At 40.2% G+C, this 72,089-nt stretch overlaps 3 protein-coding genes across 19 annotated transcripts in view; all 3 read left to right on the forward strand.

The window, feature by feature from the left end:
- Positions 1-10,448: 10,448 nt before the first annotated feature.
- On the forward strand, positions 10,449-48,502 carry Wupa (troponin wings up A). Of its 17 annotated transcripts, none has more exons than XM_078192236.1 (9): positions 10,449-10,542; positions 13,993-14,029; positions 20,377-20,394; positions 21,117-21,245; positions 22,574-22,697; positions 25,015-25,115; positions 41,222-41,265; positions 42,526-42,667; positions 47,719-48,502. In XM_078192236.1, the coding sequence occupies exons 2-9, from the start codon at positions 14,015-14,017 to the stop codon at positions 47,782-47,784; spliced, it is 639 nt and encodes a 212-aa protein (XP_078048362.1). In that variant the 5' UTR covers positions 10,449-10,542; positions 13,993-14,014; the 3' UTR covers positions 47,785-48,502. The 17 variants fall into 17 exon arrangements, with proteins under 17 accessions (XP_078048362.1, XP_078048368.1, XP_078048365.1 ...); XM_078192242.1 differs by lacking the exon at positions 25,015-25,115 and adding an exon at positions 27,613-27,713; XM_078192239.1 differs by lacking the exon at positions 25,015-25,115 and adding an exon at positions 29,784-29,884.
- A 1,990-nt stretch (positions 48,503-50,492) lies between these two features.
- On the forward strand, positions 50,493-54,675 carry LOC144476585 (uncharacterized). The gene is made up of 6 exons (XM_078193699.1): positions 50,493-50,531; positions 50,597-50,599; positions 52,116-52,281; positions 53,005-53,352; positions 54,301-54,438; positions 54,563-54,675. Exons 1-6 carry the CDS (start codon positions 50,493-50,495, stop codon positions 54,673-54,675), a joined length of 807 nt encoding a protein of 268 aa, XP_078049825.1.
- Positions 54,676-58,701: 4,026 nt separating this feature from the next.
- LOC144476586 (CD151 antigen) overlaps positions 58,702-72,089 on the forward strand; it is a 137,451-nt gene continuing 124,063 nt past the window's right edge. The window contains exons 1-2 of the mRNA XM_078193700.1: positions 58,702-58,713; positions 59,284-59,339. Coding sequence (XP_078049826.1) covers positions 58,702-58,713; positions 59,284-59,339 — 68 coding nt within the window. The remainder of the gene's footprint in view (positions 58,714-59,283; positions 59,340-72,089) is intronic.

The following is a 72,089-nucleotide window of genomic DNA, read 5'->3' on the forward strand; positions in this document are numbered from 1 at the left end:
GGGTGGGCTGTACCACTTCGAATGATTTGTTTGATTTACCGTAAGAGCAGTTTGCAAATGTAAGCTTATAAATCCCGAGCGACTGGATCCTCAATTTATTACAGCCTCAGCTTACGAGCCCTTTACTCCACTCACTAAAAATCGGAGGATATCCGAAAGCTTCTAAGACCGGTTCAATTGTAGTTTCGCAACAGCTTGGTAATCGAAACGAGTTTACTTTCGCAGTGTGGAAGGCACATCAATTTTCAAATACCTGACGCTTCTGTAATCCCCACTGTTTCTTCCTCTGAATTCGCGCCGCGCCAATAAATATTCCAAAAGCGTATTTTGCGAATTCAACGCACGGAATCGCGTGACAAGATTCGCGCCGGAGCAAGACATCACGTTCCATCGTCGAAGTTCGGATGAATTATCGCTGCGCTTCCCTTGATTGCGATCAGGTTCGTAGCTATCGGCGCGCTATCACCTCAATTTTCGTACCGCAGCTTTACATCCCCGTCGCGGTCTACGGCACGATCGTCCACTTGTCACCTACCAATGATAGATTACGATTTGAAAAAGTTTTTCCGCTCTTCCAACTGTCCTCGCGAACACTGCACCCCTCTGGACGTTCATTTGAATTTTATAATGCGCTTCGAGATCCATTTTCATATATGCGAGCCTACAGAAATAGTCTGAAGTGAACTGCGTCGATGAGTTTTGCACGATGGTTCACGATCTGCGATGCTGGGTCTATTTAGACCCATTGTGGATCCCTCGCTGTTAGAGTGAACATGATTTACGTATAGAAGCTGCTTTCTTTTTGTGCTACGGTAGGAAATATTATAGTCAGGATCCCATAAATAAATTTAGAAAAAAGAGAATTTACTAGCGCAATTGTTAAATTGTAGATTCTTATACAAAATAAAAATGTTCTGTATAACTTTTAGACAGATGAGCCTTGAATCTGATTTGTTAGTTTTTGCGAGAAGTTCTAATAGCGCTATAATAATACATTGATTTATGAGCATTATACATTAAACAAGCAACTGTTTAGTTACTACTTGATTTACAGGTTCTATGCATTCTGTCAGAAATGAATAAAAATGTATAGACACTTCAAAAATACGCTCGCCTTAGTTCCAACCTGCTGAATTCATTAAGAAACGAAGCAAACAGTCCAATGTAAGTACGTGTTCAACTCTGGTTCTTTATAATTGAAACACGGTTTCATATTACATAAAAATCTCCAACCTACGTACTACTTTAATCTTTCAATATCAATTATCTTTTACATATTTTTGGAGATATTTTTTCGTAATCAAGGTTGACCTTCTCACCGGACCTAACAAGACCAATGATTTGAGCTGGCTACCGAAAAAATGTTTAGATGGGGCTAAAGAAAGATGAACACGCGACTCTGGATCAGAATGAAGGTCCAGGTTCACCATCCCACAAGCTAATATTTAAAATAGAAGCAAATGTGGTATTACCACCGCATCGCCGCAAACGTTTAGATCGGTGACCACGGACCTGAATGGACCCAGGAGACTCAGGTACGGCCCGGGGTCATAAGAAACGTCTCCCGCGGGAGCGATTCGTGGCTTCCAGGATCCCAGGCAGCGCGACGGCCTCCGGTCCCAGAAGTGTTCGCGTTATCGCTCGAATTTTCAATCGATGCCGCGAATTAATATTCTCGGCGGTGCAGTCGATAACCTATCCCTGACGTAACGCCCACGCGGCACAGTGGTGGGAATCAGGGGGCGGGGGGAGGGAAGGTTGGTCGAAGGGTGAAAACGCCGGGGACGCAGGGGGCGGTCAACGAAACTGGGTCACTGGAGCTTCATTCACATTACGCGGCCATTCATGAGATTTGCCAACCGTTCGTTCGGCTTTCATGTTCCCGACGCATTTCTTGACTTTTTCTAAAACCCTCCACCACCGCCGGCACTGGAGTTGATAGGCGAACCATGCGTTAGGCCCGTGTCGCTGTCCCCAAATCGGGGACGGTGAATTTTACGGCTGTTTTCTAGGCTAAGCGAATGTTTCTCGACACGATAGGATCGCCGGGGCACTTATGATCCCACCAGTCTTCTCTACCGAATTTGTTAATCGTTCGGTCGCCAGCGTAGTTCCTTCTTCGCGTAGCCGATTCCGAGCGATGGAAATTTATCGTCCGGTGAATATTAAAATCTTTTTAAAACTCAATGGATTTATGCAACGTGCGCGAATTCCTCGAACAGCCTCCGCGCATCCTGAGAAACGATCAGCCGTTTTGGGTACGCATTAAGCTTAGTTAAGCTTGGTTAAGCTCGTGTTAGGTTTATACGGACGTGGGCGTTATGTCTGATTTTGAAATGAAGATTTAATAATTTATACCTTATATATATATATATAATTTATCCGTGATTTTTGGTCTCAACGAGTTCTTTAGAAGCGTCCCTGCAGTTCTCCAAACACTTAGTTCGGAGTTTCTTGTGCCAACGCGGAATTGTTCGCTCAATAATGTCCCCTTCTAAAAGCAGTGTTAAAGTCATATGCTAATTTGTGTTCGTGCAAGAAAACCGGTCGATTTTATTCTTCGATTTACTTTGTCCTCTGCGACCTTATTTCAAAGCGATTAATACGATTATTAGCTGAGTTTAAGTTGTACATTTACGTGCACCCGATTCTTCTTTTATGAAATTACACGTTCAGCAAGCATCGATCTAAGGACATTGTAATAATAATTTCGATCACCCTTCGACGCTGTTCAAACAAGTTCATATATTCTCCTCGGTAACAGAATATTCATAACGCGTAAAGAGATATAACTCTGATTATATACTCGTTTAATATGGTCGAACGTAATGATAAAACTAAAAGTAAATTAATATAAAAATGAATTTCGTTTTAATCGACGTCGTGAACAAATTTTCTAGAAATTTTTAAAGTTAGCTTCCTCTTTTTAAGCATCAAAAGCATTTTAATATCACAATTTTCAGAATCGTCTAATGCATATGCAACTAATTGCCTTGTTAACCAATGGATGGCGAACGCTTTTCATTATTTATGGCAACCGCAGTCAAATCCATTACTGCTTTCAAATCAAATCAATCCTTTGATTGAACCCACCGTAAATAACTAATGCTGTTATGAAGCCAACGCTAATAACGATAATAATTCAGGTAAAACATCTATTTACAATTCTGGGGTAAAATGAACACCTGTCATCCACATCGTCAATATACCGTTTCGATCAAACATAATAATCAAAATTGCAGCGTTTTGCACAAGTGACGTCTGCAACAAAATCGAGGCAACATTAAAGAAGTTCTACGAACGAGGTTGTTTAACCCTCTTAGTACCGAACAATGATAAATCGTTGTTGGCTATTGGTGGCAAGATAGTTTACTAATATTTTTATTAAACAACAATTTCAGTTCTTATTTCTTCTCCCTTTTTGAATTTGTTATTTATCAGGCTTTTCAAAATTCTTGCAATTTCCGAAACTTTATCAAACTTCGTCGGACGAGTTTTAAACATTTTGCTCAGACACAGACTCTTTTGGCCGGTACTAAGAGGGTTAAACCTTATCGTAAGGAGATGGCCGACAATGACCTCGGTGGATCGTAAGCTAAGAATGGTAGGCATGTGGATCGTGGCAAGATCATCGTTGGCGGGATCCAACCCCTCGGTGTGAATTTGGGGATACTTGGGGTAGGTCAATGACGAGCGTCCGCGATCAGAGGATAATCTATGGGAGGCTCTCTATTCTTTCGATTATATCATTCGGATCGACGGAATCGACGCCCGTTATCTCGACGGAGGCTGGTCCAAAAGTGGTGGAGGGGGTGCGGTTGGTGGCGTGAATTGGTTCGAGCCCGATCAGGGAATTTCTCAATAAACTTTCGAAAGCGTCTTCAAGCGGCCCGGCTGGGTCCGACCGACCTAGTTTCGCCCGGGCAATGACGTCGTCTATGACGTCACGGGAGCGGAAACTGGGTCGCGAGGTCGAAGCACCCCGTCGGTTTCCCGTGGATACTTGCCCCCTTGCTTGATGGCTCGATTCATTGAAAAAAAGGAGTGGGATTTAATATTGTTATCTGAATCTTGTTTAATCATCCTGCGGACATTCCTTTGCAACGTTTTGTTCGATTGCAACAGCTGTTTCATTATTCTTCTGTCGAACGTACGAAACATGGCCAGGAAATTGTTTAGCTCTGAGCTTCTGTTATTCCGGATAAAGAAAGCCTTCAAATGTTCCGTCTTGCTGTTCGCTTTAAAGGTTGTGGCTTCTACCTTCACGCTCTTGAACTTTATTTTTCAAAGACACTGTTTTGTAAGACAGAGCTCTGTTTCTTTCTATATTGTACAACAAGCAACGGCACAGAGTTAATGGCATTCTTTTCCAGATTTATTTCAATGTGATTTTATAGGGGTTGGTCACTCCTTTGCAACGACCACTCTGAAATTGATCTGCGATATTTCGTTGCGGTTTTATAGTAATCTAACCGAAAAGTTTAGAGTTATTTGAATTTGCGAAACTTCAAATATAGAAAAGTATCTCCAGTTTATCCCTCTATTTTATGACAAAGGAAAGTAGTTGTAAAAACTAGGATAAAGGACGGGAAAGTAGAGTATTCGAAGATTTTTTCATGCGCAGTAACAGCCGTTCAAAGATCGATAATTTTTGGTTATACATTTTTGTGGAGTAGTGTGTGATTTTCAAAAGCTTGTTCCATGAATTTAAACATTGCGTCATCTAATTCTTTTTATTCTTTTTTAATTAGTGTTGAAATTTCGAAAGAAATCTAGATGACGTTCTAGTAATTTTATTTAATCTAGTAATTCTAATTTGGAAGCCGAAATAGACACACGAGGGATGGTAGCAAGAACAGGGTAGCAATCTAATCGGTCTTTTATAAACAATTTCAAGTCGATCCAACTGGACAGGTAAATAGTCTTCATTATTTTCCCAACGTGTATACTAAGCACCGGCTGTCTTTGCGATTTCCGTCGGATATCGTGGAGTATGATACGTCTTTACCGGTAGTCATGGAGACCGGTCAATGCACCGTATGACTTTATATCCCAAAGAGTATGGTAGATAATACTGCAGAGGGAGTGCGCTGTTACTTTCTTTTTCTAGCCATCGGTCAATTTGCATGTCAATTTCTTATGAACTCGTCTGGTTTGACTGAAAACACTCGTCGTCGACGATCTATGCACAGTCACCTTGTGCAATGTGCTCTGTATAGTGACAGCAGTGCGCCGAAGACTAGCCGCGCAACCCCTATTGATGGTCACGTATTTTATATTTCCTTCGTTGACGTCAGCGAATCGCCGTGCATACGAAATTTAAGATCTCCGCAACCGAAATCGCATATTCCAATTGTCCTAACTGCATCGTTGATTTGCGAGCAAAGTAAAAATTGCTTGCATTATTTAAAAGGCGTAACAACTGATTGAACATTCGTTTCTCGATTGAACAGTTTTATTGTAAGTTTAAAGTGTCGATATTATTAAACGCATTTAACTTCTTTGCAGTTCGATGCAACAATCATTTTTTTTTAACGGAACCCGCGAAAGTCTGGCGATAATGATGGTAATGATTTACTACCAGTTTGTGCACTTTACGACGAAACTTTCAGAATTTTGAAAGCACTTGTCTGCAAATTACAGACATGCTACACTTAAGAGGAAAATATGTCAGCGAAATATGAAATAGAGAAAGAATTTCAAGAATTCGGGAATATTGCGTTGCATAACTTTCGAATTATAAGATAGTTCATTTCTTGTGCGATCAATGCTATCAATTTTAATTTTGCACGAAACATGTGAAACGAGTCATCGATATGACCAAGCAGACTTTAAGAACGCTGTTGTACCACTCGCAGAACATTGCGCAACCTACATTTCTCCAAATTGATCTTGAAGAGATCTGCAGTCTAAGACGACTAATTGCCGTTACCAGTGCATCATTACAGAAATTGTTTGCGATTCGATGTAATATCTGTTCATTCAATTTCCCAGAATTCTCATGCTGTTTATTCGAAATAAATTCCAGAAACCTTCTGCCGAAGCCGAATCTCCATTCCCCGATCCAGCATTTTTATATTGTTAAACGAATTGAAAGAACGGTTCTGTCTCGCGGCGCATCTCGATGCGTCGCGTCGAGATAAACCGAGTGACGAAGATGTATGGACAGAAGGAACGGTTCCAAGCGAAGGTGAATTGAATCGGACGCGTGTGTATATATGTATAATTTGCAGCGCGCGAAACTGCGGCAATAAGGATAATGCGATACACCTCCTGTCCTAAGCGACGAGCTGGCCCCTTTTTTCTGTAGAGTCGTCTTCGGGAAAAATCGGTTAATGGGTTTTCCCGGAAAGGCGGTGGAAATCGGTCCGGTGTGTCTAGACGCGACCCGGTTTGGCCAACGCGACGAAAACTTGCCGTACCTGTAGTATCCACGTACGTAGGTATGTTTGCTCGTCAAAATTTATTAGCCAACCGCATTGCGACCCAGCCGTCGCTCTAAAGTCGTTCCAGGCTCGCTTCTCTCTCCCTCTGCCAACCGAGTATAGTTCGCCGGAAACGTTCAAGTTCTGTGTAAACTATGTTGCAACCACCTCGGGTCGATTTACGCTGAAAAAATTCTAATCTGACATGGCGAGGAGAATGCGTTCTCTGCACCCTTGGTGATCACGAAATTTTAGTACGCTCGAGTCAGACCGATTCGATCGCTAGCTAATCGCTTAAGCTTCGATCGCTTAAAGTGAGTTTTAAGATTTTAAGGATCTTGGTTTCTTAGATCGGTAATCGTTTGGTTTCAGGATCGTTAAATTAACTCGACTATTTTAACTGCACAATGGGTAGGAAATATCTAATATTATAATAGAGTTGATTAGGTAGAGAGAAAGAGCAAAAATAAAGGGTAAAGGAGAGAGCTTTATTAGAATTTTAGGATAAGAGACGAAAGAAAACATAGCAGGTGCAATAGAAGGGGAAGGGAGAAGGCAGAAATGGATTTTAGTCAGTAAGTATAAGAGACAAGAGTGAATGAGGATGTATATAATGAATGAAAGTTTAAGACAGTAATGTAGAGTTAGGTTTTTGTAAACCAAGTCCGATTTTTTGGCCGTGAGGCTGAAAGTAAAAAAAAAATAGGGTTGATTTTGATTTATTCGATTGATATTACGAACATAAATACCATGCAGCGAACAGATGCTTAAACATTCTTCAATTCTTGAATTCCTTCTTTTTTTCACCCTGCTGTGCTTCATGGACTAGAAATAGTTACTATCAGGCTGCTTCAATCAATTCACTAATACTCGTTCTACAGAGGCTCGTACATGTAATCATAGTTCATAGTTGATCAAATATTTATGAGCTCTTTTACCTTAGCAGCTCTCGTTAGTACACGTTCGAAATTCTAGCTGGGTTGCTCTAGCGAATTAGTAACTGCATCATCTATCACGGTAGGTGTTCTCGATTAATTTAGACGCTAGGATTCACCGAACATCCTTGAACTCTTTCATCGTAAAATCAATTATCGTACAAATGCTGAAACATGCAATCCAAGTTTGGAACCGATCGAACAACCATCAGAACCTCTAGAATCGCTTCAACCTGCAACCTATCGGCATTGCGCCTCTGTAATTCCAGGTGCTTTGGTTTCTCTATTGAATACCTGGGACCAGTGGCGAGATTCTAAACGAACTGGCTCCGGTGGTTTTGAGATATGAGACCGTGGATCGACGCGACATCCGTGAACTGTATCGTTCGCAGCCTCGCAGCAGGTAGAGGGAAGAAAAACAAGGAAGAAGGCAGGATAGGAACAGGAGCGGGGGAAGAAAAAGGGTGAGCCGACTGGGTGATACAGTCGTGGTGCTGTTGAGGGGAGGCTTGAGGGGGTAGGGCACGTCGACGGGGTCGGTGGTTCAGCGGGCGACAGTGCTTGGGGAAGGGGGTGGTAAAAGCGACACGGGAGAAGGGGGTGGTAGGTCGGTGATGGCTATTTTTGGAATGTGGGTCACCCATAAACCCCGGCTTGTCCCGTGACGTCACGGGATCGTCGTCGTGGCAACAGGGACGCCGGGTTAATCACCCTTGCCGTTCGGAGCTGCCCCCACCAACCCTCCTAGCACCTATTCCACCCCCAGACCAGTCAGCCCACCCCTAGGGACACGTACCTGTATCGTGCGAGTTATTTTTAATAACCTTCACATTAACGCCGCGACCATGCAGAGAAAGATTTAATCCTTTAATCATCGATCAGGGTGACTTTTCGATCACTGGCGAACCTTGTGTCAACTCTCTACAGAATCGGCTTTCATGGCTCGAGATTAATGACCATATCGAGAATGATTAACATTAACGAAATTGTAATCGTCATAGTTTTTCATAAGGGTTGAATATGAACACATTCAGTAATGCAAAAATTGTTTGGATAATTGTATAGCCATTTCGTTCCTCCTTCTATTTTGAATATTTGCATATATTGTAAGTGCTTACCTCCTTGAAGAGGCATGATTATCACAGTAACTAAAGTGTATTGAAACAAATCAGAAGAGACTTTCAAATAATTAAATGTATCAAAATGATTGTGCAATCGACCAAGTAGCGCGACCAAAAATTCTGCTAATCAGTTCTGCTAATCTCGTCCGTAAGCAGTCTCGCTGCAGTTCAGATAACTTGATTACAAGTTCAGCTGATGAAGCAACGATGCGTAAAGCTTCCCCCGATTCACTCGGTTTCGCATCTGCACTGCAATCTCGCAGCATAAACTATTATCATTCAACCGTTCACTGCATCAAAGTGATTTCGAAATCAAACCGACGTCATCTTTAGCATCTTGTTTCCAAGAATAGTCTGAAGCTTTCTATCATTGCGATACACTATTTATTTTACATTATTCAATATTTTTGTATTCGTGTTGACGTTAATATTTTCAGCATTTACAGCGCTCGCCATCTTTCGTGTCTCCAATGTACTTGATTACCCAATGTAGCTCTACTAGCAATTATCCTCAATTATCTGCTTGTCCGACCAATGGTCGGACCACTCCACTTGACCGACAGATTACTACTTTACCAACTTCCAACCCCGAAGAACCTCTAATTCCACGCACAGCTGCGACGGTACACGAAGTATAGGGGGAACTGTCGGCCCGAAATAGAGCCGACACTTTTTATAGAACTGGAAATCATTTTCTGGATCTTTGAAACCCAATCCACCTTTTACCACTTCCAACATTCCAGGCGAGCATCGTATTCCATTGCGATTTAAAAATACACGCGTCCAGATTCGACGAAGATTACCAAAATAATTTACTTTCTATCGGTGTCGCGAACGAATAGAACAATTTACGGCGCCCCTTTTCACGGTATCAAACCTACCGATGCTGCGAGTCAGAGATAACGTTGGAAATCGTCGAAGATATTACGCTGGTAGCAATCGCCTACGTCGGGTTTAGCCTGCAGTGTTTCCGTCATCGTTCCCGTAATTCTGTGCCAAACAGCTGCCTCCTGAAATCCAGAACGATCCGCTAATAACATCCTCCCTCTGCCTCGACGCGACGTTCTGTCGTCTCTGAATCGCTAACTGGTCTCTGATAGAATCAGCTTTGAGAACGAGACACCTTCCTAACGAATGAGCACCTGCCACTGACCTACATTAATGTATTCGTTTGAAATTCGTATAAAATCGCTTGACACGATTAATGCAGAAGAAGACAAAGATGTGGTTATTAACCGTCTTGCATTATTAGGATAAATCCTTCAAACACCCCCTTCATTGGATGATCAACATATCACTACCATATTTTTCACTGCGGTCATTCGAAATTGATTCGAAGGATTAAAACGTTGAAATGAAATGATTCTTCAGTATGAAAATTACATCATACATAAGAATACTATGCAAGCCAGTCAATTATGGCAATACAGGGCACTACGTGCAAAATTGAATCAATATGCATCGCAATATTTATTACATCTTCCTGGGTACTTCCTTTGTTACTTTACAGACTCTAGAAACCGCATTCTCGCGGCATTATATTCAGAGATCGAACTCGGCAATGATCGCCAAAGTCGAATTGCACCATCCCATGTGCCGGAACGTTCGAAGATCAGCTGGAGTGAGATGAGAGAACAGTGCCAATTAAACCGTTCTGTTACCTCTCTTCGATCGATCTTCATCATCGAACGAAAAGGAAACGACGAAGCTCGGTTCCTTCGCACGTAGCACGCAGCACGGAACGGAGAGAGTAGCGTTAACACGCTTAATCGAGCGTGTTGGAGGGCAACAGGCAAAGCGGACGAACAAGCGTGCGAGCGAGCGCAGAGTGGGCCCGGCTCCGTTTTCAGTTTCCGATTATTTTTGGCAGAAGGCGGAGCGGGCAAAGCTCTCGCCTAAAAATGCTTACGACCAAAGGCGCGCCGCCATTGGTCGGCCGACACCACGTGAACAGCCCACGATGGAGGTGCACGACGTCGAAGCAGCTGTCCAAGATCCAATATCAGTCATCATAGTATCGGCGGTTAGGCTAGTCGAAACCAGGCGCAGTTCTTTCTCAAGGTAAGCGCAACTAGTCGTCGATCCGCGGCTGGAACGACCGCTCTACGTCGTCGCGACTCCTCCGAAGAGGACACGGACACCTCCAACAACCTCACGTCTCGTCGTATCGAGTGCAACCAGTGAGATAGCTGTGATTATAGGACCTAGGGACCCGACTCAAGGTCACCAGTGTTCCGAGAAACCCAAATTCGAGCGTACCTCCGCCAACCTTGTGACCCTTCGAGACGACCGTGCGCGGTCCCCCGTGTCGTCGGCCCAAGAGTGACCGGAGCCCTGGGCCCCAACCCACTGTGGCTATCTTTGCGCTCGGCAGAAATATTCGCTCAGTGCTAAAATGGCTGAAAAACTGATTGAATACTGTATATCTAGCTTTTCTTCTGTGTAGTGTCTTTGATAGGCGTGGCGAAAATTTGTTGCTGATTCGGTAGGGTTCGACAGTGCTCCTTAGGATCATTTCACTTCATGTCTGCTGTAGAAAGACGCCTCACGGAAAAACGATATAGACGAGATCGAAGATTAGAAATACTATCCCCTCTTACTTTGTGGACTGTCTTAAATAGGAGTGGATAAGGTTGCTCTTTCTCCCCTATAGAACAATTTGTTCCCAACTTTGTTGCAGAAAGAAATCATTAGGGGAAAATGCAATCTTTCCATGCAGAGTGTCTTCAAATGGCGTGTCCAAAAATTGTTTCTCCTTCAACGGGACCACTTGACCTTATGTCTGCAGTGGAGAAATACAAAAGAGAAATTGATCTCTCTCTCTCTCTCTCTATTTCTTTCTTTCTCTCTTTGCGTAACGGACCAAGTGTGACCCCGACTGTTCCAGCTTGCTCCAACGCTGCCCCCTTTTCTCTAAGGGAGATATAGTGTCCACTGAAACCTCAAATACTCCATTTTTTATTATGGCTAGCTGGTATCACAGCTTTCTCTCGTGCTGTGGAAAATTTGGCCATCGTGATCCGAGCGACGGAACACGCGGATACACTCGGACAGCCTTGTGCCAGTATTCGCCGTGGCTGCCGCTACCTCGCCGACAATTATAGCTCGTCTTCAGACGCGTCTGTCTTTTTTTAAACGCGACTTCAGCGCGGTTCGATTCCTTTCGATGGGAAACGATCACCTGGCGAAGAGCAGCCGTTCTTCTCGGTTTCTAGGCGATCGCTCGCCAGGCAGATCATCCATGGTAGACTCGAGATCGTGTTTTCTATTTTTACGGTGTCGGGATCTTCTTTGACATCGGAGACGGGACACACGTCGCGGAGTCTCGTCGGCTGGCCGTGTCTTGGAATGGCTCGAGCGAGAGGGAAGCTATACTTAGCGAAGACGATCGTCCATTACGAATATAAAAGGCGACGCTCGCCAGTGATACGATGTAATTTCCACCGTTAAATGTTTCACCGTTTTCTAGCAAACGTACGTTTCTTGTAGGTACTCCTGAAAAAGTGTAATCTGATCGCTTGTCGATTCGAACTGTCAAGTCGACGGGAACTAATAATCGAGTTCCGAAATTCTTATTGCTCCAAAAGTATTTTTATCTCAATATTTCATTCACACGTCTCTTTGACCTCCATTTTAACTCATAGTTCAACCCATCGTTGTCATAGTTAAATATAACAGAAGTATTAAAAATATCATAATATTTTCCATGAAATTATATTCTTTAATGTTGTCCAACGTTGACTTTCAATAAACTCAATCTACATAAATTGATCGAATCATTCGAGGTTCCAGTTCGTAGAACCCTTTGTCACGGGGAAATAAAAATTGTCCGACTATTAGACGTTCTCTTGACAAATGGACCATCTTCCCAGATAAGTGTCTTCTTGGTGCACACGATCGGTTACACAATCGGCTCGTGCAGTAAATTTGGGTGCTATTTTGAAACATTGTAGCTGACTCACGGCCGGCAGTCCAGCCAAAGAAACACATTCTTTGGTCCCTGAATGTAACCTGATCCACCGTGCAGTTTCTTCAATAATTCATAATCCGCTTCGTCAGCACCATACGATTCATTTTCAAATGCATCGTCCATTCACAGACGTCTCTGATTATTCTCTACGTAGCTAGCGATTATTGTTTCTGCTTCGAAAACATTCGTACCCCACTTTCTATATTTAAACAGTTATTTTCACCGCTTCTCCTTTCATGGTCTCGCGGAAACGTTCTCCACCGGAGACTCTAGGAATTCATTTCATAGTTCGAGTCAACCATCAAAATTTATTTCGAGATATCGCTCGGTGGATAAGGTGAACGACTCCAGATTATCCGGAGCGCTTCCGGCCCCCTTATCGTCCTGTTTTCTCCAGGTCTGCCCCTCCGGTCTCGACGTCGGGTCGGCGAGCGTCCACACCAGGTCGTTGCATCCAAATTTGGATCGGCCGACGCATCGACGTCGTCGTCGACTACGGTTCCCGAAGGTGGGGGGACGCGGGGGCCGACGCCAGGCTATTTTCGAGCACCGGATATTCTATACCATCGCGTCGGCGGTGCGACGCGAACTACCGTCGAGAATTTACGCGCCGGATCCGCGATTTATCGCACGGATGACGGCTGTCACTGACCGAAAATTTTGCGCGAATGACGCAACCTGGCTGCACGACACCAACACCCTTTAACGAGCGATTATGCTAGCCCTTTCAGCAAGAGAACCCTTTAACGCGTTGACTGTTGACCACTGTACAGATGACAGTATTCAAACTAGGTTTTACACATTCATTTTCATTGGGATATATCTATGATTAAATTTATGAGACATCGAAGGATCGAATCCAAGATTAGTTTAGATTTGTGCGGAAGTCTTGGGGTTGCGAATCGACAGACAACGCGGTGAAATGTTTTCCGCGGAGGATTGGATCGCATATCCTGGTTTTAAATCCAGCATACGAATAGTTGAATGATTCAGAATGATTTGATACAGATGTCGCCAATGTGGAGTAATTGATCTTCAAAGTACTAACATTCAAGGGATGGATAAGTAGAATGCCTGGGTTAATTTAGAAATTTACCTGTTGATTCTTGTAGATAAATGGTACAATTTTCATCTACAAGTGCTCAAATAGTTACATCAATGCACATTCAGGAATGATAATGATTTTAAACACGCTAAAATTTTAAAGGTATATGCAGTTGCTTTTGTACGGTAAAAACGCAGGACATTTTTTCTTTTTTCTTTTGTTCTAAAATATAAAATTTGAATTTTATATAAACTATAGAATTGAAAATATAAAATCTAAAAATTCGGGTAGTAGAGGTTCTACTATATTATACCTTTGAAAAACACCTCGGTAATACGAACATTGTTCTTAAAAATAATATCTCCCAAAGAGAAATAGCTCAGCGATCGTAAGATCCAGAGGTTGTCACGAAGATAAATCGGTGTTTGTGTCGTGACGCAACGATTATTGTTATTTTGTACAGTGAAACAGCCGGTTTTCTCTGCTTTATTTTTAGGTAGACGAGCGTAGCAGACAAGATGGCGGACGATGAGGTTAGGTGGGTACTGGAAACATCTCCTTTAATAGGAACACAACTTAGTTCATTATTTTTCACGCGAACCCACGTTTTCCTTCGGGATGGGTTTTACGCCGGAGATAAGGTAACAGCGCCGCTAAATATTATAAATAGACCACGGGTATTCGTTAAAAGGAAGATTTCCGCGAAGCAAGAACAAATGTCCCTTAAAAAAGCCGAAGTCTATGAAAAGAAACTCGTAGGAAACATCATCGACATCTTAGCTAGATGAAATTGTTCTCCAAAGTGGCAGAAGTTTATAATTTAGTATCACAAAAGTGGCATTTTTAATTTTGCTACTTCCACAATCAAATTTCATTTACCTTGCATTTTGATATGAAAATTAATGTTCAACACAGGAAAGCGTATCTTTCAAAGTCCTGTGAAATCGAAACTGTATTCCAAAGAAATAGAAAGCGTAATTCAACTTGGAAAAAGCTATAGTTTCAATGTTCTCGTATTTTCATTCATTTATCTTACATTTTAATATGGAAATTAATAGTCAATTGAAGAGAAGCGTAGCTGTAAAAGCTCTCCGAAGACAACACCGTTCTCCAAAACAACAAAAGTTCATTAACGTCAAACGAGACATTCTCAATTTTCTCGGGTTCTCGAGGCCACGATTCATTCCACGTTTCGCCGCAAAAACCAGTTTTCAATTCAAGACAAAAAAAACACTACATTGTTCGTACGCGAAAGGGTACTCGTTCTAAAATTTCACTGGATGTCAAAATTAAATCCCGAGCTCTTGACAGAATACTTTAATTGGACGAGAAGTTTCGGCGCGATTTCGTCGGAATTTTCGTTCGGCGTTCAGAATTTTTCAAATTCCATCGAACCAGAGTGTCGATTAATTTTCCGATTTTCTGGAGGGCAAACCTCGCCGTGCGCCGATTTCACGCAGCTCGATCGGACGTGCTTTAATGTGAGATTTTTTTCTCTTTCCCTCTTCGCCCTTTCATGTCTCGTCGCACATCGGCCACACTCGACGCATCTGGATCTCGACTTGACGCTGGAATGGCGAACAATGGATCGTTCCTGTCCCCGTTCGGACTCTGCAGTGTAATTAATTATAACGAAAGGTACGCATCGTTTGTGCTGTTTTTGCTTGTGAGAACCCGCCCATTGAGAACAAATAGAACCCCCCCCCCCCCCCCTTAGACCATAGTCTCGTGAGAATAAATAATTGAAGACTCCTTGTAGAAGACACTATTAGGGCCAAAAGTCGAAATCACTAAAAGAGTATACTAAAGAGTGTAATATTGATTCATTTAGAAAATTTCATTCCCCTGATTACAAAATATGTTTAACCACTTACCTTAGAATGTACTTTGCAGTCACAGTAATATGAACTATTGTATCTTTATATTTTTTCGAATCACTGAATAATGTACCATACGTATTTGGCTAATTTTATTCCTGATAAGGGGTGGCATACGTGACAATTAAAATCTAAAAATTTCTATTTTATTGCATTCATATCAATAACAGAATCGTATTTGTAAAGAACGTAGAGAAAACTGAAAGTGTCATTCATTTCTCACACAAAATTACTAAAAATTACTAAAATTTGATTTTATTAGCAGCAGATGCTTACGAATAAAAACCAAAATTTTCTACTATCAGTGATTAAAGTGTTTTCTACGGGTCTTCGATTAATCGGCGAGCACGATCGACAGCATTTTTTCTGTCGTCGATTTTGCCCGGAGGTTTTTGAATTTTTCCTTCCGGATTCTGTATTTTTTTTTTCGCTCGGACGGAACCAGGACTTCCGGCACACGAAGCTTCGATCGTGTCGGGGCTACCGAATCGACCGAGTCGCCCTATTTCTTTTTCCTCTGTCCCCTGTTTTTCACCAAACTTTTTTTCGTCTTTTTGTTGCGTTCAAAGTGGAAACTTGACGCGCCACCGCGAAAAGGTGCAGTCCACGATGAACCACACGCAGTTTGCCAGTGGTTTTTTCTTTTTTTTCTCTGTATCCCGCCGAGTAACGAGGAGACCGTAGAAGTTTATCCTCGTGACAGTGATCCCCCGCGATATTTCCTTTTCCCGTGGGGAACCACGCGAAATCCCCGACTCCCAGTTTTCCCCAAATACACCCCCGTGCCGCCCTGCTCCTTATCTCTTCATTTCTTATGGAATACCGGATTACCGTGATACGGCTCCATCCCGACGAAGGAACCACCGGAATCCTCCGATATCGTTCTCCATTCGGCTACTTCGATGTTTCCCTCGAATAATAATCTTGCCTCGAACGTCGTGAGTTCCGGTTTTCGAGAATCAAGTTAGCATTCGGAGCAATTCAAATTTATTTGGTCGGTATATCTTAAAAGCGTAACACCTTTGAAATTTTTCTCTAGATTTTCTGCTTAAATTCTTTGATACCAGAAAGTTGTGTCTGGTCTGCAGATCTCTATGCAAAAGAAAAAATTTGCGCATCGATTGCAAGATCCAAGAATTAAGTCGACATTTATTTGTCTTATTAATCATTTTTCACAAAATTTTATCAAGTTGTAACTGTTTTAAAACGCATTTGCTCATTTTAGTCACAGATGCTGGCATATGATTCTCTCTTAAATTGGCTGGCATTCAATTTTCTTCGAACTATGTTTGTAAATTAATATTATAACAATATCATCAACAGTTTTTCTTTTATCGTAAAAAATGCTATGATCTTATATGTACTTTATTTACTAATGCACTTTTCCAAATCTTGACTATTTAATCATTTTAATAGTCGTTCATTAATGAATATTTATATGTATTCGACATAGTTTTGTCAACAGAAATGATTACAAATTAAATTACAACAGAAATTAGTATAAAGTATTAGTATATTTTTATTTTTAATCAGTATACATAAAATTTACAATTTCATATAAAACATTTCGACAATTTTTACAATTTCTTACAAAAACTGATTCATAACGAAACGTTTTATTAAAAATTCCAGAGAAATATTCAAACGAAAGCGTTCACATATTTCTGAATATCCTCGAAATCTTTACCACGTGCACAGCCAATTTAGCTCGAGGGAAGTTGCGAAATATTCTCTAAAGAAATATCTGGTAATTGACATTAATTTTTGGACATTTTGTGATGGTATCGTTCATGATATTCGATGTTCGACAGACGGAATCTATGCGCCCTCGTAATTTGTCGGAAACAATTTTGCGCCGGAAAAGTGAAAAGTTATCGAGCGTACCGATAGCCGATAACATGTTTCAGTTTCGCCGAACTCGGTGTATATTTTTCCACGAGCATAAACATAAAATTTCGCGCGAGCCGGAGAGTAAGAGATAGAATCGGAAGTATTACGACCTACACGTCGGTTACCTCTGCGGGGTGGACTCTAGCCTTGATTTATCGGGCCACTCACGCCCTTATTTCAACATTATTTACCGTCCCGTACACTCTATCTGCTCGTCTCCTTTCTCCTTTTAAACTTCTCCGCTACTTTTCCCCGACATTGTCGTAAAAACGTTCCTTTAACCCTCGCGGTACGAGATAACTGGGTCGGCTCATTGTGGATCCACTACATGCAGTACAATAATTAGAAAAATTGAAAATTTTTGTTATTAAAAGATTAGTAAAATTTAATTTGTCAGGCTTGATCTGTATATCTCTGGAATCGAAATTGTAAATTATAAATGTTTGATATTAAAGAATTTATTAAACTACAAATTTTTGTTATAGAAACATTGGTGAATGTCTCTATGTAATATGACTGCACATTATGCACTTATGGAAAAATCTCCTGCTATTGTATTTTTGTTCTTAAAAGACTAATCAGTTTATATCAGATAAACCTTATTTGTTTAATCATTTTTTTTTAAAATAAAATTTATAATTATACGTAGTTAGAATTCGTGGCAATTATTGGAACAATAATAATTGTGCACCCCGTGATATCTTAAGGTGGGTCAATATAGACCCGTTGCTTCCAACACAGTTATTTCAAAGTTCCGATCTTCTTCGATTTTTATATTCGCGACATGTGGGTCACCGAGGACCCGGCGCCGTATGGCGAGGGTTAATATCTCCCTGACACGCTTCTTGCTCCCGTTAACATCCGGTCCCCGTGTGTTCGAGTCGCCGTAGAAGATATTGCTCCCGGCGTACGAAAATATTAGAATCCCATCAGACTTCCTTCCGTGCAACTCCTGCCGGAAGTTCATTTCATGCGCGGAACTTTTTATACCTTGCGGAAGAGAACGTATTTCCGCCATCTCGTAACGTTCCTTCTGTTTCCTGAGTCGCATGGCGGAACGACGTAAGTCACGTCTTCGAGGAATTTTTATTTTCGTCGCCGCGAAGCTTGAACCTAGTTTCAATAAGAAATTATACAAGGAACATTTGTACAACAACCGTAAAATTTAAAATATCATGGAATTTGATGCCGTAGCAATTTACACTACTTTTAACCCTTCACTGGTATACTGGGATCAAGAGTGACCCTAACATTGTATCTCTATTTCATTTTGTAGTCAAAGTTTAATTTTTCACGTTTTTATTATTACATGCACCAACTAAAAATACAATATCGATAATCCATTTTTTTTAACTTCTTATTTAGGTTTTCGCGAAAATCATTATACCAGTTAAGGGTGAATCTCCTTTTTACTTATTTTGCTGTCACATATTACATTCGCGAATAATAATAAATTGACATGGAAATATGACAGCAAATTCTGCAATAAAAAGGAACACTAATCAGCTACGATCTTTTCCGCTATCTTCGCTTCACGCATTTTCGTCAGTTTAAATAAAATTTTCGAATAATTCGATCTACATGGCAAGTGACTATAAATTTGATTACAAGGCGAATTGAGGCATCATTTTGGCTCAACGTTCCCGCGGAAACGCGGCTTCAAAGCAAAGCCGGGTAGAACGTGATCTGATTATACACTATTGATAACGATTAAAATTAAACGCGTTGGTTCTGTTCTACTGTAATTAATTGTTAATGACCTACAATGGCAGCTGAAATAGATTCGCCTCTAATTAACGATTGCAGGCGATAATCGACGATCAAATTGATTAATTGTTTGTCCGAGCGGAGTATTACTTGTGGCTACATGAATTTCTCTAGTACGCGCGAGGTTGCTCGATTAGTTAATTATTTCGTCCTGAAATGAAAATGAATTCCTTTTTAATAATGATTTCGGAACAGAATAACGAAGACTAGATTAGTGTTCCTTAATTGTTATGGAAACGATCGGAAATTATTTTGAACAAATTGAAAGCTGTACTAACTACAGCAACCTTCTAAGAGTATAATAATGAAAACTGATTTAACGTTTTTTAAGTGTAATATAAACTGTTGGAGATTGTTTACGGGAAACTAAGATCTAAACTTGGTTCAATGAACTGCGCGACTTACGGCGGTCCGTCCAACACTGACAAACAACGTGTCCTCTTCCCAACCCTAATTCGGCCAAGACCGATTCTGTAGTTAGCCAGTGTACCAGTAGAATAGTGCTCCCTAAGCACGAGCAACCTAGATAACCAGAGATACCTGGGGTAACGTAGACATACTACAGTCGCATGAAAGACGAAATATTTCTGTGTCCTTTGCGGCGTGAAGCGTCCTTTGTGTTCCGCAGCATGCTTCTCACGCTTGCGCCGTTGTAATTAGCACGCGGGACTCGCCCGTTCGGTTTTACAGCACGGTTATACTAGCCAATTGTTGCATGCCATCAAACTTTGGAATCTATTCGTAATCTGCACAATTTTTTACCGCGCGAACCACCGTCATTCAGAATTGCACATCGCTGCGAATGAAGCGCGACGCACACACGCGGCTTTATGAAACGCTTAGCACTATTTTGTAAACGGAACCCGGAACATTTACCTTCGTGGCACACGATTCATTAGTGTTCTAACGTGGGCACATTATTTATAATTATTTATGAGAATAGATGAGAAATTAAATTATTACTTTTTGGTGAATAAATCTGAAAATTTTTGCATTACATAGAAAATAACGATTTCATTTATATTTGGGTAAAATTTGACCATCTTTACGTTTGTAATAAATAATAAATGAAAATATTTGAAAGATTTATGAAGACTCTTTTTACAAATAAATGTTATAGAACAAGAAAATGTGAGCATAAGTGGAACGTATAAAGTGTTTTCGTCGAGAATACTGGTATGATGGTGAAAAATTTGTTGAAACGTATTGTTTTAGTTTTGGACACAACTCGGTTTTAGTATGTATTACAGGAAGAGAATCGTAGCCATTTCCGGTCCGAAGGTTGTTCCGCGTGCCGTCAGCACGGAGAAGTTTTACTGACAACCCCCGTCTCTTTTTCTTTACAGAGGAAACGTCTCGAGGATGTACGTAAGAGGGAAAACTATCGGTGAACCTTAAAGTCAAGCAGAACAGGACGATCACTCGCGAAACTTTTTCAATAACTTGTCGTGCAATGCTAATCGAAACGGTTATCCGCGACGGTTCTTCGAGCAATGTTCCCGTCCGAGGTTCACTACGATGCTTTCGACTTTATTTGGTCCTCGACCAACTTTCCAGCACGATTACCTGGACAAAAATTATTTAAACACGTTTTCGAGCACCGGCATCGCTCTTTTTTTATTCGTTCAGTAAAATTACGGCGGTACAGTTGGTCACAAAAATGGCCACGCATCTGACAAATCGAAATTATTTATACAAGATGAAGAATATTTAATGAAGGCAACAATAGAATAATCGTTTGCCTCAGATTTATTCTGAAGATCTTTCCAATGTAAAGTAAAAAATATTTTAAAAAGATTTCTAGGTCTCATAATTTTGTAAAAAATTGTCAACATTTGTCAAATGTACAGACTTTCCTGAACGACTGTACGTTGCCATCAGAGCACAAAGAATTCGAATTCTTTGTCCATGAATTTCCGAAAGGGATTAACGATTATCCTTTCTCCGTCCTTCAGACGGATTTCTTAGTCTCTTTACGAATTTAAATTTCGCGCCGTCGCGTGGTATTCTCCGGTTCCGCGGCATGCTGCGTTCCGCGTCGTTGTCAGATAAGATGTTTTAAGGGAGTTTCGCACGGAAAATGTAGGAAAAGAAGAGGAAACAGGCGGAGACCGACAGAAAGAGGGCGGAGGTCCGCGCCCGCCTCGAAGAGGCTTCCAAAGCCAAGAAGGCGAAGAAGGGTTTCATGACCCCTGACAGGAAGAAGAAGCTTAGGGTGAGTTTACACCGCATTCTTTGTTAATTCCTCGCCACGGTACAAACCTCCCGGTGCGTCGTTCCTGCTCATAAATCTCCTTTAACTTTTTTTTCTACGATTTTTCACGATTATAATGGTCACCCGGAAAAATCGGTTGAAGATTCCGAGTATGCTTTCAGTATTGGTGACCTCTAAATATCCAATCCTTTGACCAGTTAGCTGTGATTCGCTCTTTTCAGAGCGCACATCTATGTGTGTGTCACGAGGATCAAGCGATGACGAGTACGCTCGTCAAACACAGAGTAAAATATTGGCTCCAAAAGACAGCTTTATTTGCTAAACTTAATAATATTATTACTAATATTTACTTATTCAGTTAACATTGTAATATAGTACGGATAAAATTTTACGTCTAAAAAACATTGCACATAATTAAATTCGTTATGCGCACTAATAAGCTGTTTCATCGAGTGCACACGGGAACATATGATTTTATTTCATTATTTATATCTTTTATTTGTTCGGTTCATTTTACAATGGTTTTAAAATATTCTAAACATCTTGAAATTTGAAAATATGTTTTTGTTTTCGCTAAAATTATTAACTAGTTAAAAACGAAACTCGTCGCAGAGCTAACACAATTGGAATCTCCAACCGAAAAATCGGAGATAATTCTGAAAGATGCACTTCAATAGCAGAGACCTACGAAATAAACTTCGGAATCTTCGCACGCGATTCAATCCCCTAAAAATATATTTTCACACGTTGCTACCCTCCTGGTCGAGATACGGAGTTGACATTCAGCGCGGTATCTCTTATTTTCCCTTTTTCAATTTGGATCAGTCGCGCGACCTTTCGCTCGGGGTCGAGACAAAACTGCTCGCGAGAATTTTCCGCCGCAATTTCCACCCGACACCATTGTTCCAGCTTCTCAGTGGGAACTTCGCTCGTCCGGTCTTTACTGGGCGGGCTTTATCGCCGCCTTAGATCTTCATTTCGCCGTGCAACACCGTTCAAAGCCCCGTATTTCTCTATTACCTTGTCACACTTCAACGCGCAGGACTTCCGTCGGTTTTTCGAATCGTTTCACCCACGGAGTGGCTGGAACAAGTTTCGCACTACCGCCCTCTCTTTGCATGATATTTCGGCGAAGGGGCGCGAGGGAACGTACCGGGGGCTTAGCCCGACACGACCGCGAAAGGGAATTCACCGGGCGGTTTATACGGTTTACGGAATCCCTCGGTCCTCGCCGCGAGGATTCCCATCCCCCCTCCACACCCTCCCGCCTCTTTTATGCGATCGCCGGCTTTTGTCAATGGCACCGCGTGTGTCTCCTCTGTCCGTAGTTGTTGCTGCGCAAGAAAGCCGCCGAGGAACTGAAGAAGGAACAGGAGAGAAAAGCCGCGGAAAGGAGGCGCATCATCGAAGAACGCTGCGGAAAAGCCAAGGACACCGACAACGCGAGCGAAGGTACTTACACAGTATTCAATGTAATCGGGAATACCATAACTCGTGACCGCGTTCCCTGGGTTTCGAGCACGGTGGCAGGCTCGATGGACGATTTCTGTTGGCTGAAGGCTTATTTTTCCCTCGGTAATGTCGAGGTTTTAATGTGAACAGACTTTTATGTAAATTTACACACGTTTTGTTTAAAACTGAACATTTTTTGTTTAATCAGCTTCGAAAAATATTATTCGAGTCCAAAGTTACAACGGTTTGAATTCCACGTTCGGTATAACAGTGCTCATGAACGGGAATTTTGAGTCGGTGTAACTTTTGAAGCAAGGTTTTTGAAGAACGAGTTAGACGGACGTTATTCAGTCCAATTGTCAAATTGGAATGAACCGTTCTTTATTATACTTGAATCAATATTATACTTGAGTCAATATTATACTAGAGTCAATATTAAACGTTCCCGGTAAAAAATATTCGCAATCCTCTACAATCTAGTTTTACTCAAATCCGGACATGCATAGAATGAAAAAATGATCCGGAAACGTGTAATCTATATGCAATGGAATTTGAACAGCTTCAAAGTTGCACAGCTTTGTCGAGAACAAGGGGATCGACTTGTAGATAGTTGCCTATGTTTAATTAAAGAGCCCACGCTAATCGAGCGGTCACCGTGCTCACCCATCCGACGTTCGAGCACGTCAGGGCCGAAATTAATTCGCCGCAGGCTTTCACTCGAATCAGGATCATGTATTTTCCGGGCGACAATATTCCCGGGGGTTTCTTCCGAGAAACATGTGAGAAGCGAATCGTATCGTGCGATCTATTCGTTCGTGGTAGAGTCGATCGCGTTTCTCCGGTGGTTTCGATCCATCATCGTAGCGGACGGCATTCTCCTCTCGGAGGAGGCTCGACGATGGCACGCCGAGGTTCGATCACCTAAATGCTCGTTGGCATACGTCTCGTGAACGACAATGGCCCCTCCAGTGTGCTAGCACACTATCTTCACAGAAGACTACATGGTAGCTTTAAGAGAAGGATGTTATGGCGTGGACACGGCAGACGGTACAGATGCCTCGGAATTTTATTTAAAAGCGCGCTTGATGGGATATCGATCTGGAATTGGGCACCTGGGCTTGCGTACAGGATGCTCCACAAATACTGCGCTGTATGCGTCAGTTTACGGGAACATGCTGATAGATCTTTATTATGGTAAATTTAACTGAGGAGATAGTAATACTTCTTGCTTATACGTTGTTTATGTCTAAATGTTTAAATTTTTATATTATATTTAAAAAGACGAACTGTTTTTAAACTTTTTTTTACTGATTGGTTTCTGGTGTTTTAAGTTTGAATTTATTAATTTACATTCGCAAGTGGGAATGAAATTAAAAATTAATGTCTCAAATGCTTTCTATTAAATAAAATTCCAATGGTATGGTATAAAACAGCTTGCCCAATAATACGCAGTGCAATCGAGAAACAGTAGCCTCCACGTGCAGAATACAAACTGAAATGTAAAGTAAAGCTTTTCACAATGTCAACTTTACCAGTCCACCTGCGAGAGCAAGTAGAAATGCCAAGCAATGGTCAGACACGTCGTTCAATTCGAAATCATTGAAAAATTTGTGACAATTTTGAATAATCAGTTTCGTAGGATGACTCAAGGTAGATTATAGATTTGAAGGTAATAAAAATGACTTTTAGCAGCAAGTCGAAGTATCGAGTGATATGCAGACACATTATTGAACTTGGAATGCCTTGAAAAATAATTTCAGTGTAATAGAATCGGTTTAATAAAAAGATATATAAGACAGTCTGATAATTTCCAGACAACAAAACGATATTTTGGAAGCAGGTGCAAGTGGAAAGCCATGGTCAGATATATGGGAGAATTAAAAACGCTTTCGAAAGCGACGAACGATGCAATACAACTAAGTTTGCAGTTTCGCGGAGGCAAATTCGAGGAGATAAATTCAACGTTCAAAATCAAGTAGTACGGTCCAGCAGTAGCTAGAGAATTCCAGACAATGTCGTAACAGGATTAACTTTTTCGGATCGTACATTGCGAACCGCTAACTTCAAATCCAATATTGGCAATAACGGGAACGCTTGACGAGAGAAATTTCACTCTGTCATTTCTGTACGTGAAGGATCAGCTGTTTCCGGTGCGTCAGTTTATTGGTCACCCTGTGTATACGTAGGTTAACCGTGTCGACGGCGTTAGAGGACGCGCATCGAGGCCGAACAAAGAGAACGACGGTATCGTTCCCCCATCGAGCTTGAATGAGAAATGATGAATTCTGTCCGATCTTTTTCACCTTGATCCACACAGAGACCGTGAAGCGCGTGCTGCGCGAGTACCACAATAGGATCACAGCATTGGAGGATCAAAAGTTCGACTTCGAATATATTGTTAAGAAGAAGGACTTCGAGGTACTTGAGAACGAACGGTTGCGAGAAACGTAACGAGACGTGCGAATAACGAGGCATTCACAACACGTACACACTCGCCACAGTGACACGCACCCATACATACACACATCCATGCAGCAGACATACACATGCACATGCACACCATACATTTCTTTAACACAACACCGATGCTCAATGTTGTTGCACTTGAGCAATGGAACGCGCTTGCCCGGTCGGTTGCGAATTCACGTTCGATTGACGAACAGAGAGGTCGATGTGCATCCTCGGATGCGTTTTGGCAAACGGCTGGCGCGACCCTCGCCGTTACGCAACCCGTAACATTGCCATTATTTTTAAACGGCGACAGCGTATTTACGTTGTCCCGGTGACGTCGCATTTCTTTTTTTACACCGTATCCTCGCGACAAGAGACTTCGCGTTCTCTGAGGTACTCACCACACTGTTTATGTTTCTGTTTTTCATCTCTGCCAGTTGCCTGCGGATTTTCTGCATTTAGAATGCGCTTGATTCTCTGAAGCTCGACCAAGATTCCCGTTAGACTTCGTCTATTTCCACGTCATCGGCAATATTCGGCTAATGCCATAAAATGCACAGAAACGGTGCTAAGGAACTCGGTACATAGATTTAATATTGAATATAGAAACTTTGTTTCATTTATATTTTTATTTATTTTACTTGTAGCTTGAAGAAGTTGTAATAATTTGATATTTCTTTTGACTTCGTTTAAACCTGAGATAGTAAAATATGCGTTCTATAAACAGAAGATTAAATTCGCGCGAACATCCGCAGGTTACTTGCAGCACACAATTTCAAAACAATTACTGGTAGCTACGGCATCGCTCGATCTTCTTGCAAACAAAATTTGCAGTCGCACGTCTTGAAATCTGATCTAATTAACACTCGAGCAAATATGTTAGAGCAATGTGGTAGACACCTGTTTAGTTTTGTCAAGGGCCGGAATCGTGTTCTTCGCCAAAACGACAATTCTATGCATCGCGAACCGGGCAAGTGTCGCGAGCTTCGCATTTCGTCTCGCCGTTTTAATTATTGACAAACGTACTATTATTTATTTATTTATTTTTTTTGTTCACTTACTATCTGATATAACACGGCTACTCTGTCTTTCTCTCTGTCTCTTTCTCTCTCTCACTCTCTCTCTCTCTTTCTATCTATCTTTTTATTTCTCGCTCTCTGTCTATTCTCTGTTTGTCTCTATTTTTCGCAAACCTATCTGTTCGCTCGTTTTTCTTGTTGCGCGCGATCTACGTGATTTGCTCTCTTCGTTTAATGCTATATTCTCGTCGTCAATTACTACCCACTATCACTATATTTGTCGCTGATGATTTCTCGCAGAACCAACAAGCAAAAGCCGTGGATTACTTTTCCAACGTACTTGTGATAATGATCATTAACTATCTGATTTGTGTTCTCATAAAATCCGTCACACGCTGTTCATTTGACAACGAAGCAAAGAAATATCCCCCCCGTATACGCCTGTATCGTTCTCTTTCGTTTAATTTTGACATTTTATTTTTCTTTCTTTTTCTTGGTTTCTTTTATCGATAATGATGTCCGACCCGATCGGACGTCCGCAGTTTCAACGCTCGCAGCGATCTCTTGCTTTCTATGTCCCTGCGCCAACAAAATACTACAACCCCGCCGTTCGAGCGTTCGATTCGCGATTGATCCCTGCTCCCGGATCCAGGATCCAGCTGGATCCGGCGTTACTCTCTCTCTCTCTCTCTCTCTCTCTCTCTATCTATCTCTCTCTGTTTTGATTCAGCTTTGACACCGTATTCTTCCATTTTGCGACCCCTGATGCCACGAGTCGCTTTGAAATCGACACTGTTCGCACCGACGAGCATTTGCCAACGTATATCGACTACGTCATTGCCAGACGCACATCTCATGTTACGTATACATATCGTCAAAGTGAACGTATCTTTAGTCTACTGCCACATTCTACCAGGAAGTGTATTTCCGCGTACATGAGTTTTGATTTTCATTTCGTCTGGGTGTCAGCGAATTTTTGCGAGAAAGCAAAACTTCGACGTGCGTTAACATTTGTCTATCAACTTAAAAAAAAAAAATGGAAGCGATAGAACCACGAGAAAAGGATTTAGTTATTTCGATTAATGTAAGCGAACGTTGAATTATAACGTCTCGTGTAGTTCTTGAATAATTATCTTAGCATTACTTTAATTTTCCGCGCTCTAAATTACGCTCTGGCGAATTCTCGTCGATGAGAAACAAAGCGTATTTCGACGTCGATTTCAACGGGACCTGTTCTTCACACCGTTCTACTCCCGTTCTCAACCGTATACTGATTAATTCATGACATCAGAGTTCCGTGCTCTTCCGGTGAAGGGGGGAGGGAGGGGGAGGGGGGAAGGAACGAATCAAAACACGAAACGCAAAGCTCGAACAAAGTAGCAGAGAGCTGAGCGTGCCGGCAAACGAACGAATTTTTTATCAAAAGTGACTTCGAATTTTGACAGCTAACGTGAAGTCCGTTCTGACCCAGTATCATAAGAGGATCATCGTTCTCGAGGGGCAGAAGTACGACCTTGAGTACGAAGTCGCCAAGAAGGATTTCGAGGTCGACATGTTTTTCGATGCACAAAACGACGACGTTGCTCAATTAACATTCTATCATAAAAGAGAAAACAGAACAGAATACCTTTTTTATTTTTACTTCTGTTTTATTCTCTCTCTTTCTCTCACTTTCTCTCTCACTCTTTATCTATCTCTATCTCTCTCTTTTTCTCTTTTTTTTTTCTCTCTCTCTCTCTCTCTCTGTCTCTGTCTCAGTTAGATGATATTTTTGTTGTCCAAAGTGTACACGTTCTCTTGGAACGCGCAGTGCACAATTGGTTTTTTGTTTCATTAGAAAAGGAGATTTTGTTGCTAAAAAGAAAGCAGCTCAGTAACAATGAAATTATCACTCCTCTTTTGTTTTGATATTTTTTCCAATTTTTGTCGATTTGTTCGTTTGTGACCAGAGATTTTGAGAGGTACCGGCTGTCTAATGTTAACGTACGTTGGTACTTAGGCATCGAAGCTGAATTACACACTTACTGTAATCCGCAAACTGATATTCTAACGTAGCGTATGGCCAATATCGTGTCTGACTGCGTAGCGTAGATACAGATCTTTTTTCGTAGAGCGTGCGTAAAACATCTAGTGAGAGCCAACCAAGTGAATTAAAACGAAACCACACGCGCCATTCAAGAGCGATATCCACACACACATAGACTAAATTTTCAAAAAATAAAGCAGGCACGCCCGCGAACCGTAGAACCGCAGCCAAAGTAGATAACGAAATAATACAGTATCATAATACATAACGCTGATTACACCTAGATCCTTATCCGTGAGCGGTTTGTGGTAGAACAACAGTCCTCCATTTCGTCCACCTTTTCTTCATTATATATTTTTTTTTTATAATCCTTCAGTTTCTTTGCGCGTAGGCAAATAGTCCATACGTGAAGCACGCCCTCATCCAATTTTTCTCCTTCTTCGTGTCAGGTTAACGTTCACGCAGTTGTCGGCTTCGTGCTTCTTGCTTTCAAACACGAGAATCTCTTGCTCTCTCTCTCTCTCTCTCTCTTTCTCTCTTTTTATTCCTTGATTCATCCTCTACCCGCGATCAACCTTTCGATACAGAATAGTCTCTACGCTCCGGCAACCGACTGCAGATTCACGGTGCCTCGTTTATAGGATCGCGAGCTCAAATTTATTGCTATTCACGCGTCATTTGAGGATCTTCATTTCGAATTTTACCTCGACGCTTTGAAATTTAAAGCGGAATTTACAGCGAAAACGATGCAAATTTAATCTGGGTCGTCTTTCCGGAATTTATTGCTGCGGTCGCTGGAGTGCTAACGCGTTGATTGTCGGCCGATTTCATCTTGTTCCCTCGTAAAATTCGATTCAAGTTGCAAAGAATATCAATCTTTATTGGGAACCGATGGTAATTGTTATCTCGACTTTTATGAAAATGATCTTCGTGATCTTCGATTGAAATTCGTGATAGTTAGTAATGATTCTGAATATTCTTTTAATATTTTTCTTATTTGGATCTCTCATTTGGACCCAATAGCAAATTATATGAAACATTAAATTGAGCATTCACGTCCGTAATTACAAATTGCTCATTAATGATTAGAGATTGTGAAATGTAATCGTGATTACTAATTTATTTTAGTAACAATTACCGTGATTACATTTCATAAACATTTACAAAATTAATTGTAAAATAATCAATTACTATCCAACTCTGTTGTAGAATGAATAACATTGTTCTGCGAATAAATTCGTACGCGATTCTTACAAAATAGAAAGTATTTGAGATACGCGTTACCGATCGGAAACTAGAATCCCGTGGAACTACTTAATTAATTCGAGTTGGAAAGAGGCCAAGCAGTCAGCGCACAATATTGCCACAAGAAAGGGAACAAAATTATCAAAGAACACCAATAAGAGTACCGCAAACATAAAAGCGCCGACAAGACGAAGTGATCGGTGTGGAAAAGTCGCGCTACAGTTGCGCACGATTCTACAGGAAGAAGTTGTTGCCAAAAAAGCTGGCGACACACAAGTGAAATAATTGTAGATCATCTGCCCCAAACCTACTATCTCTTGAGTGAGAAAACTTTTGTTCTTCTAGCCGAGCTGCAGACGATCTGTTCGGCATATTGGAACAGAGTACACGCGCTCGAGGGCGATAAGTATGACCTCGAGAGGCAAATTAAAATGAAAGAATTCGAGGTAATTACGAGCCGCTCTCACCTGACGAGAAAAAGCCTAACCGTGTCTCTCCTATTTATACAAACACCGGCCTCCCGCGTTTCGCAGTTTCTCTGAATTTTTGTCCTTTTGGAGTTCGTTTTTTTTAACCGCCGCATTGTCGTCGACCGTGTGCGTTTCTTCCGTCGCAGCTCCCCGTATCGACGCTCTCTCGAAACTCCTCGAGAGTCTAGTGGATTATAGTTTTGCTACGGGATCCAAGGGATCCTAGGAGTCTCAAGGGAGCGACGCGGGGAGCGATCGTGCCCGACACAGATGGAGGCCGATAGGACAATGTCCATTTGACCGGAAAGGAGAGATTTCAGAGCAGGTCACGTTCGCGTCGATTCGAATTTCCCGCGTCTTTTACCATCGAGCGGAGCGGGAAAGAGTCGAAGATCGTGAGAGACAATTTCGAAACTATTTGGAACATCCTCGGTCTCTTCGAGCCAACGATTTTTCAAGATTTTTGTTTGTTTTTTGACAAGCCGGATTTTTGCGAAATCTCTCTCTCTCTCTTCTCTCTCTCGTTCCCCTTGCCTCCTGGCTATTTAGTGAAGACAACGTGCCGTGGATGGATGAAATCTGAGAGACACTCCATGTTCTTTGTAGACGATTTGAAGGAGATTTGCCAAATGTATTACGACCGCGTCTACCTTTGTGAGGGTCAGAAGTGGGATTTGGAGCGTGAAGTTCGGAAAAGGGACTACGAGGTACAGGAGACAATAAGAAAACAAACAAAAAAAAAAGAGCAAAGCCCTACCCCACCACCCGCCCACCCCCTAAAAAAGAAAAGAAAAGAAAAACGGTGAGAAACGGGTGAGGGATGGGATAGTGGGGGTTTGCCTTTTGTGCGACCCCCTTTCTAACCTCACCCGCGTTCCGCCGTGCCCCCTTTCTTTCTGTACATACGTATCTCTTTAAGTTGTTTCTCTCTCTTTCACGATGTTTCTCTTGGAGAACACGTTGAGTGGCTTTTCAGCGACCAGAAATCGAACAAGAGAAATGGAAAAGCGAAAAAGGAAGAAGCGAAACCACCAGCGTTTCTCTTCCCCCTCCGATCTATCACACACTCTTTTTCTCTCTCTTTCTCTCTTTCTATCTCTATCCCCGTCTATCTTTCTTTCTCTCTCTTTCAGTTTGTTCTTTCGTTGCGGAAACAAAAAAAGGACCGCCGCGAAGGGAACACGCGCGATTTGTTTCTCTTTCGTTTTCGTTTTTGTTCGCTGTCTTGTTTCTTTCTACTGTATAATCTTGGTCAGTCCTGTGATTCGCCGCCACTTCCTCGTAAATTTTACTTTGTCTTTTTTTTCTGTTGAGAACCTCAACCCCCCCGACGGAGAAACGATTACGATTTCGCAAGGATCCTTGTGCGAGAGGATCCGCCACAGACACACTGCAGCAATTTTTTTCTTTTTTCGCGTGGATATGAAGTGCCGCAATGCAAATACATTTCTTGCCCGTCGCTCTCGCCACATCGCTCTCTCTCTCTCTCTCTCTCTCTCTATCTCTTTCTTTCTCTCTCTCTTTCTCTCGCTGTTTTTCTTACACTCTCCTCTTCTTGATTCTTTTTTTCTATTTTTGTTTCACCTCGACGATCAATCGTCGATCTCTCTTTGCCCGCCTTATCTATCTCTCTATCTATCTCTTTCTATCTTTCTCTGTCTTTCTATTTTCCGCATAAGTTCTCTATAGATGCATAGATAATTGTCAGTCTCTTCCAAACACGCATACTGCATTCAATCTTTCTGTTTTTATAAATATTCTATCTCTATCTTTTCTCTACTGCTATCTCTAACGCAGATTTTCTGGGCTTTCCGAGCTTTCTATTGGGTTGTCCGAAAAGTTTGGTCCATCACTGTGTGACATTCCTGGTTATAGATCATTAGAAATGCATTCATTTTTTTTTTTTTTACATTTACGCTGTCACTTGTTTCTTGTTCCAGTAATAAATATACTTTTATTTGCATTTCAGTGTGACATATTTAGGAACTATTTCTACAGTTTTATTAATTTTATTTGTCGTTCGTGGGTTATGAAATATGAAGTCGGACTCGCAGCGGAGATTTCAAATTGAATTTACTAGATGCGAACGCTAATCGTGAACACTTCTTCGTCGTTAATCATTTCCTAGTAGAGGAAGAAATTTTACATTTATTGCATGTCTACATTTAATCGTGTGCTTAAATATGATTTACAGACGAATGAAGATTTACATCGATTTCAATGAGATGTTTACTATTCATATTTTCTTGAAATCTGTGCTAGGAGTCTGACTCGTTACTACCGGCAGAAGATTGATAATAAATATGGACATACGATAAATACAATTTTAGGAAATTATTAACATTTTACCGGACCGTTAATTTCTGCCAGTTATTCTTTAAGTAAATATTACATCTTTCTCAATTATTAAGTACAAATAAACTTTAATTATATCAATGGTGAGATGTTTAAATTTCCATGCGAAATTTAACCATATGACCGTATAGAAGTTTTTATTATTTTAGAGAAAATCATTTGGCAAGGTGTTTACTTTGATCACTATAAAGAGCACGATGTAATAGCACCAAAAACAATGAAACATTTGTACATTTGTGTTTCTGTCAGTTTCAAATACAATTTTAAAGCGGAACGAATTTTCCGGACAGCGCAATACTAACTCGCCAGACGAGCAGTATCGTTTAGAGTCGCTAAACTTTAGATGCTTCAGTATCGAATGCCAGGGCTGGGCAAGCTTATGGAGCAGACGTCCGTAGGTTCCGAGATCGAAGATCCAGCCGATTCGACCGATCTACGCTGGATCTTCTCCGCGTCTGTCTCTCTTTTCTAAACTTTCGGGTTTGTCTTTCTTTCTTTCTCTATCTATCTCTCTCTCTCTCTCTTTGTCTCTCTCTTTCTGCCTATCTCTTTCTTTCTATATCTCTCTTTCTCTCTGTCTCTCTATCTCCTCTCTGTCTCTCTGTTTCTTTTTCGCTGGATATCGGCGACATCGTTTTCGGAATCGTATTGTTATTTTTTGCATACCGCATAACGGGTTCTCGACGGAGAAAACGAATCGTGAAATGAGAAGGGTGCGATTGTCCCCCCACCCCCCAGACGATACAGAGATCTATACATATTCTATATAAACATTTCACCTGGGCTCGTATGATTTTTCGATTTTCTTTTTTTCCCATTTTTTCTCTCTCATTGCACCGTCATCATCATCATCGTCTCATTCCACCGTCATTGTCGCCCACCACCATCGTACCATCACCGTCATACCATATCTGTCACCGTCACCACACCACGAACCATAAAACCACCAACAACCACCACCACCACCACCACCACCACCAAAAACCATCACCACCGCCCCCAGTTTTTTCTCTCGTCTTTATTTTTTTGTGTACGAGAAAAGACAAGAAAAAAAAGGAAGTACGAAAAGCAAGTGACAAACGAACAGTCATGGGAGCAGAACAATATGTACACACCGACGGGAGGGGGTCGGGAGATTTGTACAGACAACGACGGCCCCCTCTTCGATCTCACGCGTGTCATCGATGAAACCGGGCGCGTGAGATTGCCGCGCGTGTGTGTCGCGTGTGCGTGCGTGGGTGTGCGGTGCAAAATCGGACGGCAAACCGGTAGAAACGGGAGCAAAAAAAAAGAAATGTATATATACATGTATGTACATACGTACATACGTACAGATTTATATATGTTTATATATATGTTGTAGATACGACATGTAAGCAAATGTATATAATGAAACAGATTGTCTCGGGATAGAGGTGGACCGAAAAATAAAAGACCGAGAAAAAAGGAAGCCGACGAACAGTCGGGTCGAATCGATCGCCACCGGCTACTACTGTACATTTCACGTCTTCTTCGTGTTTTTCTCTGCTCGTTTCACCGCCTCTCTATTTCTCTCTCTCTCACTCTCTCTTTCTCTCTCTCTCTCTCTCTCTGTCGCCCTTCTGTGCGCCTTTCACGTCTCTCTTTCTCTGTAGATCTTTTCTCTATCTCAATCTCTATTCTCTCTCTCTCTCTCTCTCTCTCTCTCTCTCTCTCTCTCTCTCTCTCTTTCTGTACATTTCTCTGCCTGCTATATCTGCGCTCTGCATCTATCTTTCTACCCCGTTGCGGCTTGCCAGCTTGATTGCAACTATAGATTGATAAATCCGCTGCCTCTTGCACTTAACCATGCATGTAATGCTTGTAACACCTACTAACACGCCAAACACTGGCCGTAGAATCCGTAGAATTTGACGTAAACGATTTCTATTTTATCGTCAATCTAGCTCAGTCGTCGATAGACCTGCCACGAGACGTGCGAGATCGATTCTATTCATTAACGGGTAAACACGCATCATTTTACCACGGTTTCATTCATAGACAAATTTTATCGATTCATTAAAATACATAGACAAATTTTTCAGATTACTGTTTGTTTTTTAATTCTTATCGCGCCATTTTCAATCATATCATATTATTTGGACAAGGTAGACTGATGGAACATTTCCATCAAACTTTTTTATGTTTATCGGTTGATTTTCAAGTGGGAACAATTTTCTTCTATCGTAAAATATTTTTCGGACAAATAGAATAATTGAAGGTTTCGATCAAACGTTGTAATGGCCGTTGTTTGTTATTCGATCGTGAAAGATTCTTACTATTTCATTATCAGTAATAAAATATTCTTCTGGAGTCGTAGAGTGATTGATAGTTTTTATCACGGTTTTGAAGTTCATCATATGATCTCCGACAATAATATAAATTTTCATCAAGTTTCGATTCAATATTTCGTGTCGGTATTTGAAATTTCATTATTTTCCGATAAACATCGTTTTATCATGGATAATTTTTTAATCGAGTTGAAGAAATCGTTGCAAATTTATGATCTTGATCGACCACTTTGAAGTTCCTCATTTTATAACGAACGTTTTCTATAAGAACCGTTGTCGATTCAATTATTTCGATCGAATCCTTCAAAGTCTATCGCCTTGCGATGAACATTGTTTCGGACAAATCAAAGGGAATCAATCGTGGGCGATCAGAGTGACTACGTTCTTTGCCGGTACAACAGTGAGATTCGCTTACGCAGCTGATGTCGGTATTAACAGCATGGAACAGTTGTTCACGCTACAGCGAAGCCATCGCAGTCTCTCTATTAACTTCGCTCCGGGCCGATCGCGTGGAGAATCGAGATCAAGGTGTTATCCATACCGATCGGTTCGCGCGCGAGTGAAAAAGAGTATGGCACTTCATATTCCCCGCGGGGGAAACGAAAACATTTGAAACTAAGCGCGAGCAAACACCTAGCTTCGCGGAGCGCACGTTTGATTGAAACAAGGGAGGAATAAGGAAAAAAATAGTTAAAACGAAGGAATAGAGCCAAAAATTAAAAGAAAAGGGAACAGGTTGTTGCGTTCGTTCAGCGAATCCGAGCAATCGTCCCGCACGAGAGAGAAAATATGATCAAAGCGGGGGCCAACCGGTGTGGGGAGGCGCTGAAAAAAACTTTCCACGTGAGTACGTCGCAAAGCGTGGGCGGTTCTCACGAAGTCGAGTCTCGCTTATAAACAAAAACGAGAAAACTGAAAAGAATAAACAGTAGGTACGCAGTACGTGGTCCCGCCTTTTGGAACTCTATTGCTGCCCCCCCTTGTGCCCCTTATTATTTTCAGATTCGACAGGCACCAAACCCGGTAGTAGTTTTTGATCACGTGTTTGAAACTGTACCAAAGAAAAATTCCGTAGAACTGTCAACCCCCCTTTTTCTCCACGCTTTTGTACATCTACTGTTCCACTGTTAACTCTCACGAAGGTGGACCGCCTGGAGACCCGGATCGAAACGAGATCACGAGACCGAAGTGCCATGCTGTGAAATTCTCCGAGCCACACCCCCCAGTTTTTCTCCCCATGTTTCTATCTCTGTTTCTGTCTCTTGTTTCTGTCTCTTGTTTCTCTCTGTTTCTCTCTGTCTTTCTTTTTCATTGTTTTCTGTTTTGTCCATTCTCGTTCGTCCGCCCCGCCGCCCCCCTTGTACATTGCCCCACGCAACCCCTTCCGAAACCACACAACACTGTGACGCGACGGGAAAGACGTCTTCGTTCTTCCCTCCTCATTGTGAATTATTACCCACACCCCACGAACACCTCGAACACCGTCGTCTTGCACTCCCTGTGTCCCCGTGGAAGAGACGTGAAAGCGAACACGTACACGCGTCTACGATGTCGAAATGGGAACGAGCGAAATTGATTTTGCACCGATTCGCACGCACCACCGACTGTCAGTGTCCTCTCTCTTGTCATGGTGTTCAATTGGGCCTGTAAATAGCGGATCCTTTCTGGCGGCAGTCTGTTCCGAGAGAGAGACTATTGTCTTCCAACGATTCTCCGATCGATCGGGTGTTCGTTTACCGTCTCATTCGCCAAACGAAGATGGTAACATGAGGATAGTTCACATTGGTTTTTCGATGTACGAGCACTGTTCGATGTCGGAGAATCCGGAGGCAGGCTTGCTTCTGGTCGGAGCTGACTGCCATCGGTCCAGGAACAAGAATGTAGTGGACGTTTTACTATTTTCTTTTTTTCTTTCTCTTCACCCTCTGTGGACAAAGAGCTGATCGTGACCAGCCCGCCCCCCTGATTGGCCAGAATGAGATTCACATCCTTTTCACCGTTGATCCCGTCTGTCTTCCCGTCGTCTTCCCTATCAGGGATCGAAAGAGTTAGGACCTTTTAATTGGTTCTTGTTGATACGTGGAAGACTTCTCTAAAACCGTTCTCACATTGTTCATTCTGAATGAACCAAAAATATCTAAGACAAACCTTAGGACATCTGTTATTTTTCTAAATAATTTTAATCGGTTTTACATTTGTTCTACTTATTTTTCGCAGTTTATTGTTATATAACAATAGAATGCGATTCAATTGATGTTGTACAAGTAAATTCACATTTTAAATATCCTCTATTTGTAAAACGTAGCTTTTCAATTGAAAGTTTGTTCTAAGATAACTTTCAAAATATATACGCCATGAGAACGCTTTTTAAAGGAGTTTCTTAATCAGGGAGAAACTCTCGGATGGCTGGACTTAGATCCACTTTATCCATGATCGCAGACAATCCATTTACGTAGTTATTTTTCAACATCCAGTTTAAATTACTAGCTGCTGTTAATCTGAATAAATATACCAGTTTTGGTTTCGTATAAGTAGATTCAAAAATAGGCAAACAAAAATGTGGTTACCACAAAATCGCCAGAAAAATCCACCATACAAGGGTTAAATAGGATAATGGTGCCAGTGAGGTGAACAACTGCTACGACTTCGGTTCGTTTTCAGGCATAATTAACTTTATATTTATCGAATACGACATATCAAATTTTTTTATTAGAATATTAATTAACGTATTAAATCATTTTCTTTAAAAATTAAGATAAAAGAATAAAGAAATTTAATATGTCTTATTTGATAAATATGAAGTTAATTATGTCCGAATATAAATCAAAGGCATAGAAATTGGTCATCTCACAGTAACTTGTTCCATTCCTTCTAGTGTTCTAACACTATCAAATATCACCATAACTTCAATTGAAGCTTCCTGCAAAACGCAATATCCCTAACTGTTAATTTCGATCCCTGCCTCCGATTTTGTTTCTCTCTGTGACGCGTCGAAGGTAGAAGTACCTATTATAAAGCACGGCGGAACTGTGATCCATTCTTGAAACAGTAATACAACTAATACGAAAATATAGATAGAGCTAAATTTAATGACGCTAATACTGTTAACGATCAGTTTTAAATAGAAATGTGTATACGAATACAGGTGTTTCTAAGCAAGAACGTGTGTTTTCATTGTTTCGTTGATCCGATTTATGAAACATCTTTCATAATATTATTATTATTGTTATCAATGGTATTATTACATTTCTTCTTATTATCATTATTATCTTTTACTTTACCATTTTTATTATACCATTCTTATACCATTCTTCTTTCTTTTTTTCTATTCTTTTTTGTAAGTCCTCTTAAACTTTTTGTATCAAAAGTGGTTTCCCTGTATATAAATTTCAATGAATATTATAAATATAACATTATATTCAATGTCCCTATTTTGGAACGGGCATTTGAAATAGCCGTTCCGAATTAAGTATGTTGAATATGAAACACAGGGACATGGTACAAAAACATTGTTCCAGAATGGGTACACGCTCGTACATTACTATTTCGTTCGTATTATTTTTTTATTCAAATTATTTTTCGCAATAGGTACTTTTACCTTATCTCTTAATTCTCGCTCTGCCGTGAGCCCCGAGGTTCTCGCGTGAAGGGAAAGAATCCGACAAGTGGCTTCCCGGAGGAAGTTCCGTCTTTGAGGAAGCTATCCCTCAGACACTGGGAAATCAATCCGTTCGAGAGACCCTCGGAGGAGGCCGTGGACGGCCGCGATCCCGGCCCCTGGGTCCCCCGGGACCCCCACGGCTGCGGGAGCGCTGACGTATCGTCGAGCATTAATTCACGTTATTCCGTTTCGCTGGCTCGGACACGCCTGTCGACGTTAAACGATGACAGCGGCGCTCGCTGGGCAACCGGGCTCGGTTTCTTGCGAACGATCCGCCGCGATATCCGGCAGATCCTGCACGCAGATTGATCGCGGCAACGATATTTTGCACTTTGACCCGTTCACGCCTGTCCGACAGCCAAGATTATCCTGTTCTCCGCGGGATTTCGACGAGCTGCCTTCGAACGGCAGCTATGCCTTCGAAAGTGGTTCGAAGATCCACTATAGATCCCGCGAAGGAAAATTCAGGTTTTTAAGATGGCTGCAGGGGTTCGAATACAGGCTGCAACGAGCTAAAGAGCAAAATTTTTGACGTTTCGATCGCATATGCTGAACTCGAATCCGAAAGTCATTTTTCTTCATCAGTCTCAGTTTTTTTGAGAAAATTGATGTAAATAATCGGGAGCAAAATTCACATTTTAATCAGGATGTTGTAGCGAAAGATATGTGAATAGATACATATATATTAATTAAAGAATATTCAATAGAATTTATGCTATAATGACATTATAAAAAATACTGTTCTATTTAGAAAAATCTACTAGAAAAATTTACATAATTTTCATATTAAAACTACGAAAATGTTGAATTTATTGGACGTTTATTTATTGAAATATTTATTCCTTTTGTCACTGTATTTGAGAGATTTAGCAGAAACATTTTACTCAAAGATTATTCCTACAGTTTTTACATTGAAGATAGTAGAAATTCTAAAAGTTAAGAATTTGCAGCTTTGTTGAAATATTAAGTTTCGCAAAAACTGATGATTATAGAGGCAAAATAATTTCTGGATTCGCATTCATCGTCTGCCGATTATCAAAACGTAACAAAGAAGTTACACTTAAACTCGCGTCGGGCAGTATGTTAATATATTTCTAAACGAAATAATTTTGTCAAAATTGGTCCAAGAGACTAAAATTTCTTCGAGATATTAAACCGAATAGTTTACTTATTATTATTACTAATTTAGAGAATTTGTATACAAAACATCTTTTAGATTGCCATGGGGATGATAAAATATTAAAATACGATGTTTTTCTATATTTTTATCTGAATTTACGTCAATTTAAAAAATACGTTTCCTAAATGCAAATAAATTATACGTATGATGCATAGTCAAGCCACTGAAACGTGTAAAAATTACCTGTTTTTGGTCGAAGTCCATAAAGACTGCTACTTTGACGAACTTTAAAAGTTAACAACTCGTAACACATCAACCGATATCAATGAAATTTTTACCATGTGCACATGTAAATCTCTGAATTTACCTTAGATAAAACAATCGGAAAACTATATTTTTTTAATTCTTTATCATTCCAACAAAGTGCATTCTAAACGAATTTTTATGTCCCGATTCTCTCGAACATCTAAAAGAAAGTTAAATCACCTGGATCAATTTTAAAAAATTTCTCACGTTTGAAAATGTGTTAACATTTCCGACGCGACTGTATTCGATACCACGTTAGTACCGATCATCGAACCGTTTCGAGCCATCGATCAGTCACTGGATTAAGAAAGGCGAGTTGATCGATCAAGAGAAGCCGTCGAAACGTTGTGGAAGGAAATTTGAAAAATATCTTCTGGCTCGCAGTCGGAAGCCTTGATCCGGGTCGAGTACCGTGTGCAACAGTGTCTAGCTTCTCGTTGTTTATTTGTTTATCCGCGGGTGGGACGATCGCGGTACCGCTGCAATGCGCAAGATTGATCTAGCCGCTGATCCTGTCCTACAATCATCTCGAATTTTCTGTTCCCCCCCTATATCTCTGTGCTCAACTCTCGCGCATCCATTTTGTCTCAATTTTCCGTCGCGACCAACCCCCACGTCGCCGGTCGCGATCATTTTTCCCATCCGTTCCCGATCCGATCGCCGTTACCTGGCATTGCAGTTAATCAGCAAGCCAATTTACTGTCAATCTCGACCTGTCGAGTGGCTCGCTAACCGAACATCTCTGTATTCGCTGCGATATCCGTGTGCAACCCCCATTCCACCTATCTCCCGCCTGCTTTCCGCACGCAGGTAGCATGCTAATTTTTGCTCGTGCATCGTGCTCTATATCTGTCTCATACACACTCTCTGTATCTCTCTATCTCTCTATCTGTCTGTCTATCTCTTTTTCGTCCGCTAATCGATTGCTGCTCGTTCGTTTTCAACCGCGTGTATTGTATGCCTGCGTTTTCTCAGTGTGCGACACGCGTTTCCTCGTTAACACCCAGTTTCCGTTCTTGGGTTCTCCTCTATCGTGTTTCGTTTCTTTTATTTTTTTCTTTCTCTCTCTCTCTCTCTCTTTCTTCCCTTTTTCTCTCGTCCCGTCTCTTTGCTGTGCTGCATCTTGCCGTGTGCGTGCGCGTGGGGTTTTTCGATCGTGATTAAAAGAAAAGCGTCGCTTTTTTTTCACGTGTGATTTTCGTGTTACCGAGATAAAGCCTCGGCGGCGAGCATAACCTTCCTGCCGAGCACGATCTCTCGTTTTGAGAGATCGCCGGCGAAACTTTCGACCGTTGGAACCTCGATTAAGTCGCCGGTAGACCCGGAACGCCGATCGGATTAATCCAATTTAAAAGCATTCGCCGTAGATAACTGTCAAGAGTTTCCAATGGACGGAGCTTCGGCCGTCTACACCGCCCCATCCATCCACCCTGAACCTTATCATCCCCCCTCTCGCCCGTTGCTTTCCGCGATGAAAATCCGCTGGAAAGTTCAAGCATGATTAAAATCGCCTATAGAGACTAATCGAGACTTAACACTAATGGATATTTCGATCGCTGCAGATCTCGGAGTTGAACAGCCAGGTGAACGACCTCCGAGGTAAATTGTAAGTAAACCTTTATTGTCTTCTCGTCCTTGAATCGGTTCTATTCGGAGGGTTACAATCGATTTTCAAATCGAGGCGGTAGAGCTCAAACGTGGTTGCACTTAAGAGGATTGTTTGAAAGCGATTGGACTTTGAATTGCATATTATTTGATGATTTAGGACTGCGGGGTATTAGCAAATTCTTGGGTTAGAAAATTTGTGCCAAGTCGATTTTGTGAAAATCAATGGGCTAATGTGAAATATAAAATCCTGGGTGCAACATGATTTGTTCAGTGTGCGAGCAAAGTCTTAATTCACACTTCTATGCACTGTCAAAACTAAAAATAAACTAGTAGGAATTAATTAACTAGATAGCTGTCTTTGACGAGTATAGTCGTCGCGAAGAAATGACAATTTAATTAAATTAAATTATGTATTTTATGAATGTGTTGTATTTAAACAAAAGTTAGTAAGTAAATACTAACAAGTATTTATATACAATAAGTAAATAGTAACAAAGTAAAGTGAATTAAACAGAAACGGTATAATTACAGTGACTCGCATAGTTTTCAAAGAGACTGCAATAACTAGTTAGTTAATAAATTAGTTTCATATGTTTCATTGCGGCACGATTTACTTTCAAAAAATTAGAAAAGGAAAAGTTCAGACTTTACCCTTTAAATCAGAGCTGTTCAACAAGCCGACGGCCAAGGGCAAAACTACGGGCAAGTGCTTAGCGGAATGGGGATGTGAGGAAGAGAAGAGCAAAGTGTTTGCATCCCTTCTCTCTCCCATCCACGCATTACCTTTATATACCGATCGTGCGATGCTCATTCTATTTCACTTAATTCTAATCTCTGTCACCGTCTTCAGTCAAATAACGTCTCGTTATCCCTCGAGAGTGGAGTCTAGAGTCCGCCAGACTGCGTCTGCCCTGGACTGAAAATCGCAGCCCATAGTGGCGCCAAGTTGTTGAACGGCTCGAATTTAGATTGTGGAAGTTCACATAAAATTCACATTTTTAACAGTAAAAAATGCAACTAAATCAAATAGATTGTAATTTCTTCGCTAATGGTTTAAACGATTAAACAAAAATCAATCAGTGAATTATAATTAACTGATTCTCGCATGGATAAGTTTTCGTAAGATTTTTTTTTTATGTATGTAAAATTACAAATGTTTAAAGTTGTACAGGCTATTACCTTGCAGTCCAAGGTTCGATGTCCGGTAGAATTTGGATAGTTGTTCGTCGGTAGCGCAATAATTCGATGGTTTTTGCAGCATGAAGCCGACGCTGAAGAAAGTCTCCAAGTACGAGAACAAGTTCGCCAAGCTGCAGAAGAAGGCAGCCGAGTTCAACTTCCGTAACCAGCTGAAACAGGTGAAGAAGAAGGAGTTCACCCTCGAAGAGGAGGACAAGGAGGTAAGGACGATCGTTTTCGATAAGACCGATCGGAAGCTCTACGATTTTTCAAGTAGATCGATCATTTGCCCCCACCCGTCGATGGCTGGCACGGTTTTTACATTTTTGAGACGAAATTTCATCTTTTTGACAGTCTCCGCAGAAACGAAGGGGTTCTGTTTTAGTTGTCTTAACCTTGCAATAGTGTCCTGTTTCTTCGGACTATAAAGCGTCACATTGAGAGTTTTCAAATAGAACCGTGAAAATATACTGGAATATTTTTAGCAAAAATTTGAATGCTGTAAAATGCAGGATATTAAAACTAGCTAACCCTTACGTTGGCAAGCAAACGTGTATGCGACTTTAAAGTTTCAATATTTAATATTCTCTGCATAAATTATCTTAAAGCTGTAAAATGATGAAATGGCGTGAACGGAATGGTCATTTAATAATATTTTTGAAAGAACGTGATAAATTTAAAGAGATTATAGTAAACAGGTTCTCGGGAACCAACATAAGAATTGAGAAAACTTTCTCAAGGTCATGACTGACTCCAGGTCATTAATGTAGGGTTAAGAATATATCGTCTTTCTGATGGTGAATAAACCTCTTGTATTTTGATAGAATTGACTTGATTCATAGTCGATGAATTTTGAATTTTCCCGCCGTGCGACGGGCGGGCCTGTACTGAAAGTGTTTTTTTCCAGCCATTGAGAAAGACCATTTTTTTGTGGCTCTGGTTTTGTTTCCGTGTACCAAAACCCGAACGGCAGGTTTTTGTCCCCTCTCTCCCCCCCTTTGTACATACCAGTAGACACTTGGGACCGTAATTTTTGAAGCTCTTTTTTGGTATACGTACAACCCCCTACCCCCAGCCCCCAGTAGATAGCGATAGTTGACTAGGCAATTGTGTTGTTCTCCACAGCCCAAGAAGTCCGAGAAGGCAGAGTGGCAGACGAAGAAGTAGATTTACGATTAAACGATTACAAAAGAAAACACACAAAATAAAGCTACAGAAAAAAAGATCGGACGAAAAATGCGAGAAAACACCAAAAAAAAATAATATACATGAAACGATAAAGAGAATTCATGCTGAACACACGTCGGATACAGAAAACGGGCACACGAACGTAATGTAACATAACGAACAACACACCGTTCGTCGTGAGAGCTGTCGATGTTGTTGCTTCGCGTAATCACCACGAAAACTCGATACGTGATCGCCATTTTCTTTCTTTCGGTTTCTTCTGTTTTTCTTTTTGCTATTGGTTTCGTAATCATCTCACGTTATTCAATTTTATTTGTTTATCGTTTGACTCCTGTCGGAGGCTTCTGCGAAGAAAAAAACGTTCTCGGTTTTACTATAATTTGTACGGACGATCGTTGCTAGGTTGTAAGCCAACGGAGGTTCACAGTTTCCTCTAGGATCGAAGGCGAAGATCTGTGTCAATAAACGATCGGAGAAAGTGCATGTAAATGGAGGCAGATGTTTTTTCTCGAGCACACACATCTCGTATCTCATCCCCTAGCCATTTTCCTCCTTCGTCTCGTACACGTGGCTTTTTTCTCGTTTTTCTCTGGATTTTTTCACACGGAGGAACTATCCTCAATCCAGCCGACAAGTGATCGCATGGCGACTCTCATCTTTCACGATTTAGTATACGAAAAGTTGTGTGCTCCAGTCACCAACTTTTGCTGTTACTTTGCTAAAAATTCTCTAAGAGCAATCACTGCTTTCTAGGAGAACAGAATTATTCTTCTGTCCCCGTGAAATACTTCCGAAATTTTTAAACAGTTTAAAGAAATTATTCGATCATTCGCATCAATTTGCTTAATTATGCAAGAAATTTCGTTGCTTCTGTTATAATTTGGTATCTAAAAATGTGCAATGGTAATAGTAGCATTTTTAGTACAGAAATTACTACAACAAAATTATTTATTGTAGAAAATTTATTGTTGAATTTGTAGAAAATAATTGAAAGCTCAAGTGAAAAAAAATTGTGCATAACTTTAAATTTTTAAATACAGTATGAATCAATTTTTTTTATTTTTAAATAGACTAGATTCAATGAAATATTCTACAAGTAATTCAGGGGAAGAGAATGTTTTACGTCGTGACTCCTAGGTCGCAAGAACAAATCTCTGACGATTACTTAATCGATCGTGTGTTATTGAGGATCGTTTCGTGCCGCTGCACTAATTTTTTCCATGGCTCTAGTCTTTTTGTAACGATTTTTTTCGTGGCCACATCTGCCCGGGGGATGGTATCGTTACTCATCCCCCACCTTCTCGTCGCATTCGCTGTTAACGTCGATAGACACGCAATGCTCGAGCTGACATAGAGAACGGGAAAAGTTTAAAAAGAGATTACCGATTAAACGAAAAAAAAAAGATAATAGTAATATAAAGTGAACTGATGACAAGGTGAGCATGGCTTACAAAGTTATATTTAAAACTCACAGACTTTCTTTCTCATCTCGTACGTAATAGCAGAAGCGCTTTACTCACAAGTGCCTTTCATTTTTCATACTCTCTACCTTCTCTACTCTTTCTCTCTCTTTCTCTCTCTCTCTCTCTCTCTACTCTTTTTCTCTCTCTATCTTTACTTTCTCTCTTCCCTTTTCTTTTCTTTCTGTTTCTGTCTATCTCTTTCTGCCACTGTTTCTAATTTTCTCTTCGATTCGTGTCTGCACTCATCTCGTTCACTCTTCTTGCTGTCTCCGTACTGTCGTTCATCGCGGCAGACTTGCTCTCTCTATCTTCGCGGCGCAAAAAAGAAAAGAAAGAAAACGATTCTCGCTCGCGCAATTAAAAAAGATGAAAAGCCTCCGCGGACACAATAAAACGAGACGCGCGTACACTTTTGAAGAACAGACGCCCTTTTTGCCGAGACACGCGCGCGATAAGCTCACTCGCAGCTTGCCTTTTGCCGCCATTCGTTCGGCTGCCATGCTTCCAGGCTGTACATGTGTAGGATTGTTGTCCCGTCCGGAGTTTTCTTGCGGCCCCCGCAATCGCGCATTGATCATTCCTATGAACCTGTCGAGACATGTGCCGCTGACAACCAACGCTTGTTATCACTGTCCGGATACCTCGCGTTCTCTAAGAGCGACGCAAAAACGCGGTTATGAAAATTTCATTTGCCTCGAACATCGCGACGAGAGTTTTTAGTATTTTCGAGATAATAAAATAAAACGTGATTTGATAATCAATTTTAGTTTTATTTGTTATAGAGGATGGATGAATGCTGGATTAACTTCTTCCTGTATATTGTACTTTTATCATTATTTTAACTTTTAACGAAAGTTGCTAGAAAATTAGGAAACGATTTTTGAGTCAATTTACTGTTAGCAGTTCCAATCATCCACAAAATTGGTTTATATTGTTCTTTATCTACTAATTGCTTAATCCTCCAACCATGGGCAATGTAGAAACGCTTTCTAAATATTTCGCAAAATTTAGCCACAACCAAGTTTGTAATTTATCGTTATTATAAATGTTCAAACGGTAAACTCACTTAAAGTTATAATAATCACAGTTAAAAGTAGAATATTGAATAAAGAATTTGATCCAATACCGGTCCTACTAATGAATTGATGCACTTCAATCTACGATACGTTTCATATCTTTGATTAATTGTAAACAACGTGACTGGTGAATTACGAATATCTCCATCGCATTGGCTGTTCAGCATAACGTCAATTTGACAAGGGGGGGTGGGACAAATTAAGAGTAAACGAGGAGCAGATGGAGATTAAAAAATTTCGCGCGAGATAATGATTAACGAGCGGACAGTGAACGATCGCGTTGCGGGCGGCAGAATGCGAATGATCCATGCGCGGTTACATCGCGGCGCGGTCGATCGTGACTCATGCAGGTTTACGGATCGAGCTTGGATCACGAGCGGCGCGCGATTCTTAATCGTTAAGTTAATGAATTAGTACGTACGCTCTAATAATTGTCCACGTCTGATCTGTTGACTAATGATGTTGCTCTTGCATTATGTTCGCAGAACGCGTCAAAAGATAAGGTAAAGCTTTAAACGATCAAATTGTAGATCGGCATGCTTCAGTAGGGGAGAGTGTGCGTGTTGCTAGCAAAACATATAGATGACAGAGATGGTGTGAAGGAAGTATGCAACGAGCCGGATAGGATAGATAGAAAACGCTTGCATCCTCTAACGACGCGATCCGCGACCGTCTTATTCCGACATTTTTCTACGGCTTTGACTTTTTTCTATCGTGTTTCACGCGACTATACAGTTTTTTCCAGCTTTCTCGCGATGTGCTTCTTTTTGTTCGGACAGATCTCCGATCCTTCTCTCGTCAATATTTTTCCACTAACCATTTGCACGGCTTTCTGGATGACGATTAAAAGAGAAGTAACGTTCGGCTATCGGAAGGAAAGATGAACCGATCGACGAGAGAATTTAGATGTATTGGATATTTTTCAAAGGTGTAGGAGTGATTCTTTCACGACACGATGTCACGAGATTTTTAGCGACGACAACTGATTTTTAATGGTGGACGTCCGTCCGATTTTTAGCGCGTTCCCCATGCGCAGCGGCTCTCCTAACGCACTCCGTGGAACTTATGATTTTAGTTGCGTAAAATTATTTACCGCACGAGTATACAATTTGCTTATTATTCGATGTAGTCCTGTCAAAATTTTTATTTAACAAAGCTTGGTCAGTATAATTTCCTAGATCAAAATTTCAACGTTTTCAAGCTTATTGCTATCTTTAAATAAATTGAGATGCAGAAACTTTTGTTTAGGACAACGTGGAAACTGTCGAAATCAATTTTCTTCGAAGTAAATTGTATTATAACTTCGCATGTAAGAGATTACGAGCAGCAATGAGAAGGGAAGGGTTTGTATTAAGCGAGGAAGGGTTCCACGACGAGGAAAGGGAGCCGCTGCTAGCAGCCCTCGCGACGAAATCCACTGTGCGTTAGTCCGCTTTGCGAAGGTGTTCCCCTGACCTATCTAATTCAGCGTGTGCGAATTTGAGCCGCGTTGCTCGCCATAAAAATAATTGCAGTTTTCTCATGCGTGTTCTCTAAATTTTGCAGAAGAAACCCGACTGGTCGAAGAAGGGCGAGGAAAAGAAGGTAAAGGAAGAAGAGGTGGAGGCATGAGAGACTCGGCGACTCGGTCTCGACGTGTGTTCGTCTCGTGGATCGTCCATCCGTCTACCCGATAACATCTCGACGCCAACAAACTCCACAAAAAAAAAGAAACCAAAAGAAACTTCCTCGTTACTACTTTGTCTGTTATCTGTTTCCGTTCGTCCGTTTTATTTTTAAAAAAAGAAAAAAATCGCCAATTAATCGAACGTTCCACCGCTCCTGAATTGCACGCTGAAAACACGTTATCTTTGTTTTGTCCACGAAGACACTGCCTGTATGTTTCCCATTCTTTGTCTGGGAATGCGCATTCGTCTTCATAATTAAAGTGAGTCATTAAAGAGTCTCGCTGTTGGCCAACGCAGTCACGCGTGTTGAGGACACAGTCTATGTACATACCGTCGTCGCAGAATCGGAGAAGATAAGAAGGAAGAGGATGATATCCGCCCGCCAAACTAATTTTTAATTCTCTTCCTCTGTTGGTCGAGCCTGAATGTACGATTTTACCACTGTTACATAAGACCTATTGTAAAAGAATATTGTTTAACACCGTGCCCATGTGTCCGATTAAACCGAATCCTCTATCTTGTTCTTCTTCCGTTGTGCTGTTCTCTTCAGGCTGGTGCACGCGAGACACCCGGATCTGGAACGGGGCTTATGTTTTCATCGAATACAATGTTTGTTAATGATATCAATTGTTCCATAATTAATACATTCATTTACACATTAATAGATTTGTTTATGTAGTACGTGAACCCCTCCCGATACCCAGATACTTTTGAGTTACCGTGAACTTTTTGTACGCAGCGTTGACACATCAGCTAACTGGTGAAAGCAGGATCTAAACGATTTTGTTTCAAATAATTACCTTAACTGTGAATTACAAAATACGTAGAATTCTGAAACAGACACCGGTGGGTAGCGTGTTAACGTTGTGTGCAGCATTCGCTGCATCATGTTCTACATGACCACTTTATTACAAGCCACTGAAACGACTTAATTGGAACTGATTTGGCACGCCTATTTCAGTCAACTTCGAAGGATCCTAAATGTCACCAATTATGAACTTATGAAACGGTCGAACATCTGACAGTTAATCGCTTGCAATTAGTTCAGTTTTGGCGTTTTCCTCGCCGAAAATGTTGCGAACCTTTACGAAACAGACACAAATTAGCTCTTCAATTTTCGAACATAGTAAGTCAACTGCGGATTTTACGTAAAGTAATACACGCAACACCCTTCAACGCATTAGAATTATTAATAAGAACAATGAATGGGCACGTAGCTGCTGTAATCTTGTATTAATGCAGACAGTTTTAATATTATTTATCTTACTCCACGCATTAAACTACAACTTCTATTTTACAAGATTTATCGTTTCGTACTTAATGTCAGTTTGATGACGTCATTACTCTATTTCAAGCTCTATAAAGATCTGTGTAAACAGGAACAATTAAAACTGACAAGGGGATTCGAAGTTGGTGGGAATGGAGCGGTGAAGACGACGGCAAACATCGTAAAACCGTATAATTCTCGGGGAGACCCGTGTCGGGAAAGGTTACCAAGCCCCGAGCATCGTTTACCTTTCACTGGGAACGATCGATGACGGGTCCACCGATCTGTCTGCGGAATTATACGCGACGTTATCATCGACGGATCGACTCGGTCCGGGTTTTACGAGCGCCGTCGTCTTCGAGGTGCCCTGCGAGTCGATAATAACAGCCCTGTCGTGTCCGTGCCGCCGTAAACAGCGCAGCGCGGAGTCTTAATGCGCTGTTAATTCCATGAACGGTTCAATTACAACGTGATTATCAAGCAGGGCGAGACGCGGAACTTTCATCCGCGAGCCGCTCTTCGGGTACTTCGAGAGATGAGAGCCCGTCGAACGCTCAATGAGCCGTATTAAATGCCAGAAAGCATGATCGTGTACAATCCGTCGAGAAACTTTACATCACGTCCTAGAAAGATCGACAAGCCAAGATAAGAATTAAATGAATAAAATTATATTTTTATACTAATTCACTTTTAACTGCCTTTGAAACAGTTGAAGATAGTTGTCGAGTTTACTAAAATTAATTAGAATTGATGACAGTTCGTACAGAAATCGAAAGTATTTTACCTTTTTTTTAAACTATAGCTCTAACTTCTTTGTACTGCGTTTAGAACAGTTTTCGTTGATATTATTTTAATAATTAGATAACATTTCAAAAATTGTTTGAAACAGTTTACAAACTTGACAGAATAGATCTACATTCCGAAACTTTCCAATATAAGCAAATAAAGGTGTGACGTTTGACGAGCTCGAATTTATCGTAATTCACGACGCATTGATCGTGGCGATTTTGTTCATACGAACAAACAACAAGCACGGTAGGTGCTCTGTTGATTAAGTTTTGCTTAATAACGATTCGCTATGGCGTGCCGCCTTTATCAGTGAGCTTTTTCATGGTCCTCGTATCGGTTACTGTTTGACGTTCCACCGAACAGGTGTATTCGCGGAAAATTACACAGCCGGGCTGTCGCGGCAGACTATTGTTTACCTCTGCGATCGTTGTATCGACAATGCTGTCTCGTAAATATCTATTGTTTTCTATCCATTCCACTGAGCAGTAGGCGAATCTTTGCTTATTTTTGATTTTTGAGAAATCTAAGACGGTTGTATAAATCCTCTCATTTGAAATTTGCAACATTAAAAGTACAAACAAACTACTGTCTGAAAAATGGCAAAACTATGCTTGCTTAGAAAATTATTTCAATTGGTAACTTTATATTAGAAATATTCCTGTATGCCTCATACTTTAAACTCACGAAATTGTTGATGCAGAAGGTATTGGCGGTTCTAAAATGGTATAACTTATTTAAAATTATTCCAAGTGAATACAGTTTAAAGAAAGTTATACTGCTTTAAAGACGTGTTAACACATTTTGAAACCGCTGTACTCCATTTCAAACATTATTTCAACAAAGTCAAACATGATTAATTAAAGTTATGAAAATCTACATTGTTGCATTCAAGAGAGTGTGCAGAATCATTTCCATGGTTTCTACAGTTTAATAAAAGAAAATTCTGTAAATAAGCTCAAACATTTAAAACATTATATAGATCGATGTGATTATATTCAGAAGTATACATAATTTTTTTCAATAATCTAATTCAAGCATAAAAGATTCTGAAATACTAAAACCTTCCACCCCTCCTCCCAAAATCTAGATTTCTCAGAAGCAGAGAACGCAAAGCACTGAAAAACAGTTTTCATTTTAATAAATTATATGTGAGCATTAATGACGTGAGAGTAGGTTTGTTGTACGCGATCCCGGATGTCGGTCATTTAACTTTTCCTGCCATATTTCTGATCGAGATTTATGCTGTCGATCGTGTTCGATCTTCCTCGACCAAAGCTTTGTCTCTTGTACGAAACGTTATTATTCAACCGAACAAATGATGTATCCGAAAACGCGGGCTTAACATCGGCGCATTCGCGAGAGCGTAAATCACGTGATTCAACGCGCGTGCCGCCGACACGCTACGCAGCTGCGAACGAAATTTTCTGGCAATCACGTCGCCCTGTGTTTCGTTGAATTAAAACACAGCGCGGGGCGGAAGAGCGGGCGGGGTGTTACGACCGTGGCAGAAAATGGAGGCGTCGTTGCATTTTTCATTGCTGTTTCTAGCCAGCCAAACATGTCGAAACGTAAACGATACGAGGGCTTTTCGCGGCGTAGAAAAATCGTGGTTGCGTTTACACTTGTCGTTAACTAATTCGGAATGGCGTTCTGGTCTTAATGTATTTGTTCCCTCTCTTCTGAAACTTTTCTCTTTGAAAATATCGAAGCTATTTAAGGGATAATCGTACCATTCCTAAACATCGTCTCGTAATGACATTTCGATTTAGAGAATAAGGGTGGTTTTCATGAACTAGAGAATTATTTCAACGCTGGCATAATAGTCATAATTTCGTAACTCTAATTTGCATATTTTTTATTTTAACAAATAACGTGCCACTTATTCATTTTTATTGAATACTAATGAATCGAATTGGTGTGAATTTTTCGAAGCAAAAATTTATTATTGTTACGATTACAAGAATGAAAACCTAAAAAATCTAAGATTTTCGAATGAATGGCTTCTTCAATTTTATTTTAGCAAGATAATCAATTAATCTTTATATGGTGATCCTTCATTGTATTATTTACAATGAAGAGTGACTCCCAATTTTTAAGGACAGTGTAAACGCGTGCCACTGAGCAGGGTGGCTATTGAGAGAAACGTTGCGTCGTATCTATGTATAGACAGGGCATATCAATTGATTTATATGATAATTTATTATCATATTATTTTGCAGCAGGAACCCGTGCCGGAACCGCCACCAGAAGTGGCCGCACCACCCCCAGAACCCCCTGCACCTGAACCTGCACCAGCACCAGCACCAGCACCCGCGGAATTGGCTCCACCAGCACCTTCACCGACACCATCGCCAGAACCTCCTGCGGAAGGTGCGCCACCGGCTGGTCAGTATGACAGCCTTAAAACTGTCCATCGAATGTTATCATCAACTTTCATATTGTATTCCGTTCTACATTACTATAACAATAATATATTACTGTAGGAGGGAAATTGCAACGACGAGAAAAATCGCGAAATACATTTAAACTCTGTTGCATTAATTGCTTATCACGATCACTAGACTGCTCACATTTGTGACACGTGTATGATTATAATAGCATTAAGTTTTTGTATTGATCATAACATACAAAACCAAGTATTTTTCATCTTCAGACTTGTATAAAATAATTAGTGGAAACGAGAATTTGCATAGTGTGTAACACCATCTGAGCCACAATAATCTTCAATCTTCAAACTAGTAGAATGGCATCAGGTAGGGTCCAAAAAATGCAACAGAGTTAATGAAATAGTTGTCAATATTATGCACGATTAATCCAAGCGGAAGTAACCTCATTCAAATCAATATCGAACATCGTTCTTCTTTTGCTCAATAAATTCCAACCTCGGTGAATTCGCATTGCAATTTGCAATCAGGAAGTTGTAAGGGGAGGTCTCTAAGTTCTAACTGAATTCTTGTCGTTGCAATTTCTCTTGCAATCTCGCTGTTATTCCATCGTCTTTCGTCACGATTCGCGATAAAACCGAGTCGATGCTCGCCAACAAGAGGACACGGAAGAGATAATCGCTGGACGTAGATTTAGAAGTGTAAGGTGCATGTGCTTGTCCAGAGGGTGCGCCAGCGGCGGCACCTGCAGAAGGCGCAGCACCGCCAGCGGAAGGTGAAGCACCTGCAGCTGCGCCCGCGGATGGATCAGCGCCTCCGGCAGCGGAAGGCGCGCCCGCCGCACCTCCTGCCGAGGGTGCACCTCCAGCAGAGGGAGCACCACCAGCCGAAGGTGCACCTCCAGCTGAAGGTGCGCCACCAGCTGAAGGAGCACCTCCGGCCGAAGGTGCACCTCCTGCTGAAGGAGCAGCACCCGCCGCTGCACCAGCGGAGGGTGCACCGCCAGCAGAAGGTGCGGCACCCGCACCTGCACCAGCGGAGGGTGCACCGCCTGCTGCACCACCTGCAGAAGGTGATCTTGGTTTTCATCCCAACCTGTTTTAATGCACAGATTTTCTACCAAGTTATTCGGAGGATATTCCTTCTCAAGTGATCTTGCTGTCGTTTTTCCTGCCATTTGGTTTGATGCATCAAGATTTTTGTTGTTGGATGCACCGTGTTATGCGCAAGATTGCCCTGGTCAGCATTATCGACACCTTTCCGTGCTTGTAATCCTCAGGTGCCGCACATGTCATCCTGGATCACTTAGATCCAATTCACTTCAAAAATCATTTTTATGTTATCGCATTTGTTTACGTCTAAATAACTGTTGAATGTGGAACTCTTGTTTGAATCACAAGATTAAGTTCTTAAAAAATATGCACTGCAATAATCATTTATGATTAAGTTACATAAAGTCTTCACGTACATACATATGCAATATTCTCTCTTACGCATGCTGTAATTTCCCAAGGTAACAAGAATTATCCGTGATCCTTGCACTTGCAATTAAATTATACAATGATGGTTTGGGAAGGTAGCATGATCTTTTACTCTGAACTTTGAGTACCGATTTTGACAACTACATCCAAGCTTTAACACGTCATAAACAACAATGAACCATGCAAATTGAACTAAATTAATATTTCTATTTTAACCATTTGACTAGCACGCGAACGATATAAAAAATTAAGTGAAATTAGATATTTTATGACATTGGTTATCTATTCAATATTCTTACGTTTTAAGGATCCTATAAAATTGAGAATATGTAATAGATTAGCGTGAAATGAATTTTTATCTATGGAAGCCATTTTAGAGGATCCCACGTAAGAATTAATATTCTATATTCCATAAGTTCTTTATAAAGTGGTCCTTTGAGTGCAACTCGTTTTAACATCCCATTCGTCATTTCACCCCATCCTCCATGCCTGTGATATCTTCACGAGGCTTTACTAAGGAAATAACTGTGCTTCTAAAGGCGCACCTGCAGCACCACCAGCGGAGGGAGCGGCTGCACCACCAGCCGAGGGTGCAGCACCCCCTGCAGAAGGAGCACCTGCTGCACCACCAGCCGAAGCAGCCCCTGCAGAGGCTGCACCAGCGCCAGCCGAACCAGGTAACTATTATTCTCTCTCCAGTATAATTATTTATCGCAGCGTTGCAGGATTCATCGCCTTCGATCTCGCCACCATTTTAATCGATTGCTCTATTTTTCCTGCGCTTCATCAAATAATTTACAGGCAACCCATTCTTCGCGCAGATCGAGCATTCCATTTCAGCATTGGATCATGGGTTCCATTTCATCATTGGATCGTGCATTCCACTTCATCATTGGATCGTGCATTCCGCATAATTGTTCGATCGTCCATTCCACTTCAAAAACGTCGATTCTTTTTCTAATAATTCTATCTGTTTGTTTAACTTTGAATCTTTAGCAAACTTAGGTTTACTAGTGAGAGTGACGATGGTGGTCGGGTCGAAACGTCGCCAGGTGCTGTTACCGCGATCGAAATTCATTACGTTTGGTATGTTATATTAAGGGTAAACAATGTAGTAGAGGACTAAAAACATAGAGCTACAGAGAATAGTCGACTAATCGAGTTATCATCGATCGCACGATGCACCGTTGCGTTGATGACATGCTGAAGGAGTCAACGTTCATTCGTTTCATTATGACGTTATCATAACGTCACGAGGTTACCATTAGGAACAAAATACCTGTTTCTGTCATAGTCTCAGATTAATTCGGTCATCTCCCAAGTCGTGGCACTTCTCTACGCTAAACTTAAGTATGAATCAATACGCACATAATATGGTAAATTGATTAATTGTTACACACGATAACATTTACTTTGAATATATGTATAAAAGAGTTAAGATAAAATTTACTTGCTCTTTACTCAATCTAAAAAACTGCCATAATTTTCGTTCTTTAACAGTAGCAAAAGTGTAGATAACTATCGATCTTTCAAAAAGTTATTCGACGTACACATAAGTCTATCCAATAGACGGTTCATGTTTCAGCCGTCTATTTCTAATCGAAATACTTCAAGCTACCAGACAATATTTCGATGTGCAAGGGTTGAAATAGAAATACCTGTAACACAAAATGCGTGAAGAAGCGAAACGACTTAAGAGATGATCTAACGCTAGTTTTAACAAGTACTACCAAGTGCGTCCTTGTGACAAAAGCACAAGGAACGTAGGGCGGCGGACTAAAAGGACTAAAAAGAGCCGAATTAATCCAACAGATACAATTGGTTCGGGTCTCGCTGAGGATGCTAACACCGAGTTGAAAAAACGTCCAACAGAATTTTCTCTGGGATTAAAGGAATTCTTTTCCTATTTTCTTTGCAGCGCCCGTATCGTAACTTCGTCGAAGTTGGACCAGAACGAAGGGCAACCTCGCCACGTAATTTCCACTCGTTGACGTCAGAATTCGCCTAAATCACGTACACACGGATAAGCATCGAGAAACGCGACAGCAAGCTCGCGATTTGTGCCGGTGCTCCTAATTCGCACGTCGGGACGGTTCGCGCGTCGTTCGTCATCGTCGTCATCCGTCTCCTCCTCATCGTCACACCGTCATCGCCGCCGTCACCGCCATCGTCATCGTCATCATAATCATTGTTCTTCCACGCGCGCGTCACCGTTCGCGCCTCGAGCGAATAACACAAAAAAGAAAAATAGAGAATGGAACACGCACGTTCCATTGTTCGGATGTTTCACCTGGTTCCTACGGATCGTATTTGATCGAAGAATCGTTCGCGGGGTCGTCCGATCGGCTTCCTGCACGGTTCTTAGCTATAATTGCACGAGCTGTAACCATGCTGCGTCGAACGACCCCGCCGATCAAACTTAATGTGCTCACGCAGTGGATTTACCGAACGAACTCGAAATTTATCGTCACGATTTCTACATGTAAATAATCTACGACGCGTTCTCTGCCGAACTATAATCAATAATTTTATGTGAATACACGATAGAATTGGGTTTCGTAATAAAAACTTCTCTGCGACTATCTAGATACGGTTGTTCTTTTCATTCATCCTCGGTTCTTGAAGAAGCAATCATGTTTACTGATTTGAAAATTTCTTGGGTATGCCGTTTGAATTTTTCTTGCGGAAAATTATTTCACGGATAATGATCACTGGTGCTGTTTTATATTTTTTACAGCGGTGTGCAGTGATAAAAAATCTCCAAAATGTGGCATAAATTCGTTTTATATAGAAACATTAAAAATTATAATAATCATAAAACAACTGATATTAAAAGCAATTGTCGTATATACTATTTCAGAAAAAAATTTGTTTGCATTTTCTTTTATTTTTGTATACTATAAATGCCGAGTTTACTAACTTGTGTCTTATATATATTTTTTAATGCGGGAAATGTTATGGTTCACATTAAAAGAATAAACATAAGTTTTGACTAACCAGATTAAGTTATCAATAACGAATTCAGACTACTGTGGTATATAGGCCACGTATTTTTCTGAACAAAATAATTTTTGCAAGAAAAAATCTAACTATCTAATCTCTAAACTAAAATCGTTTGGAAGATGACGCATTTATGGCGCCATAAACGTGACTGTAACTGTATTCGAAAATGGTGAAGGGTCCTAAGGTGACTTCGATAACGACGGAACTCGTTGATCGATGGAAAACGCATGCTATGCTTTCCAACGTCACAAATAACGTTCGGTAGCCCGAGGCTTTGATTTTCTCGTGGCGTGGGTGCCTTTATTTGGGGAACGCTCATTGTCAGAGCTCGCAGCATTCGTGCCACGGGGTTGACGGCGCTCATTTGTTTATGTTGCTCACTGTCGTGCCACGTGTTTTGCTAATCCCTTTGTCGCTTTGTTTCGTTACACAGTCGACGCGGAAACAATAGAGGATTCTGCGTAATGGAATTTACGTGGGCCAGTCTTATTGTGAACAGTCTACTCCCACCCCTCAATATCCCGTCGCGACCCCTGCCATCGATCTCCGAGCTATCAAACTAAATTACTGCCATTCAATGCCGTCCCCCATTAAGACCGCTGTAACGAAACTAAAATCTGTGGAAAACAGGAGTCACGGCAGAGTTCGGTATTAATCGAATTGTTTCAAATCAATCTTTGAGAGAATTATCCGAACGAATTCTTTTCAGTCGAATACTTTATTTGAATAACGATTATTCATTATTCACTATAAATAATTCTATACATTTGTTTGAATAATCCTTTTACAATTCGAATAAATCATTCGCTTAACTTTATAGTCGAATATGTTATTCGAATAAAGATTGTAAAATTATTCGAATAATAATGCGAATAATTGTTGACTGTTTTTGTTTTTATGACATTTTATAATATAACGATGCTTATACATTCAATTTCAATTACTTATAAAATGTCTTGTTCTGTACCGGTAGAAAAATTATTAAGTTATTTTACGAACTTGTATTACAATATTTTAACGAAAAAATATTCGAGAAATAAATCGATAGATTGGAAAAAAAATACTTAATATTCTACCATTTTAATTAAATTAGATTATTTTACGTATAAAGTCTTGTGCGAATAAAATCTTATTTGGATAATTTATCTACATAAATTTGTATTCGATTGGGTATTTATTCAATAATTATATGTTCAATTATATGTTCAATTATATGATTGGATATGTTCAATAATTATATGTTATAATATTTATTCAATATTAATATTGCATGAGACTTTTTCTCTTCGTTTTGGCCAACTCTGAACCTCGACTCCAGCGTTTCAACTGTCTCATATCGTTTGCTCTGCGGCAATTTGTTATTTAGATAAGAAGTTTTGAATAACAAGAGAAATAAACTCGATTCCAGGAGAATGGTCACGAGAAGTTATAATAATTGCAGAGTTGATTGTATCCGTTCTAGGAAACTTCAAAAGTTTTGATAAAATATCGATTAATAAACTTTTTTGACTTCCTGTCCGAGTTTACCAAATGTTTATGAGTATTTTATTGAATTCTGCGTCTTTAGACTCTTAATTTAAAACTAATAATTGAAAACATTAAGTTCTGAAAATATTCCTAATTAATGAATTGATTAGGAAACATTCTTAGAAATGACAAGGATATATAAAAATACCTTAACCGAAATATTAGAAACAAGAGTACCTTCGTATTCATATACAATACAATACTCATTGTAACAATTAAACATGTAAAATTCTTTAAATTATTTTAATCTCTTAGCCAACTAAGGAATCTAGTCATATAGTTCTTACTTTACTATACATTCTGCCAAAAAGCATTACCTACTGTAACCATCAACAACTGTCGCCATTTCAACGACACATCTGTTCCAATTATTGCACAAAAATTTACATAAAACTTCTACCTCAATCACAATGAAACGTCAAGTAAGCTTGTAAACAACAAGATTATTTAACTCCTACGCCTAGAAGGTTACATGCCAAAACCTCTGAAGTTACCCCCAGAACCGCACCAAACCATCTGTTCAAAATCCTAAGAAAGACAAAGTCCGTTGCATTGATCGTACAAGTCAATGTAGTTTAGAAACGACCTTGTAATTCATCTCAGTGACAGCAAGACTGACAGATGCAGAATGCAGTGTCGTTAAGCCGCGCGTAATTCGAAACCCGAGGCCGAGGAGGTACCATGAGCCGGCACGACGCGGATACACTCACTGCGAGTCAGTCGCGCTCCAGCCGCCACGGTGGAAGGTACTATTCTCGCGCTCGGTCTCACGGGCGAAAACGGATTGTTGTTGTCTTACCTCGTGTCCTGTGTGACGTTTCGTGCGACCTAGTGTTTTATTATCCCCGTTTCCTTGGTGTCGAGACCTGTGTGATCCGGTCCGGTTCAGAAGATCCCGCGAGCACGTTGTGCGCGCGAACAAGTTGCAGCCGCCGTGTTACGCAACGCAGTTGATTCGCAGCACGCGGGAAACTTGCATTTGCGGTCCATAGTCTACTCTTGTTTCTCTTTCTGTAAGCCGTCACGCGGTCGCCGCGAGGACTGCTCGGTAAGTAACTCGTTACTTGTTACGTGTTACTTGTATAAGTACTTGTTACTTGCATACTCGTTCGTTGTATTCTTCTTACTTGCATACTTGTTACTTGTACTCTTATTACTGGTATTCTTGTTACTTGTATACTCGTTACGTGTTATGCTTGTTACTGTGGATTTCTGTGTTATTATCTCACGTGTCCCATCCTTCGAGGTTGTAATTTCGACCCGTGCCGACGGTGATTTTCGGAAACTACGATGTATCTATTATTATGTTACATAGTTTATCCTTTTAAAATTATATTATTCGTGGCGAACCGTAATTTGAACAATGATTTTAAAATCGCTTTTAACATTTTATTGTCTTCGAGTGTCTGTTATCGTTTATAAATTTTGTGTGTAAATTGTAATTTTCGTAATAGTTTTTGACATTTAGTTGTCTGTATTATTATCACACTTGTTCAATTTTTCGAACTCTGCGGTATTGATGCGAAATACTTAATGAGACTTTTTGTAATGGCTGTTTAGATCATTTCCGCAAGATGGCCGGAAGTAAATATGTTCCGGAACATATTCTCAGTTGTGTATTGTCGCGTTTATGAAATTGTCATCGAAATTTTTTCATTGTTATAAGATTTTTTGTAGTGGTTATTTTAGCTTCAACTTTTTAAGATGATAATGCGATCTGCAAGATGCATTTAGGTAAATACGTTGAAATATGTTATCTTACGAATATTGTCTTACGAATTGCGTACTATAAGTGAGATTATTTTATTTTATGGCAACATCAATTTTTAAAAAAATTTGGTAAATATTTACTAAAAGACTCGTTTGATCTCGATGATCTCTTGATGATTGTCAAGGTTATGTCACGGTTATGTCCATCGATCGCGATGATTTCTTGAGACTTTGCCAAGGCCATTAGCCTGGTTGGTATTACGAAGGCCTTACTGAGCGGACGTTGTATATTACACAATTAATAATAAGGAAATTCATAATTATATAGCTGAGAATACAGGTTTCTTATTTCTAGGAATTTTATAGTAGCATCTTTTAGATTTGAGATAAGTTATATTTGAGATCACAGTTAGGTCAAACCGCTTTACGTTTAATAACTAGTTAGGTTCGCGATGAAGTTTGCAAACAAGATCTGTTAAGTAGGAGTGTTTAATCCTTTCTTTTTAATGCAAATCAAGTTTTATTCTGTTTTTTATTAAATATTACGTCGTTAAAGTAAATGCATACACGAACTTCAAGCTTCGAAGTAGATAAATAGAACCATGATTTTTGTAGCAACTTTTGTAATATTTGCATTACAGCTTGTATTGCTTATAAAAATTTATCAACCTTTATAACAGTTTCTCTATACTTGTACATTTCTGATCACTTTAATTCATAATTTCTTGCAGAATCATTTCGTTCAATGTAATATATGTATATGAATTAAAAAGGTAGATGTATGATTGCAACACTTGTGCTTGCGTGACAAACAAAATTAAATGTAGTCACAGCTGCTACTCTAATGGAACATGTAGACGTGTAGAACAGTAAAAAGATTTTTTCCAATGTAGAAATAATTTTGTGCTCGCTCTTTCTCATCTGTTTATCATTTTCGTCAGAAAATTGTTTCGATTACCGTGCTAGCAATAACAGGTGTATTAAATTTACTATTTTTTGTGTAAATTAATTGAGTTACGTTCCAGATAGCGATCGTTATAGGGTCAGTCTTAGAGTTGAAGGAACTGAAGCGTGATAGTATTTTCTTGACTTCAAGATTAGATAACCAGTCTGGATCTGTATTAAAAATCTATTAGTCTTGCGACAGGTTTCTCGAGATACAATAGCACGCAGCAGACTTGTACATATTTATATGCAGTGTAAAAAAAAACCAGATGATCAGGATCACGAGACACGATCTGGTAGCATGAACGCGGCGGCCGTGAAAAATGAAGTCATTTGTTTCGACAGGTCCTGACATGATTATATAAACGGGCAGACACTGATCCTTAAATTTGATTAACCACGCTGCATCAGATTTTATTTTGATTTATTCTCTCGGCGTATAAAAGTAATCTGCATTTCCACCTCCGCATCTTGAAAAAATGAGCAATTTTTTCAAATTATTCTCGATAGAGCATCACGTATGCATGAACAGTATCCTGGCCGGCAACCAAATAGAGAGTTTATGTTAATACTAATTAAATTTTGGTATTTCATACGAACCGCGTAACGGCGCAATCAAGCTCGCGTGTGTTTAATTAAAATGAATACTTAGTGAATTTCCTGTTTGAAATTTTGCCCGGGTATTGTTTGCAGTGCGTTCTATCTACTCAACTTCTATGAGTTTGGAAAGATGGCTGCTATAAGCTATATTAAATTCGCGAGAGAAAGATGTACAATTTCGAAACATTTTACAAGCAGAGTTGTGCGTTATAATTAGTTCATTGATCGATATCTTCGCGGAAAAACTTTAACCTTCCACGGCCACAATATATTTAATTACAGTTAACTTCGTTATAGTGATTAACTTCATCCGAACAAGCTAGAATTTGTGTAAAATTTGTCCTTATTAATTAGGATATAGTTTCTAATCAGCCCAATCAAATTCGATACAAATTTTTGTCTAGTCATCACATTTGATATTTATTGTCAATATATTCGAACAAACTGAATTAAAAAAAAAGAAGAACTTTGGACAGTCATAAGATCCTAATTATCGATCGTATAATTTCCGTACCAGCTGGTTAATTACAATCCAACACCGGCCAACAGCTTTATGTTTTCGAAAACGGTGTTGACACATGTGTCAACAGAGGTGAAGTTTCTAGCACTCGCTTGTAACAATTTCAAGCACCGTTTCAAAGAGATTGTTTTGACCGATGCATGGGCGTCGACGACCTTGCCGCGCGTCCGTGATGTTTAGAAATTAACGTGTGCCGTTCGAGCAAGCGATCCGACGCGAGAGGAAGAGAAACGCACAGGGATGGAGAGAAAGAGAGATAGAGAGATACTCGACAACAAAATAATTGCAAGCCCAGCCAATAACCAGTCTCAAAGATAATATATTCCGCAAAAAGTTGAACGTGGTCGTGCAGCGCCTCGGATAATTCCGAAGAATGCGAACAGTTTGCGTTGTTCGTAACATATTGAACTGGATTCTTTAGCACCTTCTTTGCCGTTATAATCAGCCGTGAAATTACCAGTAAATGATCACAATCAATCAAATATTACTTGAGTGTGAGCTATTCTTGAAAATAGAATTTCATTATTCGAATATCTGTGATCTTTATTCTCTAATCATATAACTGGGCTGATCGACTCTTATTTATAGAAATTGATTAAACTGAGCTCTGGGTAAAACATTGATAACAATGTAAAAATATTCTTAAATTTTTCTAATTTACTTCACTGTTCTATATCTCCCACTTACCCATTTCTATCATAATAACAAATATTTAAAATATATATTTTATAATATGAATCTGAAATACTTCATCGAAATATAATTATTGGAACAATTGCATCATGCATAGAAATTATTGTAAAAATTATTGTAAAAATTATGATGTCGTTCGCATTCTGCGTTCTAATAACTTTGAGACACATGACAATAATTAAACTCTGCAGTCTACCATTTCTAAAGACTTACTAGCCTTAAAGCCGGTACAGTGTGAAACACCGCGGAATAACCGCTTGCAGCGTGCAAGGGACAGCGCGGCATTTCGAACACGGGTAGGGAAATACTTGTTGCATTCGCGGGGCGCGCTGGCCGCCGACGAAATGCAGATAAATCGTCGGTGATCGATTACGGTCGGTAGCTAACGAGTTCGTTAAAACGCTGTAACACGCGGCGTGGACTTGTTTTGACAGTCATAGAAAGAATTCCGCCGGTACTTTCTGGTCATACCGGTTCCCATCGTGTACGACCTATTGGAGAAGGCGTAGGACAGAACAAGAGGTGCGAGTGAGAATCGTCTGCGGGGAACAGGAAGGGAGCAGAGCAGCGGGTCACCCGACAAGAAATCCGACGTGCGACATCGCGCGCGCGTTCGCCTCGAGCTCTCTTCGTCCCCCGAGATTGCCCCGTGCTATATCGGCTACCGTGCCGACACAATTTCGCGTTAATTCTCTGCCGTTTTTTGCACGGTTGTCGATCGAGCCGCGCCGGTTTCGTAACGGAATTCCCTCAACACTTTGTGGATCCCGCATCCATTCGATGCCATCGCTCTCATCTCCTCTCTGTTACCCCGCGCTTCGGGTTCAAAGTTTTCCGATAGAGCTTGCCGTTATATGGACATGCGGATTCTCGCGCTTCGAATTTTCCTTGTCAACGTGGTTTTGCTCGTGAACCACGAAGTCCCACGAACTTTAGCAACTCTTTTGAAACTTATGGAAAACATGTTTCGAAATTGTTTCTGCGAATAGCATAAGAACCCATTTTCGTTCACGGTTTAGCATGTTGAGTAGCACGTTGAGTAGTAGTAAATCCTCAAATGGTGAACATTTTCTCGCATTTGACGCTTTTATTTAACACATTTGCTACCAGCACGAGTCGCGCGACGGTAGTCAGAAGGTGCAGAACAATCGAGGCAAAGTGAAACAGTGCAACAATTACAAGCTATAAGAGTGTTGACTTATCCCGAAAGCATTTGTTATTACAAATTACTAATTAGCAGCTTGATTAACTTTTTCATTGCATTATGCAACAAACGTACTTTGCTACGCACGTATTTTTTAAATTTATGTCGTATCATATACGAAGTATAGATAAAAATAATGAAGTGCAGCTCGCGTAGTAATAATCACATGTTTGCAGGCTTGCAATGTATTATTCAAGTATAGGAATTTTACGCGAACAGCAAGGGGAATCAGGTACTCGCTTCACCCAGTCTGTTCTAATTTTCTTAATTATTATTGGCTAAGTTACGCGCTGAACAAGAGACGTAATTAGGTGGAGCGGGCGACCGTCTCCCATTGCCCCTCGCGCCGATTAACTTGTTGGTCTTCTTGTTTACCAATAGAAGTGGTTTCTGAAGGTTATAGAAGAGTGGAAACCATGGACAGGTCAGGTCCCTCTGCCGAAACGATGGACTTCTCCTCAGCAAGGGTCAATACTTTAATGCTTAACCGCTATTAGCATACGAAATAAATTTAATTTTGATGTCAAACAGACGCATTCATAGTTCATACGTTAAATTCTGTGTGTGAAGTCTATATAATTCGTTACCATACCGAATATACCAAATATACCGGTCGCTGCAAATTAATGTCATAAACGAACGGACAAAGATACAATTGCTTATAAACAGTTACAATTTTCGAGTATCCTTCGAAATGGTCGATTCCAGAGAAGAAATAGCGGAAGTATCGGCAATTCAAAAGAGATCGGCTAAACGCACGTCAGCATTAAAAAAAAAAAAACTAGTGTCCGCTCGGCTGATTCGGCCAGAAAATACGCGTACTGCAAACATGTATCGATTGCCGGGCCCAGTTTTTAAACCGATCGAACGCAGTTCGCTTTGTAACGCTGGTTTCGCGGGTTCTCGGGTTAGTATTAAAACTTCGGATAACAGCTCGAAATGTCATTTCGATCCTTTGATAAAGTTGTTTGTTGATTTGATCGAAAATATTCGCCCGTGCTATGGCAAGTAGCGCCGATTTCAAATATTGAGATTACTTGATATCCGCGTGTGATTACTCGAGGGGAAAATATCCCTGGCTTTCGGGCAACTCGGCGATTAAAAACCGAACATTTCGTCGTGTTTCAACGGAATCTAATTTTCCTGCGAGGCGGTAGAATTGAATATTCACCGCGGGAGGGTTTAAATAAAATGGATTCGGTTCACGTGGGTCCCGGCTAGCTTTCGCAACCGAAAAAAAAGAATTTGGATTCTTTGACAAACGACCGGCCGAACGATTGTCCCGTTATCAACGAGTGAATTCTCACTCTGGACACGTTCTAGGGAGATTGGTCAGCCGGCGATGCGTTAACTTCCGGACCTAGATGAGAAATGCGCAGAAAATTTAATCTTTTATCGATTTGCTTTTCAAACTTTATGTCTCAGACGGGTTAGACATTATTTTCATCAGAAATTAATTTGAAGTCGTTTCCGCAACCATGAAACTTTTTAATCAACGACGGTGTTTGGTGGAACTATGCTATTAATTTTTTTGGTATATTATTTAAACTAATTAATACTTCAGTCATTCATTTCTATGAAGAAAGTTATCGTTAAAGAGAAGTTTCAGGATTATTTTCATCCTTTGAACATGAATATTTATCGAGACAAGGACATGTATATTAGATAAGTTTGTTAGATCTATGTCGTACTAAATATGCATTAGGACTGGCGTGTCTCTTTTGAGTACTCTTTAAATCATGATTCATCTTCTCTGTAACATTGTCGTGACATCAGCTGTTTAATGGAATATTGGCGTGGTCAGTAAATAATACGCTTGTTAGTAAACAACAACAATTTGTGTTTCTCAAAATAAATAATTCATTCGATGAAATAAAAACCGAGAAGGAAAGCTGACTGCAAAAATTCGAGACAAAAGACTCTGTTTTTTTTTGCAATCGCACGAAGTTCCCGAAGCTCAAGTTTAGAAAGAGAAGAAGGGTGTTCCAAGCTGAGAAAGGTTAAGAAACTCTGGTCTAGACCGTTCTCTCGGTTACGCGTCTTCCAACGTCCAAGGTAGTTTGAATTCCAGACGGATTGTTGCGGTCTCGCGACGCGGGGTTAAGTGAATCGCGCGCTGCCGATGTTGGCGTAGTTTTCTCGTTACGAAAAGTACGCCGGCGGACGTCCACCGTCGAAAGATTTAACGCGAGTGCTCTTTCCCTTCTTTCGTATTCAGGCTCGGGGAAGCCAGCCAGCATGCATATTTCCGCTTTGATTTGCCCCGCGCGACCGATACTCGCGCGATTTTCCCGCTTTGTGTCGTTTCCATGACGGGAAAACTCGTTTTACGAACACGCGGAAATTATCTGTCTCCGACCAGCAGCGACTAAAGTATTGTTAATGACTGCACTCGGATCTGCATGTGCAATATACAATTTCTACACCGTAGTAGAGGAGAGTCAGAAAATTACCTCTTTGTGGTACAAAGCCCCCGCTTTCATTTCAGCATTTGGTAGAACATTTGCAATTCAGTTATTTTCACTTGTGTAACTTTACAGCTACAGATGTGCTAGAACTGTTCTTGCACACCATATAATTTTGACGCAATTTGCGTGTACATTGTAGATAAGGAAAATAAGTAATTATTAATAGAAAAATTGAATTTCACAAAGCTGTAACTTGCCGAGTTTAGCTGATCATAGTATCTGAAAGGGTTTACGATTTTTGTGAATTAAAAATCATTTTTATGTTCACATTATAACAGATTTATTACTATATATTCCACCTGCATATAATATAGGCAAACACAAACAAAAATACAGTCTGCATATAACAAATAAAATTATAATATTCGCTACAATGACTTGCTGTACAAATCGAATGCCTAAAAAATCTTGGCTAGTAATGACAGCGGATTTGATGTATTTTTTACACAAATGACTAGGTTACAAACACACGGCGCGTGGAAATAATTAAAGAGTATCGATGCACTACTTTTAATTCGTTGAAATTATTGAAGAAAGAATTAAATGCGTAATTGAATAATTAATTGGTCATAATAACGGTAGTGAGAGGATTCAACACAGGCATGAATAATGTCGAGTAAGTGTGCAAAGTGCAAAGATCACGAGCGTAATGAGCTAAAGAACAATAAAACAGCGTTTCGGTATGCTAACAACCAACGCAGCAACGTACGGCGCGGTTACGTAGTGGTATTATACCGAGGTTTGCTCAAAACATTTTAGGTGAAAGATTGTGCAAACATCTGATCTACTGTTTAACTTGCTGACTAACTGAAAGGAAGATAAAGCGAGTAACCCGAAAGAAACTGTCTCTCATACGCATACGAAGTATGTGTTCATTTAAATTATTATTTAAATGAAATGTCATATATTATTTGGAAGTATAAATGAAAATATAAGATGATTACTGAAAGTAATTACTATAATATCAATTGTTACTTATTAATTATCATTTAATTGCTTATCATTTATTATCTATTCGGCACAACGCGTCGAACACACGCCATAACCAGGTCATAATATGAAATAATATAAAATAATATAAAACAATATACAAAACAAAGTCACTTATTACTTCCTTTCTATTTGAATTCGAATAACAAATGACATTCGTAAAACTAATGTTCAAAATATACATTATATAATATACAAAAGACGAAAAAGAAGCAAAAATTATTTATTCCCTCAGATACAAATAAAAAATAAAAATTTATCTGCAAGTAAGAATTTATTGATGGAGTTACTTGAATGATTTTTTAATTAAATACGATATTTAATTATCATATGCAAGTGAAATATTAATTTAATTTCTAATTTGTTATCCGTTGTTTGAAATAAAATTTTTCCAACTCTACCGTCATACAAATCTCAACTCGTAGTTCGCGAACATTGTTTTTGAATTAGGGTCTTCGAGGTTCCAGCAATTTCTACCTGCTTATCTTGTCATCGAACTTCGAAATAACCGTGTTTGATACCGATCATTGATCCGATAAGGCCTCTTCAAGTGGCCAATTTGCGGGATATTTGACAATCGATAACGTAGAAGAAGGTTTTTGCGGTTTGAACGATTCCAAGTATTTTTTGTTTCCAGTGATGCATACGGAGAACTTATCGATCACCACGAACAGACAGAGTTTCACGATAGTGTTAATTGTGTAATGCCGAATCGATATTTTACCTGATACTACCGTGTCGAGAGCAACGGGAACAGATAGATACTGTTTTATCATTCTTCTGCAAATATTTGTTGTAACTCGGTTTCTCGTCGGGCGGAATGGATAATGGGGTCTGTTGTTATTAGGTCACAGACTTCGATTATATTTTAATGGTTTCTTACTTCGCGATACTTGGGCAATTAGGTCAATTTGCGAGTTTATTTATACATTCTTTCTGAGGAACTTCTACTCGTTACGGTAATCTTTCGAGTACTTCCAAGGAAGCATTAATTGAAATGAGTCGGGAGCTAAAGAAGTAAATAGAGAGAGTTTTAACACATTTTTATTGCTTCTATACAAAATGTCTGATAATATTTGCGCATAGTTATGTAGGAGTTTATCTTTTACTATCTTTACTACATGCCTTCTGAAAGAATAATGTTTTTTTAAATCTCTTTGCATGTCAAGTTCAACTTGCGGAACCAGTCAAATACTCAAATAATTTCCTACCATCAATACTGTGGATAGCTATGCAACATAAAAATTGTATTAAATAATATGCAAGCAAATATGTTCGAAAAGCCACGAACCACAATTTCCAAAATTTAAGTCAATACATTAATTGAACTGTTGCTTATAAGATTTACGTATTTATCAGAGTAAACGTCGTGTGCATTTATTCCATTAAGAAACTCCTTGCTTAACTTTATCCCCAAATATTCAATTCCCATTTATACTTCAACGAATACTTCAACTAATTATTAAAGTCACAAACCGGCAGAGTTTTCTTAACGATTTTAATGTGATGTTTGTACAAAATTGGAAATCTTTTATGCAAGTAGATGTTTCAACGCTGACTATCACGTTTAAGTAGTTTCTTCGTAGAATCGACAGTACCATTTGCATCACAGTTTTGTTCGGTACGATGATAATCGCAGCACACCCACGCAATCGACGATCGCCGCGACGAAATTAGGAACCAGCCGATGTCACGTTGCCCGCTTAGTGTTTTCAATTTAGGATTAAGAGCACACACGTCGTAGTCGAGAGCCGACTGCTCGGAACGTTTCGAGGTTGCGCAGAGCCTCGATGGTTCTCCAATTACTCGAAGCAGGGTCGCGAGATCCTCCCACGCTGAATATGTATATCACGTGTACCAATAACCGGCAAGAATGGGTTCGATGAATATACATACAATTAAAGGCGGCCATTTCATCTTCGGCATGATGTTAATTGGAATTTACGCAATTGTCTGAATCGGCTTCCCGATTTTTCCAAATGCGACCCATGAATACTTGTTAGGTTCTAAGAATTTCATTAGTCCCTGGAGATTGCTATAGGTCCTAAGATATCGATGATGGTCATATAAAGCCACTGCGCTTTAATCTGTACCCGATTTCAAGGGAATATTCTAGGAAAACTAAAAATCAGCATTTGCCTTACAAATATTGAGTTTATCTAAATTTAGTTGATCTAAATTCAATTTATCTATATTTAATTGCATCTAAATTCAATTTATTCATTGAAACGAAAGATACAGAAACGTTATTTAAAACTGTAATAAATTGCCTCGTTGTATGCAGTGCGTAGTAGATTCATAGGAAGAACGTTTTCTCTCGTCGAAATTCCACGGTTTAGACTTTAGCCGGCGCGACGTATTAAATTTCGGTGGGACAATTTTGTGAGCAAACACGAGGCAGGTAGATACGACGTTACGTATGCATATAGGTTAACGATTTCTGCGAGCACACGCACGGCTGTTCCCATTCTGAGTGTCGAGCGCTGCGTTATCACAGTTATCGCTCACTATACCGTGGCCGGGACCCATACCTACGCATCTATTCTGCATTCGGAAGTGGTCGTTGCAGGTGAATCGCATGAGTTACAACGGTACGCACGCGCGGAATCTAAACTGGGAGCCGTAGTTGCAGTATTTACTTGTAACAGTAACGAGGATAACAATAATAGTCCACGGCGCGGATAAAGCACTTATCGTACAGATAAAAAAAAAGAGAGAGGAAGAGGCGAACATCATGGCGATGGAACGTGATGAGAAATGTATAGCAGCACGTTTTTGTCATGTAAAGGTCGGGTTGTGCTCCGACTGCGAATCTCCGTTTTCAACATTTAGTCTTCGGGCAGCGATGAAACGTAGCGTTCGATGGAATCTAACAGATCGTTCTTCACGTAGGAAATGAAACTTCTGGACAAATTTGTTCATTGCAAATTGAAGTTCGTGCCGATTTCTGCGAGTTAAATTCTCTTTCAATAGTTTGTAAGTAGCGTAGGCGAGAGCTACATTGTTGAATTGTGGTATTTATGAGGGTCCACCGTGGTCTTCTTCGAAAAATAAAATTACATTTTTCGTATAAATATACTATACTTTTTCATTTTAGTCGGCTTTGGAAAGGTTAATATAGTTAGAAAAATTGCTCAACTTTGAAATAAATTAATTAATGACACTGAAATCGACACGTTGAAATTAATCAGAGCTACTATTTTTTATATAGTATAATATTTAACAAACATTTTATACAGTATAATATGCTCGAATGTTTTTCGATAAAAATCACTCACGATAGTATTTCAAGAATTCCTTAAAATCCAGCGAGTTTGTATCATTAAATTTTGTAGATTGCAACCGGAGTTGGCTCAGATGCCTGTACAATTTCAAATTTCATGCTTGGATAATCGAAAAGGGTGGAAATCGATCAAAAATTGATTTCGATAATGGTTATGGTGTCAACAGCGCTGAAGAATGTTAAAGGGAGCATAAAGGAGTCCTCCCCTCCGATAAATCTCATCCCATTAAACGATTTATGGGCTACTGTGACCGGGGATAAACTGCAATTGAAGTGCACGCGAAAATCTAGGTCTGTGCTCAAAATAATCTTCCATAATCGTTGCGTGTCAGCGAAATGCTTTCGTGAGCGGCCCCGAATAGAACGGAGCGAGTTATGGCCGTAACTTGGCCAACTCCTCTCATCTGGGTGTAGGTACCCCGAGCTCCAGTTTGACCAAAGGCCAGAATTCTCCGAAATTTCGATCTTTCTGTTTTCCAAATATATATTTACGTTCGATTTATATGTATTTTTAGATTGCAGAAACAAACACAAATACGTATGAGAAATATAAATTACATACATATAACAGTCATTGCATAATATAAGAGTCAAGTAAGATTTGATTTTTTTCATTAATCACTTTAATAAGTTGAAATTAGTGCTACAAAGTTCCTAGGTTTTTTTTTAACTTTTTCGCTGCGTCAAATTTTACACAATCATTTTTTCCTATAGACGCAGAAATCCACAGTTTAGTAATCAATAGATAAATTATTAATAAAATTCACGACAACGAATATGATCATCATCTTTGTTTTAATCGAATTTAGCATCAGAAATAAATTTATCTCCATATTTTCAATTAACACTTTATTTACACGTTGCACTAGCTGTTCATTCACATTTTTACAGTAGTAAGACATAACAATGATCTACCAACATTATGACTTTATTTCCAACTTTTAAGAAATGTTAGAACAAAAAATACACTTTTGTTCTACTCGTATTTCATAAAATTAATGTAAGATGAATCGCGGTCTATTGGTTATGCACTTTTTACTGTATTAGTTTCGCATCCCAGGGACAGTTCATTAAATTCGTACAGGCAGCAGTATCATTAAAAAACGTCATTGAGGTAGCAGGTAAACGAGCTGAAACCGAAATCGTCCCACAAAAACAAATTCGCCGACCGAACCGTTCCACTCGTACACGCGGCAATTACAGTCTGCAATTCGATCGCGAGTTACAGTAATCGCCGCGGGCCCATAGCAACGAATGATGCAGTAGTCACGACCCAGGCGAGTCACAATAGGAAATAACGCGTTACCGAATTAACAGTTACAATTTAATCGTCATCGCGGATGCACAGATTACATTCTTGCGGCGCGGCACGGTGCATAGTTTGC

The sequence above is a fragment of the Augochlora pura genome, chromosome 10 (assembly GCF_028453695.1).
Source record: "Augochlora pura isolate Apur16 chromosome 10, APUR_v2.2.1, whole genome shotgun sequence".
Classification (NCBI taxonomy): domain Eukaryota; kingdom Metazoa; phylum Arthropoda; class Insecta; order Hymenoptera; family Halictidae; genus Augochlora; species Augochlora pura.

Bases quoted from the DNA above. Each gene is read 5' to 3' on its own strand.
- Wupa (XM_078192236.1), top strand. The intron at 25,116-41,221 runs GTACTTGAGAAC...CGATCGCTGCAG, and splicing joins TTAAGAAGAAGGACTTCGAG to ATCTCGGAGTTGAACAGCCA. The intron at 41,266-42,525 runs GTAAGTAAACCT...TGGTTTTTGCAG, and splicing joins AACGACCTCCGAGGTAAATT to CATGAAGCCGACGCTGAAGA.
- LOC144476585 (XM_078193699.1), top strand. From the start codon at position 50,493: ATGGCAAAACTATGCTTGCTTAGAAAATTATTTCAATTG. The intron at 52,282-53,004 runs GTCAGTATGACA...GTGCTTGTCCAG, and splicing joins GGAAGGTGCGCCACCGGCTG to AGGGTGCGCCAGCGGCGGCA. The intron at 53,353-54,300 runs GTGATCTTGGTT...GTGCTTCTAAAG, and splicing joins TGCTGCACCACCTGCAGAAG to GCGCACCTGCAGCACCACCA.